Genomic DNA, 72,089 nt, shown 5'->3' on the forward strand with positions numbered 1-72,089 from the left:
GTGAATACCCGGATGTTTTTCCGGAAGAATTACCGGGTTTACCACCTGTTCGGGAGGTAGAGTTTGGTATTGAGCTTGTACCTGGGACTACGCCGATTTCGATAGCTCCGTATCGTATGGCACCAACCGAGTTAAAGGAGTTGAAAGCTCAGTTGCAAGAACTGACGGATAGAGGTTTCGCTCGACCAAGTTTCTCACCTTGGGGTGCACCAGTATTGTTCGTGAAAAAGAAGGACGGAACCATGAGGTTGTGCATTGACTATCGTCAGCTGAATAAAGTGAAGATAAAGAACAAATATCCGTTGCCGCGCATCGATGATTTGTTCGACCAACTGAAGGGAGCCTCAGTGTTCTCAAAAATAGATTTGAGATGGGCTATTATCAGTTGCGAATCCGAGATTCAGATATTCCCAAAACTGCCTTCAGAACGAGATATGGTCACTACGAATTCTTAGTGATGCCGTTTGGGCTCACTAATGCCTCTGCAGTATTTATGGATTTGATGAATCGGATCTTCAGACCGTATTTGGATCGGTTCGTAGTTGTGTTCATTGATGACATTTTGGTCTATTCAAGAGATGAGACCGAACATGCTGAGCATCTGAGGCTAGTGCTGCAAATTTTGCGGGATAAGCAGTTATATGCTAAGTTCAGTAAGTGTGAGTTCTGGTTAAGAGAGGTTAGCTTCTTGGGTCATGTGGTATCCGCGTCGGGTATTCGAGTTGACCCGAACAAAATTTCAGCCATACTTGACTGGAAACCTCCGAGAAATATTACTGAAGTTCGGAGCTTTTTGGGGCTCGCCGGTTATTACCGACGATTTGTGAAAGGTTTCTCGATGATAGCCACACCAATGACGAAGCTACTTCAAAAGGATGTTAAGTTCGAGTGGACGGAGAAATGTCAGAAAAGTTTCGACCAACTGAAAACTCATTTGACTGAAGCTCCAATTTTGGTGCAACCCGAATCAGGTAAAGAGTTTGTCATTTATAGTGACGCATCCCTACTTGGGTTGGGTTGCGTATTGATGCAAGAAGGTCGAGTCGTGGCCTATGCGTCGAGACAATTGAAGCCACACGAGAGGAATTATCCGACCCATGATCTCGAACTAGCTGCCATCGTGTTTGCTTTAAAAATATGGCGACATTATCTGTTTGGTGAGAAGTGCCATGTATTTTCGGATCACAAAAGTCTCAAATATTTGATGACTCAACGAGACTTGAATCTGCGACAAAGACGTTGGCTTGAGTTGTTGAAAGATTACGAGCTTGTCATTGATTACCACCCGGGAAAGGCTAACGTGGTTGCGGACGCCTTAAGCCGGAAGTCATTGTTTGCTTTACGAGCGATGAACGTGCATTTGTCTGTTCTACCAGACAATGTGTTAGTAGCTGAATTAAAAGCTAAACCATTATTGACTCACCAAATTCGTGAAGCTCAGAAAGTCGATGATGAATTGGTTGCAAAACGGGCTAAGTGTTTTCCGAACGAGGAATCGGAGTTTCAAATTGATGATGATGATTGTTTGAGGTTCAGAAATCGTTTGTGTGTTCCAAGGAATTCGGAACTCATTTCGATGATTCTGAACGAAGCCCATTGTAGCCGAATGTCAATTCACCCGGGGAGTACGAAAATGTACAACGATTTGAAACGTCAATTTTGGTGGCATGGTATGAAACGGGACATCTCCGACTTTGTTTCGAGATGTTTGATATGTCAACAAGTGAAAGCGGAACATCAAGTGCCTTCAGGATTACTCCAGCCGATCATGATACCCGAGTGGAAATGGGATCGAGTCACAATGGACTTTGTGTCCGGACTGCCCTTGTCAGCAAGTAAGAAGGATGCGATATGGGTTGTTGTTGATAGACTGACTAGGTCGGCTCATTTCATCCCCGTACGTACGGATTTTTCATTGGATAAACTAGCTGAATTGTACGTTTATCAAATTGTGAGATTACACGGGATACCTGTTTCTATCGTGTCGGATAGAGATCCGAGATTCACCTCACGATTTTGGAAGAAATTGCAAGAAGCTCTGGGTACCAAGCTGCATTTTAGCACTGCTTTTCACCCCCAAACCGATGGTCAATCCGAGCGGATAATTCAGATACTTGAGTATATGTTGAGATGTTGCATCCTCGAGTTCAGTAGTTCATGGGAACGGTATTTACCTTTGATTGAATTCGCTTACAACAATAGTTTTCAATCAAGTATTAAGATGGCACCTTACGAGGCTTTGTACGGTCGTAAATGCCGTACACCATTGTTTTGGACCGAGCTCGGTGAAAGTAAAATTTTCGGAGTTGATTTGATTAAAGATGCTGAACAGAAAGTAAAGGTAATCCGTGAAAGTCTAAAGGTAGCCACGGATCGTCAGAAGTCGTACGCAGATTTGAAACGAAAAGACATCGAGTATCAGGTGGGAGACAAAGTGTTCCTTAAGGTTTCACCTTGGAAAAAGATACTCAGGTTCGGCCGTAAGGGCAAGTTGAGCCCAAGATTCATTGGGCCGTACGAAATCTCCGAACGAGTTGGTCCGGTTGCGTATAGATTGATTTTGCCCCCGGAGCTTGAAAAGATTCATGACGTCTTTCATGTTTCGATGCTTCGACGCTATCGATCTGATCCATCGCACATAATTAGCCCATCAGAGGTTGAAATTCAAGTCGACATGAGCTATGAAGAAGAACCGATGCGTATCCTAGCTCGTGAAGTGAAGGAGTTGCGAAACAAAAGAGTTCCGCTAGTAAAGGTGTTATGGCTCAAACACGGGATCGAGGAAGCTACTTGGGAGACCGAGAGCTCGATGAAAGAACGATACCCAAACCTATTTACCGGTAAGATTTTCGGGGACGAAAATTTCTTAAGTGGGGGAGAGTTGTGACAGCCCAAAGTTGACCCTAGTCGGGAAGTGGTTTCGGGACCGCTAAACTAAGTCACCGAAATGTTTGAATGTGATACTTATTGTCTAGAATATGTAATTATGAATGTGTGAAAATTTCAAGCTTCAATTTGGTTGATTTCATGTGAATTTAGTCAATAGGACTTATGTGAGAAAATTCTAAAATGTGATAGGTCAATGTGTGAGGACCTATTAGTGCATGTGGACAAAGGGGGACTTGCATGTCAAATTCCCCCCCTACTAGTAGTGGCCGGCCATGATGGGCATGATGCACAAGTGTGCAATTTATTTTATGGAAATTATGGCATGAGTATGGCACAAATAAGATATGTTAATTTGTGTCATAAAATGTTGGGATAAAACAAATAAAATAATAAAAAGGAGTATGGAGAATACAAAAAAAAAATGTGTGTGTAGTTGTTTGTTCCCCCCCCATTGCCGTGAGCTAAAGAAGAGAAAGGAGAGAATTTTGTTCATCCTTTTCTCATCTTCATGCTTGCCGAAACTAGAAAGAAAAAAACAAAGAAAAATTTTCTCATCCTTTGGTTCATCCTTGGCCAAAAATTTTAAGGAGGAAAGAAGAAGAAAGGTGAAGAGATTCGGCCATGCATGTAGCTAGGCTAAGGTATGTTTGATGATGTTCCATGAGATGCATGCATGTTTTAGTTGTTAGCTTGAGTTCTACTTGGCCCATGGTCTAAATCTTGCTATGTGATGGAATTGGCACTTGACCATGGATGCATCATTCTTGGTTGGTGTTTGATGTTGTGGTGATGAGGCATGAGGATGAGTTAAGATTCGGCCTAGGTGGAGGTTGTGTTAATGCCATTGCATGCAAAATATGAGGCTTGTTAATGATGCATGTGATGATGGCTTGATGATTCTTGAACCTCCTTTTTAGCATTTTTGTGTGAGCACATATGTGCATTGGTTGCTAAATGGAGAAGAATCGGCTAGCAAGATGTGTGCTAAGGCCGAATGTAACTTTGCATGTTGATGAGCAATGCATGTGTTAAATCGATGAAAAGGGGGAGGATGCTTTACTAGTGTGTGTATATGTGTGTATTAAGTGTTGAGATCGACCCCAAAAATAGACATGCATATTCGGCCAAGGGGAAAGAAATTAGCTAATATGTTGTGTTGATGCATGATTTTTGCATGTATGAGACTTTAATGTCTAATGTATAAATATGGGCTAAGTGCCTTGTGTTCATCTTTTTGATGCCTAAATGATGAAATCAATTTATTTGTTTGATTAAGCTCAAGAGCAAAGGGGAAATAAATCCGATAAAGGGAAGGAAAAAGTGGTTGAATAGCTAGCGGAATCGTTCGACAACACCCGAGGTAAGTTCTTGAGTAAGAGAGCTTAAATTACGATGTGATTAAATCATGCTCTATGTGTGGCTATTGAGCCGAATGTGCAAGGACGATATGTGCCTTGTGTTTGAGTTTCGCAAATGAAAATGAAATATGAATGTGCCATGAATTATTGTTAGATGTGCATGATTAATTGAATGCTGTCCGGGCTAAGTCCCGAAGGCTTTGTGCTAAGTGAATATACCCGGACTAAGATCCGAAGGCATTTGTGCGAGATACAAATTCCGGTTAAGCCCCGAAGGCCTTTGTGCGAGATACTAAATCCGGGTTAAGTCCCGAAGGCATTCGTGCGAGTTATTAAATCCGGGTTATGTCCCGAAGGCATTGTGTGAGTTACTGAAACCGGGCTATGTCCCGAAGGCATTTGAACGAGGAGCTATATCCGGTTAAATCCCGAAGGTACGTGATTTGGTAATGAATGAGCTTGCTGTAAAATTCCAGCGAATACTCGAAAAACATCCCAATATGGGGATATGTTACGTATGTGTTGAATTTAATCGAGCCCTTACAAATAAATGTTCGCTCAGTTGATAAACGAGCTACCGGCCTTCGGCTAAGTTAGTCTATTGTGTATGTACATAAGGGTTGTTAATGTTGTGAAGCAAGTTTGGTATCGGTAAATTGCGTATTATGAAATATTCCGTTTAGCTAAATGTGTGTTATTCTTTGTTAATGCTGGAATTTCTTGCTCAAAACTTACTAAGCATAAATTGCTTACTTCGTTCCATTGCTCCTCTGTTTTATAGATTTTTTTGGTTCTCCAGCTATCGGACTCGGGATCTTGAAGTCGAAGTCGCCCACACTATCAAAGGCTCTTTTGGGTACTATTTTGGTTGAATTTTGATATGGCATGTATAGGACTACCCATTGTTGTTTTTCGAGTACTTTATGAAATGTATAAGTGTACAGCCATGCGAAAATGGCTTGTAGAAGTGGAGTATGGCATTAGACCATTCGTGTTTATGAATGTATAGATGGTTTCATGATGTAACTATAGTTGGAATGGAAGTGTTGAGCAAATGATCAGCCATTGGAATGGCTAAGTATGATCATATGTGGGCATATGTATGATAAGGCCCTAGTTGGTCCATGAAACCCCGAAAATAGGTAAGGTTTACTTTGAAAACAGAGGCTGACAGCAGCAGTGGTGTGGATTGGAAAAATCACAAGAATTCGTAGGAATGGAATTAAATAGTGAATAAATTATGTAAACAAACCTTGAAGAACCTACTTTCATAGGAAAGTAACAAAACAATCATATGGACAGTACAGTAAGAGATATTCGGGTTCTTGTGGAACAGGGCCAGAACAGTTTCTGGATTCCCTGTTCCGATTTGGAAATTCACTATAAATTGACCAGAGATAATTAGGGGTCATACCATATATGTATGGATTCCTCTCTGAGTCTAGTTTCCATAGAAACAAACGGAATCAGTATTGAAGCTCTGTGCAGAGAGATATCCAAGTCGTAATGGGAAAAGGTCAGTGTAGTCGACCCCTGTAACATGGGAGACTTTGACTAATAAACTGTACTAATTGGCCGACCAAAAATTCTAGAAAAAAATACATAGGTGGGGACATGAGTCTAGTTTCAGGGAAAAATCACAAAACTGATTTTTGAGTTGTGAAACTCAAGATATGATTTTTGAAGCGACTAGTACTCAGACTGGGCAGTGTCTGGAAGGAAATTTTTCAAAGTTTGTTAACATCTCGTGTCCGACTCCGGTGTCGGTCTCGGGTTCGGGGTGTTACAGCTCAACTAAATTCAAGCACATACGAAACATACCTCAATGTTGGGATGTTTCTAGAGTATTTACTGAAATTTTACAGCAAGATCATTCATTCCCAAATCACGTACCTTCGGAATTTAACCGGATATAGCTACTCGTTCAAATGCCTTCGGGACATAGCCCGGTTATAGTAACTCGAAAATTGCCTTCGGGACTTAACCCGGATTTAGTAACTCGTACAAATGCCTTCGGGCTTAGCCCGGAATTAGTATCTCACACAAATGCCTTCGGATCTTAGTCCGGATATGGTCACTTAGCACAAAGCCTTCGGGACTTAGCCCGGACATCATTCAAATAACCATGCACATTTAACAATAAATCATGGCACATTCGTATTTCGTTTTTCATTAGTAAAACTCAAACACAAGACATTTATCATTCTTGCAATTTCGGCTCAATAGCCACACAAAGAGCATGATTTTGGTTTGCTTAAAACATGATCTAATCAAATCATAATTTAAGCTCTTTTACTCAAGAACTTACCTCGGGTGTTGTCGAACGATTCCGATAGCTATTCGACCACTTTTTCCTTCCCTTTATCGGATTTAGTTCCCCTTTGCTCTTGAGCTTAATTAAACAAATAAATTGATTTAATCATTTGAGCATCGGAAAGAGGAACACAAGGCACTTAGCCCATTTTTATACATTAGACATTAAAGTCACATATGTACGGAATCATGAATCAAACTCAACATTTTAGCTAATTTTTCCCCCTTGGCCGAATTTTCTAAGCCAAGACAAAAGCATCAATATGCTTGCCTCTAACCGAATACATGCAACACCAATCTCCTTCCTATGGCCGAATATGCATGTCTATGTTGGGGCCGATTATATGCTTAATACTTCCTACAAGTATGGTTACTTGTATTGATTATAAATATCATCTTGTTTCAAGTTCAAAACTTGGCTAATACACACATATATACACTAGTAAAGCATCCTCTCCCTTTCCATCAATTTAACACATGCATTGCTCATTAACATACAAAAGTTATATTCGGCCTTAGCACACAACTTGCTAGCCGATTCTTCCCCATCTAGCAACCAATGCACATATGTGCTCACTCAAAAATGCTAAAAAGGAGATTCAAGAATCATCAATCCACCATCACATGCATCATTAACAAGCTTCATATTTAGCATGCAATGGCATTAACACTAAATCCACCTAGGCCGAATCTTAACTCATCTTCATGCCTCATCACCACAACATCAAACATCAACCAAGAATGATGCATCCATGGCCGAGTGTCATTTCCATCACATAGCAAGATTTAGACCATGGGCTAGGTAGAACTCAAGCTAACAACTAAAACATGCATGCATCTCATGGAACATCATCAAACATACCTTAGCCTAGCTACATGCATGGCCAAACCTCTTCAACCTTTCTTCTTCCTTCCTCCTTAAAATTTTTGGCCAAGTGAAGATGAAAAAGGATGAACAAAATTTTCTCTTTTCTTTTCTTTAACTCACGGCAATGGGGGGGGGGAACAACTACACACTTTTTTTTTGTTTTCATCATATTTCCTTTCATTATTTTATGCCCATGCTCCTTATTTATTTTTTTCCACCCATGATGCACCAACACAACATGTCTATGACATGTCTTGCCCATCACACTTGGTCTACCATGCTTGTCATGGCCGGCCACTACTAGTTAGGGGGGAATTTGACATGCAAGTCCCCCCTTTTTATTTCATGCTCTAATAGGTCCTTATGCTTCGACCTATCACATTTCAAAAATGTCGCACATAAGTCCTATTGACTAAATTCACATGCAATCGACTAAATCGAAGCTTGAAATTTTCACACATTCATAATTACATATTCTAGACAATAAATATCACATCAAACATTTCGGTGACTCGGTTTAGCGGTCCCGAAACCACTTCCCGACTAGGGTCAATTTTGGGCTGTCACATATCCATACCAAATGATTATAACATTATGCTCAAACATATATAAGCCATTTTGCATGGCTATCCAAAATTATACAAATCCAAAGGGTCCATGACCCACAACAAAAAGGGTAGTCCTATACATGCCATTTCAAAGTTCAACCAAAATTGTACCAAAAGGGGGCTTTGATAGTGTGGGAGACTTCGACTTCCAAAAATCCCGAGTCCGATAGCTGAAGAACCAAAATCTATAAAACAGAGAATCAAAGAAACGGAGTAAGCATTAAATGCTTAGTAAGTTTTGAGCAAAGAATTTAGACACAACCAAAGTATAGCATTCATGTAGCTAAACGGATAATTTCATATGCACAAATTTTCAATATCATACTTACTTCACATTACCAACCCTTTTATTCATACACAAAGATCAACTTAGCCAAAGGTCGTAGCTCATTTATCAACTGAGCGAATACTTATTTATAAGGGCTCAACTAATTCAAAGCACATACGAAACATACCTCAATGTTGGGATGTTACAAGCGTATTAACTGAAATTTTTACAGCAAGATCATTCATTCCCAAATCACGTACCTTCGGAATTTAACCGGATACAGCTACTCGTTCAAATGCCTTCGGGACATAGCCCGGTTATAGTAACTCGCACAAATGCCTTCGGGACTTAGCCCGGTTATAGTAACTCGCACAAATGCCTTCGGGACTTAACCCGGATTTAGTAACTCGCACCAATGCCTTCGGGCTTAGCCCGGAATTAGTAACTCGCACAAATGCCTTCGGATCTTAGTCCGGATATGGTCACTTAGCACAAAGCCTTCGGGACTTAGCCCGGACATCATTCAAATAACCATGCACATTTAACAATAAATCATGACACATTCGTATTTCATTTTCATTAGCAAAATTCAAACACAAGACACTTATCATTCTTGCAATTTCGGCTCAATAGCCACACATAAAGAGCATGATTTTGGTTTGCTTAAAACATGATCTAATCAAATCATAATTTAAGCTCTTTTACTCAAGAACTTACCACGGGTGTTGTCGAACGATTCCGATAGCTATTCGACCACTTTTTCCTTCCCTTTATCGATTTAGTTCCCCTTTGCTCTTGAGCTTAATTAAACAAATAAATTGATTTAATCATTTGAGCATCGGAAAGAGGAACACAAGGCACTTAGCCCATTTTTATACATTAGACATTAAAGTCACATATGTACGGAATCATGAATCAAACTCAACATTTTAGCTAATTTTTCCCCCTTGGCCGAATTTTCTAAGCCAAGACAAAAGCATCAATATGCTTGCCTCTAACCGAATACATGCAACACCAATCTCCTTCCTATGGCCGAATATGCATGTCTATGTTGGGGCCGATTATATGCTTAATACTTCCTACAAGTATGGTTACTTGTATTGATTATAAATATCATCTTGTTTCAAGTTCAAAACTTGGCTAATACACACATATATACACTAGTAAAGCATCCTCTCCCTTTCCATCAATTTAACACATGCATTGCTCATTAACATACAAAAGTTATATTCGGCCTTAGCACACAACTTGCTAGCCGATTCTTCCCCATCTAGCAACCAATGCACATATGTGCTCACTCAAAAATGCTAAAAAGGAGATTCAAGAATCATCAATCCACCATCACATGCATCATTAACAAGCTTCATATTTAGCATGCAATGGCATTAACACTAAATCCACCTAGGCCGAATCTTAACTCATCTTCATGCCTCATCACCACAACATCAAACATCAACCAAGAATGATGCATCCATGGCCGAGTGTCATTTCCATCACATAGCAATATTTAGACCATGGGCTAGGTAGAACTCAAGCTAACAACTAAAACATGCATGCATCTCATGGAACATCATCAAACATACCTTAGCCTAGCTACATGCATGGCCGAACCTCTTCAACCTTTCTTCTTCCTTCCTCCATAAAATTTTTGGCCAAGTGAAGATGAAAAAGGATGAACAAAATTTTCTCTTTTCTTTTCTTTAACTCACGGCAATGGGGGGGGAACAACTACACACTTTTTTTTGTTTTCATCATATTTCCTTTCATTATTTTATGCCCATGCTCCTTAATTTATTTTTTTCCACCCATGATGCACCAACACAACATGTCTATGACATGTCTTGCCCATCACACTTGGTCTACCATGCTTGTCATGGCCGGCCACTACTAGTTAGGGGGGGAATTTGACATGCAAGTCCCCCCTTTTTATTTCATGCTCTAATAGGTCCTTATGCTTCGACCTATCACATTTCAAAAATGTCGCACATAAGTCCTATTGACTAAATTCACATGCAATCGACTAAATCGAAGCTTGAAATTTTCACACATTCATAATTACATATTCTAGACAATAAATATCACATTCCAACATTTCGGTGACTCGGTTTAGCGGTCCCGAAACCACTTCCCGACTAGGGTCAATTTTGGGCTGTCACATATCCATACCAAATGATTATAACATTATGCTCAAACATATATAAGCCATTTTCGCATGGCTATCCAAAATTATACAAATCCAAAGGGTCCATGACCCACAACAAAAAGGGTAGTCCTATACATGCCATTTCAAAGTTCAACCAAAATTGTACCAAAAGGGGGCTTTGATAGTGTGGGAGACTTCGACTTCCAAAAATCCCGAGTCCGATAGCTGAAGAACCAAAATCTATAAAACAGAGAATCAAAGAAACGGAGTAAGCATTAAATGCTTAGTAAGTTTTGAGCAAAGAATTTAGACACAACCAAAGTATAGCATTCATGTAGCTAAACGGATAATTTCATATGCACAAATTTTCAATATCATACTTACTTCACATTACCAACCCTTTTATTCATACACAAAGATCAACTTAGCCAAAGGTCGGTAGCTCATTTATCAACTGAGCGAATACTTATTTATAAGGGCTCAACTAATTCAAAGCACATATGAAACATACCTCAATGTTGGGATGTTACAGGCGTATTAACTGAAATTTTTACAGCAAGATCATTCATTCCCAAATCACGTACCTTCGAAATTTAACCGGATACAGCTACTCGTTCAAATGCCTTCGGGACATAGCCCGGTTATAGTAACTCGCACAAATGCCTTCGGGACTTAGCCCGGTTATAGTAACTCGCACAAATGCCTTCGGGACTTAACCCGGATTTAGTAACTCGCACCAATGCCTTCGGGCTTAGCCCGAATTAGTAACTCGCACAAATGCCTTCGGATCTTAGTCCGGATATGGTCACTTAGCACAAAGCCTTCGGGACTTAGCCGGACATCATTCAAATAACCATGCACATTTAACAATAAATCATGACACATTCGTATTTCATTTTCATTAGCAAAATTCAAACACAAGACACTTATCATTCTTGCAATTTCGGCTCAATAGCCACACATAAAGAGCATGATTTTGATTTGCTTAAAACATGATCTAATCAAATCATAATTTAAGCTCTATTACTCAAGAACTTACCTCGGATGTGGTCGAGCGATTTCGACAGCTATTCGATCACTTTTTCCTTTCCCTTATCCAACTGTGGTCCTCTAAGCTCTTGAGCTAATTCAAACAAATTTAACTCATTAAAGTCTCATTTGGCTACCTTATGGCCGAATATGACAAGGAGTTTGATAGGTCATATGGCCACCTTTTAGCTCAAATACACAATGGTCACACGCATTTTTAATCACATCAAGTAATTTAATACAATTCATTCGAACATCAAAAGAGAAGCTCAAGGTACGTAGCCCATATATACATTAGACATTAGAGTCACATATGTACAAAATCACGAATCGAATTCAACACACTAGCTAATATTTCCCCTTAGCCGAATTTTCTAAGTCAAGCTAAAGCTATTAATAGGCTACCTATGGCCGAACATACATATAACTTATGTACTTATTCATGTGGCCGAATGCATCACAACACCATACCATTTCAATTTTTGGTCATGGTTAAACAAAGAACTTAATGTCTCACTCAAAAATGCTAAAAAGAAGATTCAAGAATCATCAATCCACCATCACATGCACCATTACAAAGCTTCACTTTTAGCATGCAAATGATATCAACACAAATCCACCTTAGCCGAATATCATCTCCATGACATAGTAAAGATTTGAACCATGGGCTAGTTAGAACTCAAGCTAACTACTAAAATATACATGAATCTCACGGAGCAACCTCAAACATACCTTAGCCTAGTTACATGCATGGCCGAACCTCTTCAACATTTCCTCCTTTCTTTCCTTTTGAATTTCGGTCAAGGATGTTCAAGGATGAACACACATTTTTTTTGTTTTCTTTCTTCCATTCACGGCAAAAGGGGGGGCATGGATGAGACCATTTTTTTTCATCACTCCTCCCTTTCATTATTTAATTACCATGCTCATTATTTTATTGTTTCCTCCCATGATGCACCAACACAACATGTCTATGACATGTTTTGCCCATCACCCTTTGTCCATCCTAATGTCATGGCCGGCCACTACTAGATGGGGGGGGAAAATTGACATGCAAGTCCCCCCTTTTTCAACATGCACTAATAGGTCCTTATGTTTTGATCTATCACATTTCAAAAATGTCACACATAAGTCCTATTGACTAAATTCACATGCAACTTACTAAATAGAAGCTTAAAATTTTCACACATTTATTTTAGACAATAAATATCATATTCAAACAATTTGGTACTCGGTTTAGCGGTCCCGAAACCGCTTTCCTACTAGGGTCACTTTAGGGCTGTCACACTCTAGCAGGTGCTCTCTCTTCGTACCTCACAACAAATTCTTTAGTCACTTTCTAACTACCACTCACATTTCCCATGTTTCTAGGTGGTCTTCTCCTGTTTACAGTGTTACTCCGCCTCGTGTACTTCACGTCATCTTTTTCCATCAACTCTGGGAAATCTCGCATAAAATGATCCAACGATCCACATTTGTAACATGCTTTATTTCTTTTGTTCTAGCATTCTCCAAAATGTCGTCGCCTACACTGCTGACATTCAAGTTTGTTGTCTCTCACACTGCCAATACTAGCTACTGATGTAGCTTGAGCTTTAGAACTAGAGTTTTGTTTAGCACTTCAGATATCCAATTGAAGCATTTGGATGAGTATACGAATCTCTGGATTTCATTGGTGAAGATTGATACTGCTTATTCATCAATCTCTTTCTGGTGTCTCTAGCCTCGGAATTTTCTTTTCTCTTTTCTTTACTGAGATCTTCAGCTAAATTCTTTGATTTCCAGAATTCCAACTAATAGCTTTATATCTTCGTTCAATCCATCGACGAATCTTTTACGCATGGTCTCTTCAGTAGAGATATATTCCCGAGTATATTTGCTCAATCGTACAAATTCTCTTTCGTACTCGGTCACAGTCATTCTGCTTTGTTTCAATTCTAGAATCTCTTTATGTTTCTGATCGAGAAATCACTGGCTTATATACTTTTTTTGAAACTTAGTCTGAAAGAATCCCAGGTAACCCATTCTGTAGGAACCATCGGTGTCAATGTTTTCCACCAATGATATGCATTATCTCTAAACAAAGATACTACGCATTTGATACATTCTTCAGGCGTACAGGATAATTCATCAAACACTCTGATTGTATTCTCGAGCCAGAACTGAACCCTTTCAGCATCATCATCAACTGTAGCCCGAAACTCTTTGGCCCCGTGTTTACCTATCTTATCCACTGGTGGCTTATTCAATCGAATTGGATTTAACACTTGAGGCACAACTTGAACTTGTTGAGGTACAGGTAGGGGTGGAGGTTGTTGAGCAGTCAGATTCGTTCGAAGAAATTCGTGAACCACTCACTCATCATTTGAAGAAAGCTTGCTTAGCCTCTCCCTCTCGGCTACTTGACATAGGCCTTGAATCGACCGGCGTTGCCCTTTGAGTTGGAGTGGGCGCATTACTTTTTAGATCATCAGCTATGGCTCAATCGGGATCCATTCGCCATATAAAAACACATTTTGACTGTTAAGAATCATCACACTATCACAGTTTATATATATATGGCATGTATAGCTAGACTCTCACGTGCTACGTTAGTCCTAGAATCGACTAAACTATAGCCCTGATATCAATAAATGTAACACCATTAACCCATATCTGACGCCAGAATAGGGTTATGAGGCATTACCAAATAATACATCCATTCACATACATTTATACATTCATTATCAAAAACCATTTGTAAACATTCACATTGTCCCTTATAAGGTTCTACGAGACCTTAAAACATGCTTAAGGGTGGTTCAGGACTAAACCGATCATATATAAAAAATTTTGAACATTTAGAAAAATTTTACATTTATGCCCGTGTAAGCAAGCCGTGTGCCTCACACGGCTACCAGACACACCCGTGTCCTAGGCCGTGTGAAAACAGAGCATACATACTGATACCACACGGCCAGAGACACCCCCATGTGCCTTGGCCGTGGGAAGACTGAAGAGGTTATTGACTTGGGTCACACGGCCAACCACACGCCCGTGTACCCTTTAAAATGGCCACACACGCCCATATGCTAAGGCTGTGTACCTCACATGGTCATCAGACACGCCTGTGTGTCTCAACCGTGCTCGAGACTGACTTAAATTCGTAGGGCTACCCCAGAGGGCACACGATCGTGTAACATGGCCGTGTGTCGTACACGGCTGAGACACACGAACATGTCTCTACCATTATGGACAAAAATAAGCCATTTGTAAAGTCAATTTGCCACCCTATCGACAAGCATAAAAATCAACCCATAATAGCACCATTTCATTACATTTTTAGGCAACCAAAAACATGCCAAATCAATCATATATTAAGCTATATATATATCATCAACCAATTCAACTACTAAATTCCATATACAAAAATATACCAAATCTTTCAAACATTGATAACTAACCAAATCAACATCCATTTAACTAAAATAACTATGTCAAACATACCAAAAACATATAAATATGCATCACATTTAATCAACTAAAATGGCTAAAAACATACCAACATTTGCATCATTAACAAACCAAATCACATGGCTAACATCATAGCTCAAAATATACCAATATGACACTAGCTTATACATGCCATATACCATAGATACAAGCTTCAAAATTACCAACAAATGATTGATAGTGTGACGATGCTCCTGACAATCTGTAACACCCCTAATCCGTAACCGTTGCCAGAATAGGCTAAAAGGCATTACCGGACTTATAACTCAATTCAGAACAATCATATATCAAATACCATCTCGTTTCAATAATATAAGTCATTCATATTCAATATGAATCTAAAACGAACATACAAAGTCTAAATCATGCATTCGGGACCAAATCAATAACATATGAAAGTTTTAGAACTTAGAAAAATTTTCAACTTTTCAAAGGTCACACGCTCGTGTGAACAGGCCGTGTGCCTTACACGACATTAGACACGCCCGTGTGTCTAAGCTGTGGCAAAATAGAGCATACATATTGGCATGTCCACTTAGCCATAAGACAAGCCTATGTGCCAGGTTGTGTGAAAATTAGGGAGGATACTAACTTGGTCATATGGTCGACCACACACTCGTGTGACACACACGACTAATAGACACGCCCATGTGTCTAGGCCATGTCAAAACTAGAGGGGATACTGACTTTAATTCGTAGGGTACCCCAAGGGACACACGGCCGTGCAACATAGTCGTGTGTCACACACGGCTGAGACACACGCTCGTGTCTCTATCCCGTGTGGACAAAAAATAAGCCATTTGAATAGCCAATTTGCCACCCCAAATTGGGTCTTCGCACGTGAGCAAACAATGATTTTTGACCCAATGCACCAGCAACAACATTTTCCTTACTCGAATGATAATCAATCACAAGGTCATAGTCTTTTAGTAGTTCTAACCATCTTCTCTGTCGCAGATTCAAATCTTTCTGTGTCATCAGATATTTCAAACTCTTATGATCAGAATATATGTGACATTTCTCACTAAACAGATAGTGACGCCAGATTATTAAAGCAAACACAATCGCAACTAACTCAAGGTCGTACGTCGGATAGTTTTTTTCATGCGACTCTATTTGTCTAGAAGCATAAGCTATGACTTTTCCTTCTTGCGTCAAAACACATCCCAGACTGATCAACAAAGCATCACTGTAGATCACAAATTCTTTACTCGATTTGGGTTGTACCAATACTGGAGCTTCAGTCAACAAATTTTTCAACTGATCAAAGCTGTTCTGACACTTTTCTGACCACTCAAACTTAACATCTTTTTGAAGCAGTTTCATTAACGGAGTTGCAATCATAGAAAAGCCTTTTACGAACCTTCTATAATAACCAGTAAGTCCTAGAAAACTGCAGACTTTAGAGACATTCCTCGGAGGTTTCCAATCCAGTATAGCTGAAATCTTGCTCAGATACCAGATGCTGATACAATATAACCCAGAAAATCAACTTAGCTCAACCAGAATTCACATTTACTAAACTTCGCATACAATTGCTTATCACGTAAAGTCTGTAGCACTATTCTCAAATGCTCAGCATGCTCGGTTTGATCACGAGAGTAAATCAATATGTCATCAATGAATACAACAACAAATCGATATAAATACAGTCTGAAAATTCTATTCATCAAATCCATAAAGATAGTAGGTGCATTAGTCAATCCGAAAGGTATAACTAAGAATTCATAATGGCCGTACCTCATTCGGAAAGCAGTTTGCAGAATGTTTGAGTCTTTCACTCGTAATTGATAATAGCCTGATCTCAAATCTGTCTTCGAAAACATAGCAGATCCTTTCAACTGATCAAACAAATCATCAATTTGGGGCAGAGGATACTTATTCTTGTTAGTCACTTGGTTCAACTAACGATAATCTATACACATCCTCATCGTCCAGTATTTCTTTTTCACAAACAAAACCAGAGCACCCTAAGTGAGAAACTCGGTCTAGCAATACCTCTATTGGTTAACTCTTGCAACTGAGACTTTAATTCTTTTAATTTAGTCGGAGCCATTCTATACGGAGCTATCGAAATTGGAGTAGTTCCCAGTACTAACTCAATACCAAATTCAACTTCTCGGATTGAAGGTTATCCTGAAAGTTCTTCAGGAAACACATCAGGAAACTTACATACAACAGGCAGTAATTCAACTTTCTTTTCTGACACTTTCAAATCAATCACATAAGCAAAGTAGGCTTCACAACCCTTTCTCACAATACTCAAAGCTTTCATTGAAGATATCAAAGCAGGCAATCTATTCAAATCACTAGATTCAATTCTGACTATTTCATCATTCTTACATCTCAAATCAATAGTTTTTTGTTTGCAGTTCACAACAGTATCATGCAAAGTTAAGCAATCCATACCCAGAATTTTATCCAACTTATCAAAAGGTAACAACATCAGATCAGTCGAAAAACAAGTGTTTCGAAACATTAACGACAATTCTTCCAGACTTTATCAACCAAAACACATCTACCTAGGGGGTTCAAAACTCTAATTATAAATTCAATAGACTCTACAGAAAAGTCTTACTGTTCACTAAGTTCATGCATATATAAGAATGTGTTGATCCAGGATCTATCAAAGAAATCACAGAAGTATCATAAAGAGTGAATGTACCCATAATCACATTTGGCGATGAAGCCTCCTCACGAGCTCTGATTGCATAGGCTCTAGCAGTAGCACGAGCCTCAGATCTAATAGCTGTATCTTTTGTTCCTCTTTGACTGCCACTCACATTTCTCGCATTTCTGGGAGGTTTACCACGAGAAGCGTTGCCACTTGGCCTCAAATTCTGAACATTGTCTTTTTCAGCTAAATCTGGGCAATCTTTTATAAAGTGATCTCGTGAACCACAACCGTAACAAGTTCAGTTATTAATTTTTCCCCAGCATTCTCCAAAATGTCATCCTCTACATTGATTACACTTAGGCTTTTCATTCTTTGCATTACCAACACTGGCAACAGACATAGCTGGAGTTTTGAAATTCAAATGTGATATAGCACGATCTCTATTCGAATGTCCCACATTAGCATTTGAATGGCTATTATCATCTCAAAATTTCTTTGATGCAGATTGAAATGATTTGCCCGATGATCTCTTCGCATTTCTCTAGCTTCAGAATCAGTTTTTCTTTTCTCTTTCTCGATATCTTCGGCTTTACATGCTTGTTCAACAAGCACAACGAATTCTTTAATCTCAAGATTCCTGACTAACAAATAGATATTTTCGTTCAAACCATCTTCAAATCTCTTACACATTATCGCCTTAGTAGAAACACATTCATAAGCATACTGACTCAATCTTACAAATTCTTGCTCGTATTCTGTGACAGACATACGGCCTTGTTTAAGCTCAAGAAACTCTTTACGTTTCTGATTGATAAATCTCTAACTAATGTTTTTATTCGAGAATTCAGTTTGAAAGAAATCACAGGTAACTCGCTCACTCAGAACTACCGATATTAAAGTTTTCCACCAGTGATACGCTCTATCTTTCAAGAGTGAAATGGCACATTTTATGCATTCCTCAGGATTCAATGACAATTCATCAAATACTCGTATTGTGTTCTCTAACCAAAATTCGGCTTTTTCAGCATTATCATTCGTTGTAGCTCGAAACTCTTCGGCTCCATACTTTCTAATCTTATCTACCGGAGGCTTACTTAACTGAACCGAATTAACTGATGGTATACCAGGAGTTTGCAGAGAATTGACTAGGGGTGGAGGTTGTTGTACAGCCGGATTGGTTCTAATATATTGGCTAAACCAATCGTTCATCATTTGATAAAAGGCTTGTCTAGCCTCACTATCACGACTAGTCGTAGCCAGTCTAGAATCGGATGGCGCCGTCCTTTGCGCGAGGGCAGGAGCATTGCTTTCGACATCATTCGCTACGGCTTGTTCGGGATCTATTTGCTATATAAAAGCACATTTTCAATGTTAGGATTCATCACACTATCGCAGTTCATAAATATGGCATGTCTAGCTAGACTCACATACGCTATGGTAGTCCTAAAACCGACTAAACCATAGCTCTGATACCAATAAAATGTAACACGCCTAATCCGTAACCATCACCAGAATAGGTTAAGAGGCATTACCGGACTTATAACTCAATTCAGAACAATCATATATCAAATACCATCTCATTTTAATAATATAATTCATTCATATTCAATATGAATCTAAAACGAGCATAGAAAGTCTAAATCATGCATTCAGGACCAAATTGATAACATATGAAAGTTTCAGAACTTAGAAAAATTTTCAACTTTTCAAAGGTCACACGTCCGTGTGAACAGGCCGTGTGCCTCACACGGCATTAGACACGCCCATGTGTCCAAGTTGTGGTGAAACAGAGCATGCATACTGACTTGTCCACACGGACACAAGACACGCCCGTGTGCCAGGTCGTGTGAAAATTAGGGAGGCTACTGACTTGGCCACACGGCTGACCACACGCCCTTGTGCCAGTCCGTGTGACACACATGACTAATAAACATGCCCGTGTTTCTAGGCCATGTCAGAACTAGAGGGTATACTGACTTAAATTCGTAGGGTACCCCAAGGGACACACGACCGTGCAACATAGCCGTATGTCACACACGGCTGAGACATACACCCGTGTCTTTGCCCGTGTGGACAAAAATAGGCCATTTGAATAGACAATTTGCCACCCCAATTGGGTCAAACCTATAGGCACCAAACCAAGCATATATGCACCACAATTACAACCAATTTCAATACCAAAACATATGTCATTCATATCATAACATTTCCAATCAATTCCAAGCTCATAAACCTTACTAAATTGACCATTTCCTTTGGCCAACCAAAAACATATCACATTAGCACCATATATTATATACCATTATCAAACTATAAGTTTAAATACAAGCTAGCCATATCACATGGCATGGTACAAACATTACAAATCATATCCAAAATACTTCTAGCCTATACATGCCATACTTTACTATATACATTTTCAAAAGGTACCTAAATAAGGTTTGATAGTGTGGTAACAATCCTCTACAATCCCCGAGCTCACAGTAGCTTCGATATCTATAAAATAATGAAAGTAGACACAAAGTAAGCTTTCAAAAGCTTAGTAAGCTCATACCAAATATCATCAACAGTTTATAAAATATAAAACATCAACACATAAGCACTTATTATTTCTCAATTCATCTATAAATTCTATGCCAACACAATTCATATGTTTATACCAATTCAACGAACTTCATATACATAATGTCATCTACCACATAGGTATTGTACCTACCTGAACCTTCCCGTATTTATTCATTTTCATTCTCACCTCTCGTTCAGATATTTTAAGACTTTCTGAAGATTATTCATGCGTTAAGCATCTGCACACTTAGTGCTTTAAGGGTTAGCTAAAGTTAGAACGATTTCGCACACTTAGTACCATCTACATTAATCGAAGCTAACTTGGTATCGCACACTTAGTGCCTCATACAGCCAAAGCTATTCCATTTCACACACTTATTGCTACTTATAGCCGAAGCTATTTTGAATCGCACACTTAGTGCCAAATGCAGTTGATTTATCTTCGTATTCAAACCATAATCAAATATATACACAATTTATGTATAATCAAAGAATCAAAAATATACTTGTAACATCATGTATCACGTACGAACTTACCTCGTACTCAGAATGTCTACTCTATAACCTTCGACTTCCTTCGGTCTAAATCTGAATTCCTCTTTTCTTTATCTATATGAATTCAAATTTAACCATTTTATTCACCAAATCATTCAAATCAATCCATTTACACATAATTAGGGCATTTTACAAATTTGCCCTCACATTTTCATATTTTGACATTTTAGTCCCTAATTCACAAAATCACAAAATACACATAATTTCATTAGACATGTACATGGCTGAATATTCATAGCTCTCATACAAGTCCACACATTTCATTTATTTCACATTTTAGTCTTCAATTTACAACTTTCACATTTTAGCCTATTTTACTCAAATTCATCAAAAATCCAAAGACAAAACATGTTAAACCAAAACATATATTCCATTTATCAACAACTAACTTCACAAAACTCATAGTTTCATAAATGGCACATTTCAAAATCATCAATAAAATCAGAAATTGAGACATGGGCTTGATAGTATTCAAAGCAACGATCATAAAAACGTAGAAATTATCGAAAACCGATCAAAACACATACCTCAATCACCAAAATAGGTAGTCGAACCCTAGCAAGCTTATTTCTTTCTTTTTCTTTTGAGAATTTCGGCAATGGTGATGAATATATCACCTAATTCATGTTTTTATTTTATTAATAATAACTTTAATAACAATTTTCCTATTTTTCCATTTTATAAACCATTATAAATTCACATATATTAAGGCCATTAGATTTCATTATACATATAAATGGCATAATAACCACATAAGGACCTCTCATTATCAAAGAAAAATCAAATAGACACTTTTAACATATAGCAGACAACTTTTACATTTTATGTGATTAGGTCCTTTTATTGAATTAAGCACACAAATGACTGAATTTTCATATGAAACTTTCATACATGTTAATTCACATATCATAAACACGAAAAATAATATTTAAAATATTTTTTTGACTCGGATTTGTGGTCCCGAAACCACTATTTTGACTAGGGTCTAAACCAGACTGTTACACGATCCCTGAGTCCAAGCTAGGTTTGACTATCTATAATACATAGACAAATAATACACAGTAAGCTTCATAGCTTAGTAAGTTCATAGTTAAGCAGTTCATTTCATCAAATAAATACAATTCTATAATATACACATTACCAAAATAACATCTCATTAACACAAGCCTTCCTATCATGTTTTAAAACATGATTCATTAACATTTTATTGAACTTACTCATTGTAATGCTCAAATAGGTTACGTACATACCTGTACCATCTTGTACTAACCTCTTTCTCAAACAAGTTATTCTTTTACCCATTGGATCATTTAGAATAAAAATCAGATACTCAATGATCACAACCGATAGGTACCTATACCAAGGCCTGTAGCCAAATCAAGGTAACTTATCCCGGAGTACCTATACCATGGCCCGTAGTCAAATCAAGGTATTACTCCTCACATAGTACCTATACCATGGGCCGTAGCCAAATCAAGGTATTACTCTCACACAAAGTGCCGATATCAAGGCCTAAAGCCAATGCATTAACTTAATGACATTTCATTATCATCATAATTGTACTTAAGGTTGAACAGGGAAGTTTCGCTTATCGATTTCATCATCGAACACTTTCGTATAGTCGTATTCACAATTCATATATTAACCACAATCTCGTAAAAAAATTTTATGCAATGTCAAAGCATATTACATTCATTTATAATGAAATTAACATCTACGAACTTACCTCGATCATAGAAACAACGAAACTAGCTGATTAATCGAATACTTTGTTCTTGCCTTGATCTAAATCCGAGTTCCTCTTTTCTTGATCTATAAGTATTCAAAAATTAACTCATTTAATCACATATTCATTTAATTTCATCCGAAACACACAATTTGGGACATTTTACAAATGAACCTCTATAATTTCACATTTTTTCTATTTAGTCCCTATTTCATAAAAACACAATTTACAGCAATTTCAATTAAACCCAAGCTAGCCGAACATATATAGGCTCCATAACAACCCATATTTATCAATATTTCACACGTTTAACCACACATTTTAAACTTTTCACAAATTAGTCCCTTTTACGCAATTTCACTAAAAATCACTTTACAAAACATGACAATCTATCAACAAATACTCATTTTCCATCATTAAACATTCATGAACACATAAATTCATCAATGGAAACTTTCAAAATCATCAGCACTTTCTAGGCTAGCTAGTACTCAAAGCAACGATCACAAAAACGTAGAAATCATCAAAAATTGAACTCAAAACATATCTTAATCAAGCTAGATTAGTGTCGAACTCTAAATGCTCTCCAAAGCTTTATTTTTCTTTGTATATTCGGCCAAGAAGAAAGAAAATAAGCCAAATTTTGGCTTTTTTTAATTAAATTAACTTTAATAACCAATTTATTATTTTACCCTTAATTAAAACATTAACTAAACATTAAATGGCTGGCCATTTATGTCAAATTCCACTAATCATGGTCTAATTACAACTTAAGGACCTTTCAATTAATAATCCATGACAATTAAACACTTTTAACAAGTGGAACTCAACTTTTCCATTTTATGCGATTTAGTCCTTTTTTTCAAATTGAGCTGTTAAACGATAAAATTAACTCACGAAATTTTCACACATATATATTCACATGCTATAAACACCAAATATAATATAAAAATAATTTTATGACCTCGGATTTGTGGTTCCAAAGCCACTATTCTGATTTAGCTAAAACTGAGCTGTTACATGTGTACCCTTCAAAATGGCCTCACACGCCCGTGTGCCAGGCCATGTGAAAATTGAAAGGTATACTGACTTATGCCACACGACCAAGTCACACACCCATGTGTTGGGTCGTGTGGAGCTATTGACTTGGTTTCTAAATAAGCTTTAGGGGACACACGGCCATGTCACCTAACCGTGTGTCACACAAGGCTGAGACACACTCCCGTGTGGACAAAAATAGGCTATGTTTCAAGCCACATTTGCTCACCCAAAGTTGCATTCACCTACACATACCAAATAGCATATAACATATCATTAATAAGCATTCAAACCAATATCAACCAAGCCTAAATCATGGTATTCCAATACCAACAACTCTAATGCTCGTAACATCATAATTTGTCAATACAAAACATACCAATATCACCTAATTAGTCACTTCCAAATATGAATTATTTGCCTAATACTTAGTATTCTAATTCATTCTCAAATTCAACCATTTGCTACCTTCATTACCAATTCTCAATAAGGCATTCACAAAGCAAATATAAACCACATAACAAAAGACCATTTACACATATATACATAACCAAGTATACAAAAAAAAAGATAAATTACATGGCTATACACATAACAAAAAACATATATCATTTGCAAGCCAAATCAATTAGCTATCAACCTTACAAACATATTGGCCATATTAACCACAACACCTATACATGCTCTATAACCAAGTACACAAGTTCAAAAGTACCAAAATGATAGTTGGATAGTGTGATGAGATCTCTGACAACTCCCAATCCAAGCAAGCTTTGAATTCACTATAAAGCACAAAAAAATAAACAAAGTAAGCTATAAAGCTTAGTAAGCTCACATACTTAATAAGTAAAACTTACCATTCATTCACAAATTAAGTAATCAAACATAACAAAATATAACTCATATTGATCTACAAATCTATCACATATTCATTCACAAAGTTAGATATGAAATTCACAAGTTTCATAAACTCAAAGTTTATATGATTCACATACATACCTGTTATGATACGTATCAATCATTTACCCTTTCATATCATAAATATACCCGTTGAACCATTTGAAATAATATCGGATACTCGGGAATCTTGTACCCTCAGTGCCAATATATGGTCGAAACCATCTCAATCTCATATCTCATATGCTAAGGCTCATCTCGAGCTATCACCGAGTTTGCTCACACAAGCTGACGGTCAAGACGTAACTACACGGTGCTACTCACACAAGCTGATGAGAATTCGCAACACATGCCAAAAAACTCAGCCACCAGTAGAATGTACGGGCCAACACCCAAAACATAGTAACCCCTAATAACATGTCATTTGTATCCTATCTATTCCTAAGGTTCAACCGAGATTTATACATTTCTGATAACTCGTTGAGAATTTTCGTGATATCGTATCATCCTAGTTATAACAATTTAGCATTAACATATATAATTTAATACTTATTAAACTTAAGAGCTTACCTTGAATTTACACGGAGAAAATCGAGCTATCAATCCTCTATTTTGTTTTTCCCTCGATCTAAATTTGAACGTTGCTTTTCTTGATCTATATATATTTAAATTTAACTAATTCAAAATACATTCTATTCAATTTAATAAGAAATTCATATCCTGGCAATTTTACACTTTTACCCCTAATATTTCACTTCTTTACAATTTAGTCCCTAGGCTCGTAAAATGAAACTCATTCAATTTTATCCCTACCTAAGCCTAGCCGAATATTAAGCACACTTATAGCAGCCCATAAATTTCACATATTCACACATTTACCACATAATTTATCACATTTCTCAATTCAACCCCTAATTTACAATTTCATCAAAAATCACTTAACAAATGTTGTTCATCTAAAAAAACCATTCCTTTTCTATCATCAAACATCAAAACACATGCATATTCATCAATGGTAAAACCCTATAATTTTAACAATTTTGCAAATTAGTTCCTCGGCTAGCTAGATTAAGCTACAATGATCTTAAAAACATATAAATCATTAAAAACGGGACAAAATACATACCTAATCTCGCCAAAAAAGCATGGCCAAACCCTAGCTTCAAAAATGACTATTTTCTCTTGTGAAAATTGGTTGAAGAAGACCATAATAGATGAAAACTTATTTTACTTTCTTTAGTTTATCATTTAATTACTAAATTATAAAATTAACCTTTGTTATTTAACATTAAAATTCACTTAATCATGCACATAAATGTCCACTCATATTTTAGATGCTCCAATTACCACATAAGGACCTTCTTCCATAGTTCTTAGACACTTTTAACTATTAGAACACAACTTTTGCACTTTATGCGATTTAGTCCTTTTTATCGAATTGAGCATTCAAACAATAAAATTTCTTAACAAAATTTTTATACAATCATAATATCATGCTGTAGACCTCAAAATAATAATAAAATAAAAAATTTGACCTCAGATTTATGGTCCCGAGACCACTGTTCCAATTTTACCAAAAACGGACTGTTACACATTTTCAGTGGTTCCGATATTTTCTGAAAGTTGAGTTTTTAAGACGAGAAATAGTAAGCCAATTTGGTATCAATTTTCCAAGCAATATCGATACCACTTGAGAAAATAATCGATACCATATTACCAGTATCGATACCTACGTAACAGTTTTGGGAAATTTTGCTAGATGGCCCTAATGATTATTTAGTGTATATTTTATGATTGTACAATGTATGTTAGCAAGTCTTATACACCCTAGAGTAATTATGTTTACAATTTTTGTGATTTCCATAATAATAAAGGAAACAAAAAGATGTATGTTTAATAATGTGTCGACTTATGTTGTATGCAATGTGAGACAGTGGTGTAGCATCCTGTTCTCGGGCTCGACTACCAGACTTGGTATAGGGTGTTACACATTACATTTGATGGATGTTTGGATTTGGTTTGGTGCATAATATGCTTAGATTATGTCTTAGCATGGAATTGATAAAAGTTATGTTTATACATGTGCTTTACTTTGATGTGCTGGTTGTTCTTGTACATGTTTGGTTTGGTTATTTGGGGTGCCATTGAAGGCATAATAGTATGATTGAGTAGCATCATTTAATTAGGTTTGCATTGTTGATTGAGGTTCCAATTTTGGCATATTGGTTAGGCAACTAGGATGATTGTGGTAAATGATGTTTTTAACTTGTTTTGGATACCTTTGACTAATTTGAAATGCGGTTTAAATTAAAGCTTGGTGCTTAAGCATTCCATGGTTGTATAGCTTGGTTTAAAAGACACTTTTTAGGTATACATAGGCTGACACATGGTCTACCATACGGACGTGTGTCCCACACGACCATGTGACCCATTTAATTTTATTGCAGGTTTATCTATATAATCTCGGGGAGTTACATGGCCTAGCGACACAGCCATGAGACCCTATATTCGAATTGCACACGGTCTGGCCACACAACCATGGTCTTGAGCCACAAGGGATGAGCTTTGCCGCATGATCTAGTGACATGACCGTGTGACCCCAATTTCACATGGCATCATGTTGTTACATGGTTTACTCACACGACCATGTAACTCATCCACAGAACCTCAAAACCCGGCCGCGTGTCCCCTATTTTGATTTTTTCTTATCTTTTTGAATTTGTTTCAAATTGATCCAAAATGATATCTTACTTAGTTTTAACCTTTCATAAGCTCGATATTAACTCGTAACTAATTGAAACATATGTTAATTTATTTAATTATGATTTTTTTATATGTAATTGAGATTTTAAAATTATAATTTGTTTGTAATTGTTTGGTATTTAGTTGTAACATCCTATTGCCAGGGTCCGAAAATCGGGCCGGATAAAGGTTGTTACATGACTTTTTTTGTTTTTATTGTTAATATTGTGTATTTTTAGTGTTTTTCATGCATTAGTTTGAATGAAGTATTACATGTGGAATGTGTACATAAAACAGGTTTGGCTTGAAGACGTCAATACATGAAACCATTAGATTAAATTCACTAAGCCTAAAGTTGATCCAAGATGATGAGTGAAAGTTCAAAGCTCAAAGATTCAAAATTTATAGTTTGAACTCATTCAAAACTTTCAGACTAAATACTTCTTAGTGCTTCGATTATGTCTCGAGCTTCAAAACTCTATTTTGGGTGTACCTTATATCGTTGGAAAGGGAATTTGAAGATCTATTCAAATATTGGAACACCAACACCAAAATGAATAAGGAAGAAATCCAAAAGTAAATATAAAGTTACAAGTTTCACATTGATGGACAATTTTGAATCATTTTTGTGTTTTGCTCGTATCTCCTAACATAATTGAAGTTTGGAGTTGAAATTTTTACAGTAAATAGACAAGATGCAGATCATCAATCAAATTTCTTAGACTTTTCCATTTGGAGAAGTTAACTTGGAAAAAAGGAGTCATCATTTAACATGTGAAAAATGACTCAAAAGATGACAAACAAGTAGGACTAGAAATTTTTTATTAACGAGTCCTCTGTATTGTCATTTTTTTCTTCACAAATATCTGTAAATAGCCTTTGGTTTGAAAATAAGAGGCATCCTAAATTTTATTTCAAGATCATTTTCTTATTAAGTATTTGTTTGTTTCATTATTCGTGTAAAATTTCAAGTTTCTTATATCTAATATATCTATTTCATCAAAGTTTGAGTTGTTTATTTTTGCTATGTTATTTTAAGTTTTCAATGTTGAGGTGAAAGAGTGGAAGTCTTGGGAAATATTAAGGTAATTTCCATACTAATCATTTGAGAAAAAACTGATTATCAATCACTTTTTCTAATCATACTTATAAAGTAAGATATTTTATTTGTTATAGATAATGTATGGCACAACGAATGCTTGGATAAATTAACCTTAATTTTTTGTAGACATAAAAATTCACATAATGAATATTTGAAATCTTTTTTTATAAGTCTTGAAGTTTTCATGTGATTATAATACCATTTGTTATATTTTTGGATTGAACTTAAATAGTTGAATTGTCATCTTGCACCATCCTTTGCTTATGGATTCATTTTCTAAACTCTTGAACTTATTGGAAAATCATTTTGGACACTCCATTGATGGACATACCTTTTGTCATGGATTCATATGCTTAATTAGTGGACGTACATTGCTCAATCATTCGATTGGGACCTTCATTTATGTGTGGATTCTAATTGATAATAATTTTGATTATTAAAATTTAATCTTAATATGAAACCAAGAGTTGATCCTCTAACCTCAACATAATTTCTTCCAGGTATTTGTTTTTAGTTAATTTCTTGTGTTCACTTTTATTTTTATTTTTAATGTTTCTTGCTACTACTTTTATTATCAATACTTATTCCAAAGTTAAGTGTTAAATTTCTATCCTAACATAATACTTGTAATCTTGTAAGTTCTAATCAACTTATTTGTGGATCGACCTCAAACTCCTAAGATTTTATAACTTGAATATAACCTGCACTTGTGTTGAAGACCTAGAAAGTCACTGTCAAGTTTTTTAGCATCGTTGACTGGGAAGGTAAGATTTAGATTACAAGTTTATAAGTATTCTTTTTTCTGTACATATATTTCGATGGTTGTATCGTCTAATTTGTTTATACATTTTTGGCATCGTGATTTTAATTCCCATCGCTTAGTTAGAAAGAATTGTGAATTTTTTGCTAGTAATTTCATTAAGACACCTCCCCATTCACTGATCATGGATAAAATTAAAAGAGCTCTTAATGAAAAATGAGATTTGACAAGTGTGCACCATGCATGATTACTTGCAACCTCTTCGAAACATAACACCCTTATGCTTTGTTTTACCTTTGAATGCAAATAACTTTTGGTTCAAACTTGGTATGATAACTTTGTTAGAGTATACCCAAAGACCAGTCATGAGATGATTGTAATCACATGCTCCTTCTACCTTTTTTGTTAATATAAGGCACTACCATTGTTATTTCAGTTTCTTTTTCTGTGTGTACAAATAAACTAGTTTAATAATGTCTTAAGAATAATATGATTATTATTAAAAGGTCCTTAGTCAAGTATTATTATGGGCTTGGACAATGATAATGCATTAAGACTAATGTGTATTTGGTTGATGATAAAGTGTTGTCATTGACATAGTGGCATCAAAATCAAAACATGAGTATGTGTTAGAGAACAACATACTGGCCTAATCTGCTATGAGTATGGTTCTTGGATTATCATGTAATACCATAACATTACTCATAGTGATAACTATGTATATGACACTCAAACTTGAAATCATAATTGTCCCAACATAGTGAGTTGTATATTTTGACACAATCAAACATCTACCATAACAGGTTATACTATAAAGTTTGATGTTGTGTATGTCGCAATCTATGTAAAGGAATATGGTTGATCAAGATAGAATTTGTCCCTCTTACATAATGGGAGCAGTATTCTCTTGATGGAGTGAGACTAGAAATGCATGACCTTGCTCAAATAAGTTGATATGAGATATCACACATATTTTTTTATAATAGTATACTCAGAATATTGAGAAATATGAGATTGAACTTGCAACGTCCCTAACTCAGGCTAGACGTTATGGCTAGATTGAGAAATGGCTAGATTAGCCACCAAAATGGCTAAGTTAACTTGCGTTACTTTTGAATACCTTAAATGCACTCATTTTAGAGAAAAATCGTAGTTGTATTTATTAGGTCATCTATACTTAATATTCATTTTTTTGTTGACAGTGTTATTTTAGAAAAATCGTTTGTTTATTGCTTTACTTTGTAAAAACTTGATGTTAATTAATGTAGCAAAAAAAAAACCATTATTCATGTCATTTTGAAAACCTAGTTGCCTTATTGATTTGTTTTTTTTCAAAAATGATTCCTTTACAATGTAACGAGAATTAGGGAACAATGTCAAATTTTACTTAAGCCAGCAGCTATCATGCATTTTTCGGTTATTATGCTTTAGTAATCCATACAAGAAAAAATCCTCAAATGAAAAGTTACCAAGCCACAGATCAAAAATAATTAAAAATTACAAACCAAAACCTATAAAGACTTAATAATACTTATTAAAAATAGTCCAAGGTCCAAAGTGAATCTTCGTATGCCGGGTCTAGTCCTAGTTTTGAGGTTTACCTGAAAAGTTAAACACTATGGGGGAGTAAGCTTATGAAAGATCAGCGTGAGTCGAACAATTATTTAAATAGACATAAATGTTAAATACAGTAAAACATATTAGCATTAACAAAAGAACACAGAACCATCATTGGAATTTCATATCATTACATAGCCATTATTAAATTGATGTTAAATGATGTATGAGCATGGGGTGATGCAAAAGATGCAATACAAAACTTCCTACCCAAACCATCCACTACACACCAAAAGTTCCCCAGAACCCATCTTCTAAACTCCAATGAATGCGAGCAAAGCTCGATGTGGTAAAACCACTAAATGAACATAGTTGCAGAAAATCTGCCATTTAATGAATGAATGCAATAAAATCACCAAATCTCATCAAATCTACGGTGCAGTACACTAATTACAAATAAATACAGACTTAATATGCCGCTGAATCTCCACAAAACTCCTTTGTCAACCATAATATCAATCCTAGCCCAATGCACTTTTAAGATGTCATACAATCTCCTACAGTCATGAATTCATTACTTTCACATTTCTTTGGTATGATCAACACGCCCTCATATTATCAAATACTTTTAGTAAATAGGATCATTTATCCAATTTTCAATTCACTATTATGATGGTGACATTCAACATATCACAATCTCATTAACTTACATTTTTTTTCTGAGTGTATGAATAATAGTCTTTTGAATATTTCATAGCAAATCATTCATACAAATATATCATGCCTACCTCATTCTCATTTAGAATAATGGTATACATACAATTGACATACACCATATCAACTAATCATCCACAATAATATCAATCACACAATTATTCAGTCATTCTCACATTTTTGCTAACATGCCAAACAGTTAGGGCTCGAAACGTACTTGGTTTGGCCATTTACAATTTAATTACTTAGCCATTTAGCCAATACTGACCAACAAGCTTAGTATCAATTAAATCATTTCAAAATAATATTAAAACACACAAGTTAATGAGTTAGGACCCACACCTTAATTACTCTCTTTTGCAACATACTAACGAAACACACAATTTCTCCTTAAGACATTAAATTGAGCCTAAATTAAAAGTAAATATTTTATCAGATTAATACTCCTTTTAATCAGCCCTAAAAAATCCTCTTATGGGTTTAATCCAATCATCACAATTATATCAATTTTTTAGATCCAAACTAGATAGGTTTCTTACACTGGTTTAATGCTAGTCGTACGCACAAACGTCTAATGGTTTCACTATTGATTTGGGGTGTTTAAGTTGGAACCTAAAACATTTAAATACTTAAAATTAAATAGCTATTCCATATTTAAAATCTTTAATTTTATCAATTAACAATTTCCCCAACATCAAAACTTAAACTACACACTAGCCCATGATCAACCACACTTACGCTTCTCGAATTGGGTGATATGAGTCGCCAATTGACCAAGATTGATTTTTCATAAATTACACATGATTAAAGGATTATTATAAATGGTTCAAGTACCCAATATTTTACTTTAAAAATATGGAAAAAAGTAAAGAAATAACATCCCCCTTTCTAGCCTTTAAGCACGCACATCACCACCAATGGTGGCCAATTTGGGGATGATTTGAAGCTACATTTAAAATCATTTGGGAATCTGGAAAAATACTCTTTAAATCATTAAAAACCACCCTAATTTAAGATCTGAAATTGGGCATTTTATTGAAATATCCATAAAAAAGAACGAAAGAAAATGACGCTTACTAAAGAAGAAGATATGGAGTTTTTTTGGGGCATCAATGGAGGCTGATCTTGAGTGCTAAAAGTTTAGATTTAAGGCTGGAAATTTTAAGATAAAATGAAATCAATAAAAGGAAAATAATGGTCCAAGAACTCATTGCAAAAAGAAGAGAAATTGATGGTGAATCTTGGTGGCTTGGGTGACAGCACACAAGAGAATAAATAAAGAAAATTGAAGAGAAACAAGGAGAGGAAGAGGATGAACGGATAGGGTAGGGAAAAATTGACTTAAAGGCTGAAGAATATAAGAAAAAATTGAATTTATACCTAGGGTTCAAGGCTTGAGTGGCACAAAATAAGAAGAAGGAAAAATATTAGCAAAAATTAAACTATTTTGTGAGGGAAGTGAATCAAACTTGAGACCTTAATCTAATTTCCATGCTTTCTCATATTTCTTTTAACCATTGGGTTATTGCACCATTCTAGAAATAAATATTCAAGGTTTATTTTAAAAACAAGGCATGTCACATACTAGGGTTTGATGCAAAATTTGCAAAATAATAAAAATGGTCTAAAGAAGGGATTTGAACTTGAGTTTCAAGAAACGCTCACTAACACTTAACCAACAAACTCATACCTCATTTATTTCCTAGAAACACACATATAATCTCAAAAATTATGGCATGACAACACTCCGATTCACAAACATGATTCTACTAACCCCCCAATTTTTGGAATGTGACAAGACTATACAAGTGTAACTATTCCATGAATTGTGTCCAATCTAGATATTAAAGATAAAATGATATAGTACATGAAAAATATTATCACAGAAAGGTTATGTCAAATCACGAGTTATTGTAACTTGGGTAGCAATAATGCATTTCTAGATACCACTCATTGCTTGTAATATTACAAACGTTCAAGTATCACTACTAACGTTACAAAAGCTAATAGGGTCTGTAACAGCCTGATTTAGACCCTGGCCGGAACGATGGTTTTGGGACCATGAATCCGAGTCAAAAAAATATTTTAAAATTATTTTCTGTGTTTATTATGTGTGAATTAATATCTGTGAAATTTTCGTGATTTAATTTTGTCATTTGAGTGCCCGATTAAATAAAGGACTTAATCGCGTAAAATGAAAATTTGATAGTTAATTGTAAAAGGGCCAAAATATTGTTGTTCTTTTAATATGGAGGTTTTATGTTGCAATTATGCCATTGACCAAATGAATAGACAGCATTAGGCATATATTATATAGTTTCCATATTAATTTATTAAGGTTAAAAATGTAAATTAAACATTAAGTAATATATGTTATATTATAACATAAAAATTAAAAGTCATTTAGTGTTTATATCATGTCGCTGCCAAAACAAAAGAAAAGAAAATGGGTTTTGAAGCTTTCAAATATTCGGCCACCTTCCAAGCTTGATTCAAGATTAAGAACCAAAGAAATCGAATTTGAATCGAGGGAAAATGAAAGTTGTCAACTAGCTATCCCATTTCGTTTTATATCGTCCGAGGTAAGTTTATACGCAAATAGATGCAATTAAATTTTAATATATATGTGATCAATAAATAGTTGTAATAATATGAAGTAAGTTATGAATCGGCATTGAGTAATGAAAATAATTTACGTTTGATGATAAAGTAATGAATGAGTTCTAAGCATTAAGTAATGAAAAGAATTTACGTTTGATGATAAAGTAATGAATGAGTTCTAGTATTGAAAGTGGTGACATGAGCTATACATATTAAAATATTGATTATTTGTATATAAATTGCAAGTTTATATTCGGCTAAATAAGATATGTTTATGTATGTGATGTTAAAGTATGACTCATGGACATATATATATGTATATTCGATTATATGATGATATTGTGATCTTGGTAGTAAATGATAATTTTTTAATGAACATATGTATGCTCTGACCAATTTAAAGTTGATACAAGGATGTATATGAGGCATCGACATGTGAATTCCAATATGTGATGTGCGAGTAAGACCATGGCATCGATGTGTGATTCCTATACATGTGTGCAAGTAAGACCATGTTTGGCATCGATATGTGATTGCGATATATGATATGCGAGTAAGACCATGGCATCGATATGTGATTCCGATATATGTGTGTGAGTAAGTCCACGTTTTATACGTTGGCATCGAAATGTGATTCCGATATATGTGTGCGAGTAAAACCCTATCTGGGACAGTGGCATTGATACGTGATTACATGTAAGACCAAGTCAGGGACGTTGGCATTGTACGATATGTGTGATTATCTGAGTGTCCTATCCAATTCTGAATGGTTCATCGGGCATCAATAAGTTGTGATCGAATGTGCAAAATGAGCTAAAGTGATCAAGTATGAATTGGTTTATCACCTACTTGAACAAGGTAAGTAAGTTACTTAATATTTGTTGCAACTTATATTTGAAGTAAAGGAAGAATATAAGTGAAAGTGAAAAATGTATTTGGCCTTGTGAATAAATAATATGAGTATTATTGAAATGATTTTTGAATATGTGCAATTGGTGGTATGTTTGGCCATTGATATAAATACATATAGGTGTAATTGTTATACTTTGACTTACGAGTATATGCATATAAGTGTATGTGTATTTGGTATGATAAAGATGTTTTGGCTTAGCCATTGAATGATAGTTTGCTAATGTATCCATACATTTATAAATGTTCATTCGGTCATTGATATGCTTGTGAATAAGAAGCTATATTTTAATTCATGAGTATATGTTTATGTGTATACATGTACGTGGTCATTTAATGATTGAGCTTTGAAACCGAAAGATGCTTTGATAATTTATATATGTATGCAGCCATAAATAAGTTATATGTGAAAGTATAAGATAAATGTTAAATCATAAGATTGAAGTTTAATTTGAATATGATAGTATAATTTGACATAGTTTAAATGTATGGATTATGTCCTTGTTTGGTTTATTTGCTTATGAATGACTAAGCTATAAAAGCTTACTTTGTGTGTGTACATTTGTTTTGTATTTTATAGATTTTGGATTCAAGTTACGAGCTCGAGAATCGCCAGAGAAGTTTATCATACTATCGACTATCTTCGGTATTTATAAGCTGAATATTCGGACCTATGGCATGTATAGGTTGGATTATGTTTGGATTACGTTTTGAAATGTTGGATTTTGGTTGTGTGTAATCTAATCCATGCTAAAATGGGTAATTTTTTATGTTTGAATTCAGTTATGCTAAGTATGGTTTATGTTCATTTCACTCATGAGGTTATGTGCTATGAATGTATAATATTTGTGTTAGGTACTATATGCTTTAAAAATGGTTGACGACTTAGGATGTGCATGTGAATGGTTCGGCTAAAGTTATTCATGGTTAGAAGTATATGTGATATGTGCCTTTGTATGTTGAAGTTGCTTGATGATTTGGATGTGGCTTGAAAAAGTCAGACATGATATACATATGGTATGGATTATGTTGACGTGTCACTCTTAGTTAAAATGATTCGGTTATGACTTATGATGATAGTAATAGTTAAATTTGGATGACAAGTATATTCGGTGTGATGCTGGATTTATGTATTGAATAAATTGATTGATGATTCGGCTTTTGCATTTATATATCTAAGTATATGATGTATCTATCATGGTACAAATAAATATACCTGTTCGTAAGTATATTAGTTGATTTGGTTATGGTATTTATATATAAATAAGTGTGAAGTTGATTGATATGCTTTGTTAAAATGAGATAATGAATACGGTTGATTATAATACTCGTGGTTATGTATACAATTGACCTTGGTTTAGACTTATATAGAAGGTATGTCTAATATATGTAATGTTAAGGAGTTTGGTTTATATGCGTCAGCCATAAGGTAAATAATGGTTATTAAGCTAACTAAGGTATAATATGTATTAGACAGGTGATATTCAAGAGTATATGCATTTTATGAAATGTTTAAATGTCCGAATTGGTGATAAAAGACTAGTTGTGTATATACATTTTGGCATGTAAAATGAGTGCAATTCAAGTCGCTACTTGTATTATAAAATGGTTAACTATAAATAAATGATTAAGTATACTTTTAGTATGTGAACTAAGCTTGATTAGCATCATTATTGATGTTCGACAATATTTCCATTTCATTATGATTAAAATGTGTATAAGTTTTATTTATTTATTGAAATTTATTTGACCATTTATGGATTATTAATGCTGTATAAGTTAATGACTAAAATGCCATGTGTTAGATTTTATTTGATTTAATTTATACATGTATAGAAATATGACTTAAAATGATTGATATTTACTAGATATTCGAATATCATTACAATTTTCATTATATGATTTGTATTTTTTTTATATTATGTATTAATAAATTCAAGATTGACAATTAATTAGACATTCATTTACTTATATGAATATGACTTGTGTGAATGTTCAGAGTTGTGCTTTGTTCAATAATACCTCAGGACCCTATTCTGGCGATAGATACGGGTTAGGGGTGTTACAGGGTCACACCCTATAGTTGAAGCAAACATAATCCAAATACATTTGGTATTGTATTGAATTAATTTAATTCGATAGTTAAATATTGAACACATTACAAGCTTGTTGTACACATATAGAGAACATAGATAAAAATGATATATGAATTTGATTCATACAAAATATTAATTGAATATATTTTACCGAAATTATTAATATAAACATTTATAATAATTTTGATCAAAATATAAAAGGACATGGAAACTGATATTCTTTAGTAAAGAATATAATTTTTCTTCTGACTTTCCATCTGTTTCTCTAAAAATAAAGTCATAATCTCATTTTGTCTTGATATGTGATATCAAAGAAAAATAAAAGGAATGTGAATCTCTTATGTAACACCCTTCACCCGTATTTAACGCTGAAATAGGGTTACGGAGCATTACCGAACTTACAACACTTTAAAAAACATATTTCACATATAATTCATCAATTCAAATATAAATTAATCACAACCAATCATAGTTTCCCTCAAACAAGCCTACGAGGTTTTAAACATGCTTTAGAAGTGGTTCGAGACTAAATCAATAACATATGAAAATTTTGGAAACTTAGAAAATTTCAATCATATAAGGGTCACACGCTCGTGTGAATAGGTTGTGTGCCTCACACGGCTCTAGACACGCCCGTGTCTCAGGGAGTGTGAAAACAGGGCATACATACTAACTTGGGTCACACGGCTGACCACACATTTGTGTGTCTAGGCCATGCTAAATCTGTAGGGTATACTGATTTATGCAACACGGCCAAGTCACACGCCCATGTGCTAGGCCATTTGCCAATTAGGGGGGTATACTGGCTTGTACCACACGGTCAGTCACACGCCCGTGTGTGAGATCGTGTGGAGCATACTGACTTCAATTCAATTTCAACAGCAAGGGACACACAGCCGTGCAACATGACTATGTGTTACACACGGCTGAGACACACGCCTGTTGTGACAGCCCTAATGTGACCCTAGTCGAAAAGTGGTTTCGGGACCACAAAACCGAGTCATAAAAATAATTAACCGTCATATTTGATGCTTATTATATGTATATATGCATGTGTGAAAATTTCATGTTTGAATTTTGTTAATTGTAAGTGAATTTTATTAAATAGGACTTGTGTGAGAAAATTTAGAAATGTGCTAGGCAAATGTTAAAGTGGCCTATTGATGCATGTTAGAAAATGCTTGTACTTGCATGTCAAATTGGCCAAATTCTAGATGGTGGCCGGCCATGTTATGGACTAAAACATATTATAATTATTTTGTGTTAATATCTTATGCTAATAATTTTATGTTACAAAATGAAATAAGGAATAAGGTTAATAAAATACTAGTTAATGGGAGGAGAAACCAAAGTTTCTCCATCCATGCTCCTCATTGTCGTAACTAGAAGAGAAAAAGCTTTGAGAAATTCAGCTATGGTGGTTAGCTAAATCAAGGTAAGTTCAAGGATGATTCTTGGATTTTTTAGCATTTTTTTTGAGTTAGTCATTAAGTTCTTTGCTTAACCCATGACCAAATTTGAAATGGTGTGGTGTCTTGAGCATTCGGCCATGGTAGGAAATGGAAGAGATATATGGTTGTTTTCATGTTTAATGAATAAGTTACAAATGGTTGTTAATTAAGATAGTTTAAGGTATTTGTAAGTAGTTTGAATAAATGAACAATAATAATAAATCATCTAGTGAATTGGTGTAATTGCCGAATTTGAACTAGGAAATTATTGAGTAATGTTTGTTTTTTAAGTGATAGAATAGAGTGAATGCTTGGAATGTGATATGTACGGATTATAAGTTGGATTAAAGGTTGTTATATTGCCTTATCATTTTCGGAAATGTGCTTTGTCAAAGAAATTGATGGTTGATGTTTAAGTGAGGTAAGTATAGGTATATTCGGCTTGTAGTTTTATAAATGTGATATGAGTATTTTGTTTTGTAAATGAGTAGTAAGTATGTTAAGAATGGTTCTTGTATATATACGTATATGCAATGATGTTTAAGTACGAATGTATTTGGATGGATGTGCTTATAAGAATAACTTGAGACAAAATGGCATTTAGTCAATACAAATAACCATATTTGTAGAATGTATTAAATATATAATCGGCCTTAACATAGATATGCATATATCTATAAAAATTGTTATTGCCTAAGTAAGAAGTTGGGTTGTGCATGACTAGAGAATATATATATGCGTATGGTGTTTGATAGTTAACCATTAAGTCATATGTACCTCAACCTTATAATATACATGTATTATATTAAATTGCCTATTTGATTTGAAATTAAATGAATTCAATTGTTTTAAATTAAGCTCAAGAGCAAAGAGGATCTAGATCTGATAAGGGAAAGGAAAAAGTAATCGAATAGCCGTTGAAGTCATTCGACAACATCCAAGATAAGTCTTCGAGTAATGGAACTTAGTTTATGATTTGATTAAGTCATGATATATAAGCATAACAAATAAACGGTGATATAATGATTCTACTTGAATTATATATTGAGGTAATTGGTTTATACTTATGACGGGCAGCCGAATGCGTATAGAGATTATGTTATAAAGCAAATCAAAATCATGCCCTTTGTATGTGGCTATTGAGCCGAAAATGGTAATGGATGATAAGTGTCTTGTGTTTGAGTTCTAGTAATGAAAATGAAATATAGATGTGTTATGATTTATTGATATATGTGCATGATTATTCGGATGATAACCAGACTAAGATCCGAAGGCATTTGTGCTAGTGACTATATCCGGGCTAAGTCCCGAAGGCATTCGTGCGAGTTACTATATCCGGGCTAAGTCCTGAAGGCAATTGTGCGAGCTACTATATCCGGGCTAAGTCCCGAAGGCATTTGTGCGAGTTGCTATATCCGGCTAAATCCCAAAGGTACTTGGGTTTGGAAATGAGCGATCTTGCTGTAATAATTTCAATTAATACGCTCATAAAATCCAAACGATAAGGTATGTTTCGTATATGTATCGGAAAGTTGATTCCTTTTTAATAGTATTCGCTCAATTGATTGACAAACTTTCGGCCTTAGTTAGGTTTGATCCCCTGTGTACGAATATACTGGTTGAAGCGTGAAGTAAGTATGATTTTGGGAATATGTGTATATGCAATTATTCATTTAGTCATATGAACGCTATACTTTAGTCGTAAATAATTTCATTATTTAAACTTACTAAGCATTAAAATGCTTACTCAGTTGCTTTGATTTTCTGTTTTATAGATTTTGTTCGTCAGCTATCGGACTCGGCAGTGTCAAAGTCGAAGTCGTCCACACTATCAAAGCCCTTTTGGTACTCTTTTAGTTGAACTTTGATAATGGCATGTATAGGACTGACCTTTGTTGTTAATCAAGTACCTTTTGGTAATGTATATATTCGGATAGCCATGCGAAAATGGCTTATATATATTTTGAGCATAGCATTATAATCATTTTGTATATTGTTCATTGAGTGGTATGGAAATGCTTGGTAATGATTAGCCATTGGAATGGTTAATCACGATCATTTTGGTGCTATGTATGACAAATGGCTAGTTGATTCATGGAAAACTATGAGATAGGTGAAATTTACCTTAAACTAGATGCTGACAGCAGCAGTGATGTGAGTTTGAAAAATCACTACAAATAGTAGAAATGTAATTAAATAATGAATAAATTATGTAATCGAATCTTGATGAGTCTATTTTCATATGAAAGAAACAGAACCACCATATGAGCCGTATTTTATGAGATGTTTAAGTTTTCGTGAAACAGGGCCAGAGTGATTTCTGGATCCCCTGTTCTGACTTTGGAAATTCACTATAAATTAACCAGAGATAATTAGAAGTCATGCTTTATATGTAAAGATTCCTTTTTGAGTCTAGTTTCATAAGAAAAAAATGGCATAAGTATTGAAGCCCTGTACAGGGAGATATATAAGTCGTAATGCATGAAGATCAGAGTAGTTGAACCCTGAAATAGGGGGACTTTAACTAATAAACTGTACTAATTGGCTTGACCAAAAATTCTGGAAAACAATTTGTAGATGGATATATGAGACTAGTTTCAGGAAAAATTTACGGAATCAGTTTTCAGTTTTGGAACTCGAGATATGATTTTTAAAGTGACTGTGATGCAGTTAGCCAGCTTGTCTGGAAAATTTAAAATGAACTGTGTAAGCAAATGAATTAAGTCCGTTAACACCCGTGTTCGACTCTGGTAACGGTCTCGAGTACGGGGCGTTACACCTGTGTCTCCGTCCGTGTGGACAAAAATAGGCCATTTACCAAGCCATTTTGTCACCCATTTTGCACATACCTATACAAGATCAATTGGTACCATTTTAAGACACAAATATGCAGCCAAAAGTCATCAACCAATACACAATCATACTATATCCATTTCAACCAATTCAATACTCAATTCAATGCCATTTACCTATTCAATTACCTATCAAATCAAATTGCCTTACCATACATAATTCACATATATATTTCATTTAGTTAAACCATTCCAAACATGCATTATTCATTCAACCTCAATCATTCATTATAGGTCAATTACTAAACTCAAATTAGGACCATTTCCACATATATAAACATCAACAAGTTCATCATCTTAAGCCAACTCAAATGGCCAAGATACATATCCATCAAGCATGTCGAAATGACACAAGCCTGTACATGCCACATACCATATATACACACTTCAAAAGTACCTGTTAGAATTAAGTGACCCAAATTCTTATTTAAATAAAATACGATGGAAAATAAAATAAAAGTAAAATCCATATAGAACTAGACTTCTTTTTTTTATTTTAGAATAAGGTTTTTAAACCTTATTAAACTCCATCTATTTTATATTGATTAGGATAAGGTGTTTCAATCCTACTAGAATATGGCTTTGCAAGGCTATAAATAGACATAGTCTATTTCTCTTGTATTTGATTCAAATTTTTTGACATAGTGAATTTTCTTCTCCTCTGCCCGTGGTTTTTTCCCGAAAGGGTTTCCACGTAAAATTTGTGTGTTATTTATTTTATTTTATATTATTTTTTCATAAATTGGTATCAGAGCTTCCGGGTTATTCATCTCAATCACGGTAATGGCGTCTTTGAAGTATGAAATTCCATTGTTGGATCGCAACACCAGATTTGCGTTGTGGCAAATTAAGATGCAAGCAGTTCTTGCAAAGATGGATCTGGAGGATGCCCTGCTAGGATAGATAAGATGCCTTCGACATTAACAGATGAAGAGAAGAAGCGTAAGGATCGAAAGGCATTAACACAATTACATCTGCATTTGTCCAACAAAATTTTACAGGATGTGATGAAAGAGAAAACTGCTGCTGCATTATAGAAGAGGCTAGAACAAATATGTATGTCAAAAACTCTAACAAGCAAGTTGTATATGAAGCAACATCTTTATGCTCATAGTTTGGAGGAAGGTGCATCTGTACACGAACACTTAACAGTGTTTAAAGAAATTCTCTCAAACTTGGAGGCCATGGAGGTTCAGTATGATAAGGAAGATCTAAGGTTGATTCTACTTTGTTCGTTGCCCCGTCTTATTCAACCTTTAGAGACACGATTTTATATAGCCGCGAGTCTCTCACAGTTGATGAGGTTTATGATTCATTAACCTCGTATGATAAGATGAAGCATCTTGTGGTTAAACCCGACTCTCAGGGAGAGGGTCTCATTGTTCATGGGAGACAAGATTGGAATGCTGATAATGATCGTGGTAGGATACAGGAACGGAATCCTCGTGGTAAATCTAAGGGTAGATCGAAGTCTTCAAACAGAGGTAAAACTTGTAACTTCTGCAAGAAGAAAGGCACATTAAATCTGAGTGCTATAAGCTACAAAAAATATTAAAAGGGAGGCTACGAATCAAAAGGGAAAACAACCAGAAAATTCTGGTGAAGCTGATGTTGTAGAAGACTACAGCGATGGTGAACTTCTAGTCGCTTCTGTCAATGATTCTAAAGTAAGCGAGGAGTGGATACTTGATTCAGGCTGTACCTTCCACATGAGTCCCAATTGAGATTGGTTTACAACTTACGAAATAGTATCTGAAGGTGTTGTTTTGATGGGAAATAATGCTTCGTGCAAAATCGCAGGTGTTGGAACAATTAAAGTTAAGATGTTTGATGGAGTTGTCAGAACACTTAGTGATGTGCGGCATGTTCCAGAATTGAAAAAAAATTTAATTTCGTTGAGTACTCTTGATTCAAAAGGGTATAGATACACAGCTGAAAGTGGGGTTTTAAAGATTTCCAAAGGTCCCTTGTTGTGATGAAAGGGCAGAGAAATATTGCCAAGTTATATGTTTTACAGGGTTCTACTGTTACTGGTGATGCAACTGTCGCTTCCTCTTCCTTGTCAGATGATGATATTACTAAACTTTGGCATATGCGCATAGGGCATATGAGTGAGAATGGCATGGCAGAATTAAGCAAAAGAGGACTTCTTAATGGGCAAGGAATTTGCAAACTGAATTTCTGTGAGCACTGTGTTTTTGGGAAGCAAAAGAGAGTTCGATTCACTAAAGGAATCCATAACACGAAGGAAACATTGGAGTATATTCATTCTGATCTGTGGGGGCCATCCAGAGTGCCTTCGAGAGGTGGAGCTAATTATATGCTAACCGTTATTGATGATTTTTCCAGAAAAGTTTGGGCGTTTTTCCTGAAGCAGAAAAGCGATGTGTTTTCCTCATTTAAGTCTTGGAAAATTATGATTGAAAAACAGAAGGGAAAATAGATAAAATACCTCCGCACAGACAATGTCTTAGAGTTTTGTTTTGATGAGTTTAATAGATTGTGCAAGTTAGAAGGGATCATAAGACACTTGACAGTTCGTCATACTCCACAGCAAAACAGCGTTGCAGAATGAATGAACAGAACGATCATAGAGAAGGTTCGATATATGTTGTCAAATTCCAACTTACCGAAGACATTTTGGCTAGAAGCGGCCTCTACTACATGTTTTTTGATCAACCGATCTCCATCTATTTCCATTGAGAAAAAGACTCCACAAGAGGTATGGTCTGGTAATCGTGCTAATTATTCTGATTTAAAGATTTTTGGGTGTCCTGCGTATGCTCATGTTGATAATGGAAAATTGGAACTGAGATCTATTAAATGCATTTTCCTTGGTTATAAAGCTGGTGTAAAAGGGTATAAGTTATGGTGTCCTGAAAATAGAAAAGTTGTGATTAGCAGAGATGTTGTTTTTGATGAAACTGCTATGCTACCTAACTTATCTCTTAAAGACTCTTCCAATAAAGAAAATCAAAAGCAGGTGGAGCATCAGATTAATACAGAGTCAACTCCTCAAGCCAGATCAAAAATTGAGAATAGAGTTGCTTCTTCACCACAATACTCTATTGCCAAAAACAGAACAAGAAGAGAAATTAAACCTCCAAAGAAGTATGCCGAGGTTGATCTAGTTGCTTATGCTTTAAATGTGGCTGAAGATATAGATGCGAATCAAGAGCCATCTAATTATTCTGAGGCGGTTAGCTATGAAGACTCAAAAAGTGGATGTTTGCTATGCAAGAAGAGATGGAATCACTCCACAAAAACAGAACATGGGACCTTGTGAAACTTCCTAAAGGTAAAAAAGTTGTTCGTTGTAAATGGGTGTTTAAAAAGAAAGAAGGGACTCTAGGAGTTAGGAACCCAGATATAAAGCAAGGTTTGTTGCAAAGGGTTACAATCAAATTCTAGGAGTGGACTTCACAGATGTGTTCTCTCCAGTTGTTAAGCATAGTTCGATTCGAGCTTTGCTTGGTATTGTGGCCATGCATGATTTGGAGCTTGAGCAATTAGATGTAAAACTACATTTCTACATGGAGAACTTGAGGAAGATATTTACATGCAACAACCAGAGGGTTTTATAGTCTCAGAAAAAGAGGACTATGTTTGCTTGCTGAGAAAGTCCCTTTACGGTTTGAAACAGTCACCAAGACAGTGGTAAAAGAGGTTTGATTCCTTTATGACTTCTCATGATTTCAAAAGAAGTAGTTTAGACAGTTGTGTTTACTTTAAGAAAAACAGTGATGGTTCTTTTGTGTATCTACTTCTTTATGTTGATGACATGTTGATAGCAGCAAAAGATAAAGGAGAGATAAGAAAGGTTAAAGCCCAACTAAGTGAAGAATTTGAGATGAAAGATTTAGGACCAGCAGAGAAGATACTTGGTATGGAGATTCTCAGAGATAGAAAAGCAAGTAAATTGTACCTAAGTCATAAGGGGTACATTGAGAAAGTTCTTTGCAGGTTTAATATGCAGAGTGCTAAGCCTGTTAGTACTCCTTTAGCAGCCCATTTCAGACTTTCATCGGCCTTGTCTCTTCAATCAGATGATGAGATTGAGTACATGTCACATGTTCCATACTCTAGTACAGTGGGATCTCTCATGTATGCTATGGTTTGTTCACCTCTAGATTTATCATATGCAGTCAGTGCAGTTAGTAGATATATGGAAAATCCCGGTAAAGAACATTAGAAAACAGTTCAGTGGATTTTAGGATAGTTACGAGGCAATACTGATGTTTGCTTACAGTTTGGAAGAACTAAAGATGGAGTTATAGGGTATGTTGATGTTGATTTTGCTGGAGACCTTGATAGAAGAAGATCTCTCATAGGTTACGTCTTTACAATCGGAGGTTGTGCAATTAGTTGGAAAGCCACTTTGCAAACTACAGTCGCTTTGTCTACCACTGAAGCTGAGTACATGGCCATTACTGCGGCTTGTAAAGAAGCTATTTGGTTGAAGGGACTATTTAGTGAACTCAATGAAGACCTTCAAATCAGCACAGTATTTTGTGACAGTCAGAGTGCCATCTTTCTTACAAAAGATCAAATGTTTCTTGAGAGAACAAAACACATTGATATTCGGTATCATTTTGTTCGTGATTTTATTGCTCGTGGTGATATTGTTGTGAGCAAAATTAGTACTCATGAAAATCCTGCAGATGTGATGACTAAGTCACTTCTTATAACCAAGTTTGAGCATTGCATAGACTTGGTTGGTGTTCATTGTTGAAGTTAAACCCTTAAGGGGTTTTATGGAAGAGGTGGAGAACTTGTTTATTGAAAGTTCGCGATGAAGAACTTGTTCATTGAGAATTTTTGTCAAGGTGGAGATTGTTAGAGTTAAGTGACCCAAATTCTTATTTAAATAAAATACGATGAAAAATAAAATAAAAGTAAAATCCATATAGAACTAGACTTCTTTTATTTTATTTTAGAATAAGGTTTTTAAACCTTATTAAACTCCATCTATTTTATATTGATTAGGATAAGGTGTTTCAATCCTACTAGAATATGGCTTTGCAAGGCTATAAATAGACATAGTCTATTCGTCTTGTATTTGATTCAAATTTTTCAACATAGTGAATTTTCTTCTCCTCTGCCCGTAGTTTTTCCCTGAAAGGGTTTCCACGTAACCTGATTATGGTCTTATTATCCGATTTGCCATAGCCCAGCTATGGTCTTATTCAGCATCTCGTTTACTTTAATTGTACATTAAATTTAATATCTCCACATTTATCTATTACAATAAATACTATCTCAATTTCATCCATCAAATAAATAGATACACATTGAAGTTCAATTATACGAACTTACCTCGTATACGAAAATAACAGAACGGACCGGTTGTTCAATTACTTTTCTTTTTTCCCAATCTAAGTCTGAATTCCTCTTTTATTGATCAATTAAGCTCCCAATTGACCGAACCCTAAAATGAACAAAAAGTTGTCTTCTTCTTCAATATTCAGCCAAAGATAGATGATAATCAAGCTTAATTTTGGTTTTGTTTTAATTTAATTAACCATTAATAATTAATTTACTTATTTAACCTTGAAAATATTTAATAATTACACCAAATGCCATGCCACTATCATCCACTACATATTAATGGTCTATTTACCACTTAAGGACCTAAAATTTAAGGTTCTATAGCTATTTAATACCTTTAGCTAATAGAACAACACTTTTTCACTTTACGCGATTTAGTCCTTTTTACCGAATTAAGCATATAAACGGTAAAATTTCTTTACGAAACTTTCACACAATAATCTCTCATGCTGTAGACCTTATTAAAATAATAAAATAAATATTTTGACTTCAGATTTGTGGTCCCGAAACTACTGTTCTGATTTGACTAAAAACAGGCTGTTACATCTGATGTATTAGGCTTACCAAAAGAAAAACACATAACTCAAAAGGTCTAGCACCCCGTCTTTGAATTCTCTCTAAAATTGTTCAAAGAGTTTTTGTGTTCGTGGTTGCCTGGGTGGGCTATGTAGAGGCTGAGACACTTTTGTTTTATCTTGGAGTAACATCATGCAAAAGGATTTCAACCAACAAAATTACACGCTATTTTTCCAGTTTGAAAGGTATATTTTCAACCTGATTTGTTCCTCGTACATGGATCCGTGGTTGATGATTGCCGGAATAATTTTTTCGCTGTGCCACAGGGCGTATCGGTAAAACTTTGGTTCCTAATTTTCATGGCTTAGAGTTTGAAAGTCCTTACTTACATATTAAAGATTTTGATGAAGTGTCACACCCTAGATTTTATTTATTTATGTACGCTAGTTTATTTCACAAGGGAATTAATGGTCTACTGGTTAAGTCTGTTATTTGTTTCCATAATGTTCCAAGTTCAAGCTCTCAAAATAAAATCTTTTAATTAATTTTATTTTTCACAATTTTGAGCTAGTGTTAACACTCTTGCCATCCAACACATATTGCCATACAAAGGAAGATTATTTTCTTGATTACAAGGTCAACTTTCCAAAGTTCTCCCCTTTTCGCTCCCATGATACACTTTTGGTGCCATTATCCCCTAAACTTGCCAAAACCTCTTCCTTGCCTTACCTTGGCTGACCATTGAACCTAGACACTCCACTCCCTATTTCATTTTTATTTTCTCCCATTTTTCTCTCCTCTTCTCCTTTAGCTGCACCACCACTTTGCTTTTCCATTCTTCTATTCTTTTCTTCCTTTTTACCACCTTATAAGTCTTGTTTTTCTCATTTCTCTTCCATTCAGCCACCATACAAGGCCATTGCACCTCCACCACCCCACCACTTCTCCTTCGTCGCCGCCGTCATTGTTGCACCGCCATCGGCCACCACAAAAGTTCTCCAATTTTCTCCTTTTATTCTTCTCTTTTGAAACTCATCTTTGTAATCCCTCAATTATGCTTTTTATTTATTAAAATTTTGTAACACCCCAAGCCTGACCTAGACGATATGGCCGAATCTATGATGCCACATTGGAGTGAGTTTTGAAAAGCGTAGTTTTAATGGAAAAGTCCATTTGTGTTAAAGCCTCGTATGTATTCTTTAAGAGAAGTTAACTTCTTCATTTGTTAATTTATCGATTTGATTAGAAAAACATGACCCATACTAAATCGTTATAACGCTTTAAAAACATTGTTCGTTGCGGACGCTTTTAAAACAAGTTGTGTAGCTTGGTAGTTGAAAATCATTTACTTTTTAGAAAACCCGTGTCCTACTACTAACAGGTATAGGTCAAATTAAATAAATCCCCAAATAAAAATAAAAACTTAAAATGGCCTTATTAAATAAAATTTACCCAAATAAAACTACTTTTACCAAAAATCCAAAACGAAACATAAACAGTGGTGTGGCCATCTCGGAGTCCCTCGCAGCACCGACCCGCCTAAGGATTACCTAAACAGATAGGCAGACAAGGTGAGTTTATGAAAACTCAGTGTGTAATCCAAATTTATCAAACAGTCAAACATACAATGTTGAACAGTCTAGGCCTAAGCCCATATCAGGTACAATACCAGTGTGGCCTTAGCTCAATACAGTAACAGTATTAGTGTGGGCCTTAGCCCACTTCAATACAGTATCAGAAATGCATACAAAGATCCTACCCATCCATCCTCTACACTCCACTCCGTCCAGCCCTACACTCCACGTGGGGATAAAACTGACCCACTCATCCCTACACTCTAAAATATAGTATCGGTTGCGTCACTAACAGTATTTGCTGCAGAGCTGCTAGTAATAGGCTTATGGCCTTTCAGTACACTTCCTCCAATATCATATGTCCCACCCCATGTAATGCAACATAATATAAATGTACATATATAAATAAGATGGCATGCTCAAACATTCATATATCATATAGGGGTATTTTCGCCATTTACCGCATAGGGGTATAACAATCATAATATAAATTAGGGTCTAGGTGTATTTACCGACCCAATAGTAGGTTCACAGTCGTCTCGTGTGACCCGTGCAACCTTAACAATTTAACTGCAAAAATGGGCCCAAGCCCACAATACGGCCCATGTGGGCCCACACACATCTATGGCCCAATAAGCCCAAAAAATAGCCTTGGCCGTGTAGACAACACAGCTGGCCCAATAATCTTTACACATCTGAGCGGTTTACCGGTGTGGGGCCCACACAACCCATTTTGGCCCAACGTAGCCCAAAACCCACGAGATCGCTCATGTGGTCTCTGCAATCACGAGCATGCGAGCACTTGTGTGGCATCGATGGTAACAGTTTTTTGACTTTTGCCAAATAACGAATGAAACAATGTGATTACACACCTGTTGCGAAAATGCGCTTGTTGACCCACAAGTTCGAAACCTATCATAATCAGAACTTCGGTTAGACACTTGTCAAACAAACTACAAGGAACCCTAACCAACACTTGTTTACAACTTTACCTCTCACCCACCTTCTTTTATCACCCAAGCACCGTTGCAAATAATCGCTCCCAATTCTTAGAGACTACTGTATCCCAAACATCACTCATAAAACTATTACCATACACACAATCCATTAACCAAGTGTATATTATCTTACCAAAAGTTTAGACTAAGGGTGAGGGACAACAGTATTCGACCAACACCCAAAGCACCCCTAAATTCTGAGGCAAAAGATGAAACAATCTCACTCCCTAGAAGAAACCGTCAAAAAGAAGAGTTATTAAGCAAAGGTTATTCCAGCCCATACGAAAGAGGGACGAAGAGAAACAAAGTGATATAGTAGAGAAAAGGAACTTTGCACCTAACCCATAATTGATAGATCAAGGATCCACTACGAAAGCCGAACACAAATGGGGTAGTGAGAGATGCAAAGAGATTCGACTTTAAGAGAAGAGGTATATAGCTAACAATGAGGAGAATGGTACCAGCTCAGAACCAAAAGAATAAGAGTTAGCAAAGACTCAGTAAGGCTAAGGAGGTAGAAGAAGAGGAAGGAAATATTCGGCTAATGACCCAAGGAGAAACTAAAAGTTGGTAACCGATTGAGAGGGAGAGTGTGATGGTTCGGTAAAGGTGTAAAAAGTTAGGGAAAAAGAGTAAGGGAGAAGAGGGAGTCGACTACTCAATGCTAGTTGGAGAGCAAACCACAATAGGCTAGTTTGAAGAATACCCGTACTGTCACAAGTACATTCGACTACCAAGCAACCACTAAGCAAACGAGTAGAAAGAAAATGAAGATGCAACAGAGGAAAAAATTACTATCTAAAATGAGAGCAACTAGATCACACACTTTCGGCACTAGGAGTAAAAGTATGGCCGAATGGCTAGGTATCCCAATTCAACCAAAAGGTTGAGAAGCATCCCATTTCGGCACTACAACTCCACTCTTTTCAAATGCCTTATTTTTCTCCTCCAAATCCTCCCCATATCACTCAACTGACAACTCCCTTATCCAATCCCACGATTCTCTCCTCAAATTCGGCTATTCACTCCCCACTCAACTGCTACATCATTAGAGTTTCAATCAATCCCAACTTCCTACCTTGCACGAGCAGCAAAATAGAACTCCTTAGTGCACAGAAGGGCTCAAACTCAAGACCCTTAAGCATCCCAACACGCCACTTACCAATTGGCTAGCAAGCTTTTTATGACACATCATTCCCACATTTATTTAAAGAGATCACTAACAGAAGACAGGGTTCATTCAAGCCAAAATTAAAAATTTTACACAATCCAAGACTTGAACTTAGGACCTCTCCCATACTCCTCAGGACACTCAACCACTGAAGCAAGCATACATTTATGCAACACAACACACAAAAATAAATACCTAAATTTTGGGGCATTACAACTCTACCCCCTAAAAGAAAATTTCGGCCACGAAATTTACCTGGTCAAAACAGATGGGGGCATTGCTATGCATCGCCTCCTCGGGTACCCACCTGGCTTCCTCAGAACTATCACTACACCATAGCACCTTAACCAATGGAACCGACTTTCTCCTCAGAACTTTTATATCACAGTCTAAAATCTGAACCGGCTCTTCTCCAAAGGTCAAATCTGGTCTAACCTCAATCTTCTTAGTCGAGATGATGTGCGTAGGATTAGAGTGATATCGCCTCAACATAGAGACGTGGAACATATTATGAATTCGGTCCAACTCTGGAGGTAACTCCAGTTGATAGGCAACAAGGCCCACGCGCTTCAAAATATGGTATGACCCAATGAACCTAGGGCTTAGCTTGCCCTTTCGACCAAGCCTCAGTACTTTCTTCCATGGCGAGACCTTAAGAAACACCAAGTCCCCCACCGAATACTCAATCTCCTTACGCTTTAAATCCACATATGACTTATGCCTATCAGACGTTGCCTTCAGTCGATCCTGAATCAACCTCACTTTATCCTCGATACTAGAAATCAACTTAGGGCCAAGAACATGCCGCTCACCCAACTTAGTCCAACAAGTAGGAGTACAACACTTACGACCATATAATGCCTCGTAAGGTGCCATACGTATGCTAGACTGGTAGCTATTGTTGTATGCAAACTCTACCAAAGGTAAATAATCCTCCCAACTGCCTCTGAAGTCAATCACACAACTCCTTAACATGTCTTCCAGTATCTGGATCACCCTCTATGACTGACCGTCTGTCTGTGGATGGAACGCAGTACTGAAGTCCAACCTTGTACCCAATGCCTTGTGTAACTTCTTCCAAAATCGAGATGTGAAGCGAGGATCTCTATCGGATATGATAGAAACTGGTACCCCATGCAGTCTCACAATTTCAGACACATACAGCTTAGCCAACTTCTGCAACGAGTAATCAGTACATACAGGTATAAAATGGGCAGGCTTGGTCAACCTATCCACGATGACCCACACTGAATCCTTCCTAGAAGGCATTAGGGGTAGCCCACTAGCAAAGTCCATAGTTACTCTCTCCCACTTCCAAAGCGGAATCTTAACTGGCTGAAGCAACCCTGATGCTCTGCCTTAACCTGCTGACAAGTCAGACATTTACTCACAAAATTAGTAACTTCATGCTTAAGTCCTGGCCACCAATATAACTCCCGAAGGTCTCGGTACATCTTATTCCTGCCAGGATGCATGGTGTAAGGACTACTATGTGCCTCTTGCAGTATAGATTACCTCAAATCAGTATCTTCTAGTACATAGACTCTCCAACGAAAATAAAGTACCCTTTTGCTATCCAGCCTAAAATCTGAAGTTTCCCCATTCTTTATCTGTCAGAAAAGAGAACCCAGTGACTCATCCTCCAACTGCTTACCTTTAATTTATTCAATCCACCTCGGTTTAACTTGAAGTTCGACTAATAAACTACCATCATCGAATAAGCTGAGACAAGCAAACATCGCCCTCAAATCAGCAATAGCCCTGCGGCTTATGCATCAGCTACCACATTAGCCTTACCAGGGTGACATTCAATCGAACAGTCATAATCCTTAAGCAGCTCTATCCATCTACGCTGCCTAAGGTTTAACTCTTTCTGAGTGAGGAGATACTTAAGGCTCTTGTGATCCGTGTAAATGATATACTTCTCACCATATAAGTAATGCCTCCAAATCTTCAGTGCGAAAACCACCGCAGCCAACTCCAATTCATGTGTTGGGTAGTTCGCTTCATGCATCTTAAGCTGACGAGACGCATACACCACTAACTTACCCTCTTGCATCAGTACACATCCTAAGCCAACATATGATGCATCGCTATTGACAGTGAATTCCTTTACAGATTCTGGCTATATTAAGACAGCAGCCTCAGTCAGAACTTTCTTAAGTTTCTCAAAACCTTCCTGCTGCTTGTAAGTCTAGTTAAACGGTGCCCCTTTATGCAACAACTTAGTCAGAGGTGCAGCAATCAACGAAAACCCCTCCACAAATCGTCTATAATACCCTGCCAGACCCAGAAAACTTTGAATCTCAGACACTAACTTGGGTTGTTTCTAATCTAGAATAGCTTCAATTTCTCGAGGATCAATCCTAATCTCCTCAGCCGATACCACGTGACCTAAAAAATTTACCTCACATAGCCAGAATTTACACATGCTGAATTTAGCATACAATTACTTCTCCCTCAAAATTTGCAGAACAACCTAAAGATATGCATCGTGTTCCTCCTCAGTCCTCGAATACACCAAAATTTCATCTATAAACACCACTACGAACCGATCCAGATAGGGCTGGAACACTCGGTTCATCAAATCCATAAAAGCTACTAGTACGTTCGTTAGTCCAAATGACATCACTAGGAACTCGTAATGACCATAACGAGTCCTAAATGTTGTCTTGTAAACATTTGTTTCCTTGACCCTCAGTTGATGGTACCCCGATCGGAGATCAATCTTAGAGAAAACTGAAGCTCCTCGAAACTAATCAAATAGATCTTCTATCCTCAGTAAGGGATACTTGTTCTTGATAGACAATTTATTCAGTTGCCGATAGTCGATGCACAGTCGCATAATTCCATCCTTCTTCTTCACAAATAAAATCGATGCTCCCCACAGAGACACACTAGGGCGGATGAACCCTCGATCCAATAACTCTTGAATTTGAGCCTTAAGCTGTACAAGCTCTTTCGGTGCCATTCTATAAGAGGCAATAGACACTGGAGCCGTACCAGGCAAGAGCTCTATCCCAAACTCAACTTCACGGTTAGGAGGTAACCCCGGTAACTTATTAGGAAAACATCCGAAAAATCCTTAACTGTTCTAATATCTTTCACAGATGAAACCTTAGAACCAGAAGCACTGACATAGGCTAGATATGCCTCGCAAACCTTATGAACCAACTTCTCAGCTCTAAGTGCAGAAATCACATTTGAGAGATAATTCTGATGCTCTCCAATCACAACTTCCTCCTCACCCTCCGTAGCTTTTAGTACTACCTGCTTAGCAACACAATCCAAATTCGCTTGTTGCTTAACTAGCCAATCCATACCCAGTATCAAGTCAAATTCTCCAAAAGGGAGTTCCATAAGATCAACCAAAAAGGTCCTTCCTTGCACCTCTAAAGGTACCTCCTTAAGCAGTTTATTTACTCTCACAAACTGCCCTAATGGACTTAACACAGTAACCTCGCTCGTAGTGTTCTCATACATCACACCCAAAGTCTCAGACATAGTGCATGCTATATAAGAGTGCATAGACCTAACTTCAATCAATGCAGTGTAAGGTACATGATGAACAAGGAACATACCCATAATAACATCTGGGGCGTCTCCGTCCTCTTGGTGACGTGTAGCATAAACAGTGCCGGCTGTCTATGCTCAGTATAACCAGCACCCCTGCCTGGTTCTCCACAACCACGACCCATACCATTACCACCTCTAGCCTGACCACGACCTTTCGGTGGCTACTAAAAACATCTCTGCGGTTGAACAGTACCCCTACCAGTAGCTTGCATCTGATCGGGCCTCTGTGGTCAATCCCTAATATGGTGCTCCATACATCCACACCTCAAACAAGCCCCTATCCAAATCCAGCACTCGTCCTGATGGCGTTTCCCATAGACAGTACAAAGCTGCAACCCAAAAGTAGAAACAGGGGGCCAACCCTGATCGGCCCATAAACTCTAGCGTTTTTCTTAGGCCTCAAAGCTGAACTTGAGTGCTCCCAAACCCTCTTGTTCTTTCCCCTGTCCAACTCACGATTCTGGCGCTCAACGCGTTTCACATACTCGGCGATCTCTGCCTTTTCCACTAACACGACAAAATCTCACTCCCTCCGTGGAGCTATCAAAACTCGTAGACCATCCCTGAGGCCATCCTCAAAATGCACGCAATGCTCATACTCAGTTGCACCATGCCTCGCGCATAGCGGCTCAATCGTAAAACTTTTGCCTCATATTCAGCAACGGACTTATCCCCTCGGGTCAGATTCAGAAACTCCCTCCTACGGGCATCCATATAACTAGTGCCTACATATTTCCCTTAGAATGCATTCTTGAAAAACTCCTAAGTCAATCGATCAAGCTAAGTACCCTCTTTCACAGTAAGTCACCACTAATAGACTTTATCTCTCAACAACGACACTGTACCTTTTAGTTTCTGCTCTAGAGTGCAGTGAAGGTCATCCATGATCCTCTCTATGGCCTCTATCCAATATTCAGCTAAATTAGGGGCAACTCCAGCGATACCCCTAAAGATCTCAGCCCTATTAGACCTGAGTCGTTTCATTACCGACTCACAGTCCACAGTACTAGTATTGGGCCTAGCAACCCTTTCCAGAGTTCGCAGCATAGCTTGGGACAGTGGGTCATCCCTAGCCACCCGATCGTGTGACCTAGTCTCAGTCATAGGTGAAGTCGGTGCCTTCTTGTCTCAACGTTAGGCATATGGCCCGATGCCAAAGACCCAGCTCGAGCACCTCCACGATTTTTGCCGCAGCCTCTAGTACCCCTTCCACGAGTACCTCTGGTACTCATTATCAATTTTTGTATTATCTATATTAATAGTTTTATGCGTCAGTTTACAGTTCCAATGTTTATTAACAGATGCTTTATGAAAAATAGCATCAATAATGCAAAGTTGTTTGTTTTCGCAGTTCGTAGTCTGACAACAGATTTAGGTTACCCTAATAAAGGTTTCAGTATAGTCTATTATCTACGGTAATCTCAGTATTTCAATTAAATCGATGGTAGTTTTAGAGAACTTACAGAATCGGTGCCGGAGACTCGGTAGACCACACATTCAAAAACAACACCTCAAAATATTTTTCCACCATTTGAAACAATTCCTTTAAAATTTATGTTTTTAGGAAAGACCCAAATCCAAAGTCGAGTTCTGCAACCTGGCTCTGATACCACTAAATGTAACACCCTAAATCTCGCCTGGACATTATGGCTGAATCTATGATGTCACATTGGAGTGAGTTTTGAAAAGCATAGTTTTACTGGAAAAGTCCATTTGTGTTAAAACATCGATGTGTTTTTTAAGAGAAGTTAACTTACTTGTCCATTTGTTAATTTGTCAGTTTGATTAGCAAAACATGACCCATACTAAATCATTATTACACTTTGAAAACATTATTCGTTGCGAAAGCTTTTAAAACAAATTATGTAGCTTGGTACTTGAAAATCATTTACTTTTTGACAATCTCGTGTCCTACTGCTATCAGATATAAGTCAATTTAAATAAATCCCCAAATAAAAATAAAAACTTAAAGCGACCTTATTACATAAAATTTACCCAAACAAAACTACTTTTACCAAAAATCCAAAACGAAACATAAATAGTGGTATGGCCATCTTCGAGTTCCTCGCAGCACCGACATACAATTACCTGCACAGATAGACAGAAAAGGTGAGTTTATGAAAACTTAGTGTGTAATCCAAATTTATCAAACAATTAAACATACATTGTTGAACAGTCTAGGCCTAAGCCCATATCAGTCGAAATACCAATGTCTAAGTACCCTAATTCAACCGAAAGGTTGAGAAGCATCCCATTTCGGCACTACAACTCCACTCTTTTCAAATTCCTTATTTTTCTCCTCCAAATCCTCCCCATATCACTCAACCGATAACTCCTTTATCCAATCCCATGATTCTCTCCTCAAATTCGGCTATTCACTCCCCACTCAACCACTCCATCATCAGAGTTTCAATCAATCCCAACTTTCTACCTTTCACGAACAGCAAAATAGAACTCCTTAGTGGACAGAAGGGCTTGAACTCAAGACCTTTAGGCATCCCAACACGCCACTTACCAATTGGCTAGCAGGCGTTTTATGACACATCCCTCCCAGATTTATTTAAAGAGCTCACTAACAGAAGACAGGGTTCATTCAAACCAAAATTAAAAATTTTACACAAGCCAAGTATTGAACTCAGGACCTCTCCCACACTCCTGAGGACACTCAACCACTAAGGCAAGCATACATTTATGTAATACAACACACAAAAATAAATACTTGAATTTTGGGGCGTTACAAATATCACTTCTTATCTTATCTTTCTAACTCATTATTTTGTGCGTTTTAGTGTCGAATCCCCCACTTTAATCTTCTTTTAAAGAAATATTGTTGACTCTTTTTCCTCCGTCATTACATAAGTAAGGAAGATCCTCTGATTCATGACTTTCTTTCATACTATTATTTCAATTAGGATGTTACCAACACTTTGTTTACCGTACCTTCATGAAGTGCAATTCAAAAATCCTGGAATCGTATTCCATTTGTAGAAGTTTGCGATTTGACGATCAATTGCGTAACTCTCATCGAATCATAATATTTTTTAATTAAGGGTTGTTTATTTATTTATTAAATCCATACTAAGATGATAATTTGGTTGAAACCGTAGTGACTCGAGAATCAAACTCTCCCTTTTCGAAGTGGAATCAAGATTTGTGCAATCAAATTTACAAGGCGTAGGGATTTACTTTTAATAATGATGGTTGACGATAATATTGATAAAAATAATTTAATAAGTAATAAAATATTATTGTTAATATTATTCTTTGAATAATGAATGATTGGGTGAACACAAAAGTGTTCTTAAAGATTGATTTAAAATTCAATAAAAGAGGATACCAAGTAAGTTCCCGAAACTTCAGATTTAGGATAATGATTGTGATTTGATGATTTTTATAAAATATGTAGTTAAGTGATTTTTGTTACACATGACATGTGATTTAAGGCTATTGGATTATGTATGTGCAAATGATGTGAAAATATGATTATCGATGTTGTAATTCGCATGAAAATATGTTACTATTCTGATCTTCTACTTCGCATGTTAAGCATGCCATATTTTTTATTTGACTTGCATGTTAAGCATGCCATTGTGACAAAATTTATATGAGATCTGATCTGCATGTTAAGCATGCCATATTCTGATATTCTAATTCGCATGTAAAGCAGTCCTATTAAAAATTTGTTCGTACTCCATACATGGGGTTGGGAAAATATGTACGGAGAAAGTATGTGACAGTAAATCTATATTATCTGGTGGTTTGTCCACAATATTCTGCATCTGACAGTAAATCTTCAATATCTAATGGTTCTACCACATTATTCTATTTCTGGCAGCTTAATTGCACTATCTGGTGGCTAGTCCACATTATTGGTGTGTTATAGGATGGATGCGTTTTGGGGAACTCTTTATGGTGCGTAACGGAGTTGGGTATAATCTGTCTTCTAAAAATTTGACTGTTTTCTGAAAATTGTTGCATTGACATCATCATTGTGCAGTCTGCCATATCTAATTCTGTGAATGAATATTTTACATGTTATGATCTGCTTAAATTGAAGTTGTTATGAGTTAAATTATGTTATTGTTATTATTGGTAACCCACACTAGGCTTTTTAAGCTCACCCCTTTAAATTTTGATTTTTCAAATAATCGAGTTAGGATCGGCTCGGCTACGTAGGTGCTCACTGTCATTTTTCAAAAAAATTATATTTATTGGTATTTTATATTCTAGGATTTGTTTTGTTACTGTGGAGTTGGAGTTTAGTTTTTTTTTTTACTTTGGATTTTGGATTGGGATTTTTCTGCATGGTTTATGTTTTAAAAACTATCATATAAAGGATTTACGAAAATAACAACTTAGTATGGATTTTATATAAAATAATAAAAAGATTAGTAACAATCTTTTCAAAAATTCAATACTGAGTTTCCATTACACGACACAATCTATTCACGAAACTACGAAAGTAATAGTTTACGAGATGTATGTTAATCTATGCTTTCAAAACGACAAATGAGTTTCAGATACAGAAACTTGTTTGCTGTGATATTTTAATTAAATTATGACTTTTTCCTAATACACTCTCAATACTTGAGTTTTTCTAAAATTAAACGATATCAACTAAATTATAGTTTTACTTCAAACAAGATTGTGAAGGCGATTTTTAAAAGAGAAAAACTTCTATATGTTTTTATTGCGCCATTGTCATGGTCAAAAAACTTCTAAATGTCTTTACTGCGCCATTGTCATGGTCAATGTGATCTTCGAGATTCGACCATAACGTCTAGGTCAGGTTTAGGGGGTTACATGAAGTATGTGCCACCTTTAATGATCCACCTTTTGCTAACGAAATTGATAAACTCATTTTTTTTCCTTTCTCTTTGAAAGATAAGGCGAAAATTTGGTTTAACAATTTAAAACTAAGATCAATTGGTACTTGGCAAAAAATGAAAATTGAATTTGTAAATAAATTTTTTCCAACACAAAAGACCAATGTTTTTAAAAGATAGATTCAAAATTTCTTTTAAAATTCAAATAAAGATTTTTCCAATGTTGGGAAAGTTTGAAAGATTTGTTAAGTTCTTACCCACATCATGGTTTTGAAAATTGGCAGACTTTAAGTTTATTTTATGAAGGTTTAACTCCTAAAACTAAACAATTTGTTGAGACAATGTGTAATGGAAAGTTCCTTGATAAATAACCTAAAGAGGCCTTTGACTACCTAGATCATTTGGCAGAAAATTCACAATCTTGGCACATAGTTAACCTTTCTGAAGGTTCCATTAGATCAAATCTTACTAATAATAAAGGAAAATATTACCTTAGTCAAGAAGGTGATCAAAGAGCTAGGATGGCTAGTTTAACTAGAAAGGTTGAAGCCATGGAGCTTAGAAAAATACAAGAATTTAAACTAGCAAAAACTGAAGAAATTTTTGGTATTTCTGAAATCATGGGAGATTATACTGTGGAATGCCTAAACATTTCAGTTTTCAAAGAAATGTTGCATGACAAAGCAAATGTTGTGGAAACATTAAAAAAAACCCTTTCAATCTCAATAATCAAGCACTTACAACCCTCAATGGAGAAACCACCCTAACTTTAGTTGGCAGGATAATAATCGTGCTTGCTTCCCCCAACTTCCAAAACTTCCCAACACTCTGACCCAACCATCTTCACTTGTTAAAAGTTTAGAGGAGATATTGTAAGAATTCATGCAGACACAAACAAATGTCAACAATCAAACTTCAAAAGATATCAATGAAATAAATTGTAACACCCTGAATTTGGGCCTAGAAGTTTTGGGCCTTGAGCATGGGAGCGGTTGAAGGCAGCTTATAATATTCTGTTGTGCGTGAAAATTTCATTAATGAAGGCTTGTTTTAGTGGTTAAGTGTGCTGAGAAGTGTTGGAGACGTCCTGGGTTCAAACCTGGACTCTAGCAAAAATTTTGGTTTAAGGTGAATCAACCCTGGGTGTAGTAGGTAGGCCTTAAGAATATTGTTGGAGAAACTGTGACACAAAAAGCCTTGTGGCTTAGTGGCAAGTAGCGTGTGGAGGATTTAAGGGGAGGCATGGGTTCGAATCCCATGGCAAGCAAAGAGCATTTATTTTGCTAACAGGGGGCGGCAAGAGTTGGTGTTGAATTTAAACTCTGATGATGGAGGGATCCCACATCGAGAAGCTAACATAAGAGTGGATGCGAAGCTGGCTTTAAATAGAGAGAACCATGAGGAGAGTAAGGTACCTTTCTTGGCTGATCCCTTTCGCTTTATGGCGTGCTCGTTTGGGTTGGGCGTCGGCTAAGAGTGCTCGGAGCGTGGATTAACTCCAGTCTCCAATCAGGTGTGTATTTATCACTACTCTTGTTGTTGGATGGCTACTTTGCGCTGCGATGGGCCGAAAGGGGCCATTTGGGACCAATGGGCCTACGGGCCAATTGGATAAGTTGTTTGATTGTGTAGTAAATATTGGACTAGGCTAGGTGAATCTCATATCTGTGGCTGGATTTGGGCTAAAAGGGCCACACGAGCGTGTGGGCCCATTTGGGCCGAGAAAGGGCTTTAGGCCCATTCGTATTGTTATCCCTGTTCAGAATACTTTAGTTTACCAAATTAACAAAATACCCCTGATTTGTAAAATTACTAGAATACCCTTGGTTTATAAAATCACCAAAATACCCTTGGTTTGTAAAATTACCAAAATACCCTTGGTTTACAAAATTACCAAAATACCCTTGGTTTGTAAAATTACTAAAATACCCTTTGTTTATAAAATCACCAAAATACCCCTGGTTTGTAAAATTACCAAAATACCCCTGGTTTGTAAAATTTTCAAATACCCCTAGTTTGTAAAATTACCAAAATATCCCTGATTTGTGAAATTATTGAAATACCCTCGACCTGTAAAATTATTGAAATACCCTCGACTTGTAAAATTACCAAAGTACCCTTGATTTACAGAATTACAATTTTACCCTCGATTTACAAAATTACCGAAATACCCTTGTAGGGTAGAAATACTGAAATACCCCTGTAGGGTAGAATTACTGAAATACCCCTGTAGGGTAGAATTACCGCAATACCCCTGTAGGGTAGAATTATCGCAATACCCCTGTAGGGTAGAATTACCGGAATACCCTTGTAGGGTAGAATTACCGAAATACCCCTGTAGGGTAGAATTACTGAAATAACCCTGTAGGGTAGAAGTATCGCAACACCCCTGTAGGGTAGAATTACCGAAATACCCCTATAGGGTAGAATTACTAAAATACCCATGTAGGGTGGAATTATCGAGATACCTTGTGGGGTAAAATTACCAATTTGCCCCTAAGCTGTGAAATGACTGTTTTGCCCTTGTGGCCAAGTGACTAACTTGGACTGTGTGGTTGACGAATTTGATTGTGAATATATGTTGGTATATGAATGACTTGACTGTGATTGTTTGATTCAAATATGGGCATGACATTCTGCATACATGACATGTTGCATGGGTCGGGATTTTGTACGGAGGAAGATCCGATCTGTTAGGATCGCATGGTTGCTTGACGACTGTGGATCCACCGAAGGCTGAAGAGCCGTATATTCGTACTAATTTTATAAGGTCGCACGGGTCGCCCAAGACGACTGTGGACCGATCAATGGCTGAGTGCCGATCATATTTACCCGAGGCTGTGTGCCGACTATATTACCGTCGCTGATGGCTATGTGCCTAACATGATACAGCTACCGATGGCTTAAATCCTGCTGATTATGGCTTCGTGTCAACCTACATATAGCTCTGTGCCAACCTGATTATGGCTGTGTGCCAAACGTATTTGCCTAAGGCTATGTGCCAATATATGGTTATTGACGACTCTGTGTCGATCACATTTACCTAGGGCTGTGTGCTGGTTATGTTACTCTAGTTGATGCCTATGTGCCTAACATAATGCAATTATCGATGGCCTTGTGCCACGTATTCTGTTAAGTGGCTTTGCTACATTATCTGTTTCTGGTGGCTATGCCACAAATATCTGTTCTGGTGGCTCTGCCACAATATCTATATCTGGTGACTCTGTCACAATATCTGATAACTGAGCAGCGATGTTGCAACTGTGGAGTGTAGGGCTGGGTGGGTTGAGCTATTCCCCACATGGAGTGTAGGGCTGGTACGGGTGGAGTGTAGCGGTTGGTTATAGGCTGGTTTGGGTTGGGATTGCATTCACATTCTGATTTTAGATTCTGTTACTTGATATTGATTCTGATTTGGATTCTGTTACCTGATTCTGATTCTGATTCTGTCACCTAATTCTAATTCTGATTCTGATTCTGATTCTAGTTCTGATAATGTTTCTTATTTTTTAATGGGTTAAAGCCCATCTAGTACTGTCTGTTATAATGGACTAAGGCCCAATTGGTATTGAAACTGTAAGTAAGGCTGGGGCCAGACTTTTAGTTCTTTTATATGACTGGCTGTTCCTTTTATAGTAGGGGATTTCACACTGAGTTTTCGTAAACTCACCCACTTTATTAACTTTTCAGGTAATTTCCAGCCTTAGACGGATCGGGACTGCGAGGGGCTCGGAGGAAGCCACACACTGTTTATGTTACAATTTTGATTATTACTTTTAAATGTTTTATGTGGGTTGTAGTAAAGCCGTTGCAGTTTTTTTGGATTTCAAATTTGGAATTTTATTTATTGTTCTTATAATTTCTAGTATTAGAACACGGTTTTCCAAAGCAACTACTGTTGTTCAAAACATCACATAACCGCAATTGTTTTTAAATTAAGCTTCCGCAGTTGCCAGGATTTTTACAAAGTTGTTAAGAATGTTATTCAGCTGAGGTTTTCTAACAAGGTTTAAAAAGGGTATAAGTTTTTAATTATTAAGAAGGGTTTTTAATGGAAACATGGTTTTCGAAAAACACTTCAATGTGACACGCCAGATTCGAGCCAAACTTTCAGGCCGGGTTTGGGGTGTTACATAAATAGCACAGGTTTTATGTTAACAACCTCATTGCGCATTTAAGAAAAAAAGGTAAGTTTCCTGCTCACCCTCAACCTAATCCTTTTAGTCAATGTCATGTTTCTTACCCCAAAGAAATCCAAAAAAGAATATGTGAATTCTATCACAACTCTTCGAAATGGAAAGTCCATCAACAAGAGCATTCATTTCATAGCCCAAGACCCCTTTCTCGCTTCGCAAAATAGTAGTAAGGATGATGGTAAGTGTAACATCACTAACCCGTATCCATAACTGGAGTAGGGTTACGAGGTATTACCGATCAATTCACCACATATAGCATACATTTATCAAACATAAAGCATTCGTTCTCATAAATCATTCAACACAATCACATTGTCCCTTATAAGGGCCTATGAGGCCTTAAACATGCTTTAGAAGTAGTTTGGGACTAAACTGATAACATATGAAATTTTTTGGAAACTTAGAAAAATTTCAATCATACAGGGGTCACACGCCCGTGTGAACAAGCCGTGTGCCTCACATGGCTCTAGACACGCTCGTGTCTCTTGCTGTGTGGAAATAGGGCATACATATGGACTTGGGTCACATAGCCTGTAACACCCCTATCCCGTATCCGTCGCCAGAATAGGTGAAGGGGCATTACCAGACTTGAAACTCATATCAGAACAGTAAATTTTTTTAAGAACATTCATTTAGATAAATACTAAAGACAGTCTGGGATACAATTTAAACTTCTATAAGTACACATTCAAAAGATGCCATTTTCGCATGGCTTATATACATTAACCAAAATATTCTTCAGCCACTGGTCTATTCTATACATGCCATAAAATAATTCAAAACATAACAGTAACAAGCAGTGGATAGTGATAGTGTGAGTAGTTGCTGATGATCCCCGAGCCTGTAGCTTCCAAATGAGATCTATAAAACAGAGGAAACAAGTAAACGGAGTAAGCATTACAATGCTTAGTAAGTTTTAAGCAGTGTCAACAGATAATAATCAAATTATAACATAGTTGTTCGTATTTTTATTTCACTCTTCCTTCGGGCATACCTTCCCTTTACCGAATATGCACATCTCATCATATACAATAGGTAGATAAACTTTCACATAAAAGTGAGCTCATGTCACATAGATATATTGTATAATTTCACATAACCTCTCGCACTGATCCGATGTCACATAATCATAGGAATAGTCTCATAGATTGCTCACGTATGCATCACATAACTACCTTATGATTTAGTTCAAATCAAGCTCACATATAAACTTGGAGTACATACCTGTTTAACCTTTCGCATTGAATATATTTATAAGCAATTCTTATTGCAAAGTCTTATAGCTTTAAACTCTACTCGGATTATCGGTGAGACCTTTAGCTCAGATGAAATCTCCACACAAAGTCAGCAGGTCTTAACCCAGACATAGTCACCACATATGGTCATCTGGTCTTTAATCCCGGGTTTACATCATAGAGTTTCATGCATATTTATTCACATGTTACAACATTCACATCGACTATCACATTTGTAATTCAGTTACCTCATCAAATATCTAATAAAACACACCTTCCGCTGTTTGTCATTTGGCCACAATATATATATACATCCCCTACATCTCTCACATTAGCCATTTGGCTTTACCACATATCCATCTCATACACGTTTCGCATTAGCCATTCGGCTTTACCTCATATCCATCTCATACACATTTCGCATTAGCCATTCGGCTTTACCACATATATACACTTCCACGTTCATCACATTGGCCTTTTTGCCTTATCACATATATGCATGTTCACATTCATCACATTGGCCATTCGGCCTTATCACATATATGCATGTTCACATTCATCACATTGGCCATTCGGCCTTATCACATATATGCATGTTCACATTCATCACATTGCTTATCACATATATGCATGTTCACATTCATCACATTGGCCATTCGGCCTTATCTCATATATGCATGTTCACATTCATCACATTGGCCATTCGGCCTTATCACATATATGCATGTTCACATTCATCACATTGGCCATTCGGCCTTATCTCATATATGCACATTCACATTCATCACATAAAATCCTAAATCAAAATATAAATTTTCATGTATTCACATCACAATTATCCAAATATACTTCACATACCACATATACTTTCATGTATAGACTTTGTCTTGGCTGAATCTACATCTATCATTTTCCAATGAATAATTCAATTTCATGCCATACTATCATTTCATATTCGAATACTTATAAACTTACAATTTCACAAATTTTAATATCAAAGATCCATCTAACACTCATATATCATTTTATTATATCACAATTTAGAATTCACGTATGGGTTTAATCAATAGCTTATGAGCAACTAAAACAAGTTTTATCCATGTTTACAACATAACCACAAATTCTCTACAAGCTATTTTCCTGAGCAACAGTCGTTAAATTATTTGTAACTGGGGCTACGAAATTCCAAATTATGTGCCGTTAATTTTCCATGAAAATAGACTCGTATATCCTCTATCCACAGAATTTTCAGAATTTTTGGTTTGGCCAATCAATACTAGATTTTTCTTAAAGTTTCCCCTATTTTACTGCTTGACTACTCTGACTACTCTTTACTAAGAATTTAATTTCTCATTGTACAGAATTCAAAATATGTTTTCGTTTATTTTGTTTGAAACTAGACTCATTAAGGAGTCTAAGCATATAATTTTATCTTATAATCATTTTTGTACGATTTATAATGATTTTCCAAATACTGGACAGGGGATTTCAGAGCCATTCTGACTCTGTCTCACACAACTTTGAAAATCTCATTATCGGTAGCCCCTTTACTTACACGATTTGTTTTATACGAAACTAGACGCATCAAGCTTTAATTACATAATTTATTCAGCCTTTAACTCAACTCCCACAATTTATGGTAATGTTTCCAAAACACGCTACTGCTGCTATCCCTAGCAGATTTATACAATTTACTCTGTAAAGTTCTCATTCACATATTTAAAACATAATATCATATATGCCGTCATTTAGAAAAGTCATTGACCTTAACGTATATACATAATCATATTCATCCCGTTTTAAAACTTAAACTTACAAAGGAATCAAACTCAATTACTTAAGAACTTACCTCGGAAGTTGTCGAACGATTACAGATCGACTATTCGGTTAGGTAGCTTTTTCTCTTATCCGAATTAGACTCCCTCAGCTCTTGAGATTGAATAAACAAATTTAATCTATTACAAACCAATTATACAAACTCATGGCCGAATACAACAAGAAGACTAACTAGATTCTACTAGCCACTCATTGCTCTATTATTAACCTTACTTAATTATAAACACATTCGGCAACTACCTCAACCTTATTTAATACAATTAACACTGAATTCCTCATGTAAAAAGTACCATTGCCGAATATCATTTAGTTCACAAGGTCCTAATTTAAAAAATTTGACAAGCTCATACCCATTTCCTACTAATTCCATCATTTTAACACAGGTACGGCAAAGCTAAATTCCATTCTTCCATTAGTTTGCATTTAAATTATTTAAAACATTCAACACAACTCAACCTTATAAACACATATTCGGCTAGGAAGAAAGATTGATAATTTAACAACCTTAGCTTAACATATAATTTGTTGTAACACATCTTTAAGCATTCTTTTATTCCATCAACTCAAAACACATTCATCACTCACAATAACTAAATTCATATTCGGCAATGGCCTCCAATATAGTGACGGATTCTTCTCAACTAGCACCTAGTGTACACACATGATCATTTGTTTGATTCAAACACCTATCCACCAAAAATTCATCCAAATTAACAAGAACAACAACCACATTCCTTGTTATCTACCATGAACGAAACCCATATTCATTCACCAAATATCAAAAATTTAACATGGGTCCAATAAGGAACTTAGAAATTTACTAGGATTTAACTAATATTTCAAAAATTAACCAAAACTTCTTACCTTAATTAGGACTAGGATGACCGAATGATGTTCTCCCCTCAACTTCTTTCACATTCGGTTCTTCAAGAAACAAAGATGAATACTTTGTTTTTATCACCCATGTTCTCTTTATTATATTATCATTATTAAATAAATAAAAGCCATTTAGTTAACATGTTGATAATATAAAATTTATATGTTATTTATTAACTAGCAACATGGCCGGCCACCAATAATAAAGTGGGCAATTTGACATGCAAGCCCCACATTTTAGCCATGTTAACAATTGGCCACTTTAAGAAAAAGACTTCTAAAATTTTCCTTTATACAATCAAATCCCAACTAAATAATTTAGCATCCAATTAACTAAATTAGACCACCCAACTTTCACAATAGGTAATTCACATTACAAAAACACTGAAATTAATATTTTACAAAATTTTTTACTAGGTTTTGTGGTCCCGAAACCACTTCCCGACTAGGGTCAATTTAGGACTGTCACATAGCCAACCACACGCCCATGTGTCTAGCCCATGTGCCCTTTGAAGTGGCCACACACGCTCGTGTGCTAGGCCGTGCCAAACCTGTAGGGTATACTAACTTATGCAACAAGGCCAAGTCACACGCCCGTGTGCTAGGTCGTGTGCCAATTAAGGGCTATGCTGACTTGTACCACATGGCCAGTCACACGCCAGTGTGTGAGACCATGTGGAACATACTAACTTCAATTCAATTTCAACACCACGGGACACACAGACGTGTAACTTGAATATGTGTCACACACGACTGAGACACGCCCGTGTCTCTGCCCGTGTGGACAAAAATAGGCCATTTTACCAAGCCTTTTTGCCACCCATTTTGCGCCATTTTACCAAGTCTTTTTGCCACCCATTTTGCACATACTTTCTACAAACCCAATTGTTACCATTCCAAGACAAAATTATGTAGCCAAAAGTTATCAACCAATACAAAATCATACTATATCCATTTCAACAGTACTCAATTCAATGTCATTTACCTATTTAAGTATCTAATAACTCAACTTGTTTTACTAGACATAATTCGCATATATAATTCATATGGCTAAACCGTTCCAACATGCATTATCAAATCAACTTCATTCACTCAATATGGGTCAATTACTAAACTCAAAACAAATACATTTACACAACTTAATACATTAACAAATTCATTATCAAAAGCCAACTCAAATGGCCTAAAAGCACATGTTTATCAAACATACTAAAAATTACTCAAGCTTATACATGCCAAATACCATATATACATAACTTCAAAAGTACCAAAATAGATGTTCGATAGTGCGATGAAGTCTCTGATGATCCCTGATTTCGAGCTAGCTTCGAGATCACTCTAAAACACGAAAAAATACACAATGTAAGCTAATAAGCTTAGTAAGCTCATATGATATAAACTTAACTAATCATAAATAAAATATTCATCAATCTAAACATTTTGTCATGTACTTTATGACTACTAACAAACCTTTCACCTGCTTAATCATAAGCTTATATACAAGCTTTATAACTTCTTCAATTTTAAGCTCATAATATACATGTACACACCTATACCAATCCATAACTAGTTCATACAAACACGAAATGCCGTCAATACTCAATGTCTCGCACACAAGTGCCATATTCGATATTTCACACACTAAGTGTCACTCTCGATATCTCACACACTAAGTGCCATACATAGCCGAAGATATCTTAAATCGCACACTAAGTGCCATATTTAGCCGAAGCTATGTTGGATTGCACACTAAGTGCCACAAATAGTTGATTTGTCGTCGAACATAACTATAGTCTCGTATATACAATTTATGCAATATCAAAGCACTAAAAGCATAATTGTTACAATGCTTAATACATACAAACTTGCCTCCTATTCGAAATTGATAGATTGGGACGACTACTCGATAACCTTGCTTTTTTTCCCCGATTTAAATCTGAATTCTTTGTTTCTTGATCTATATGAATTCAAAATTAACTTATTTAATCAACCATTCATTCAATTTAGTCCAAAACATACATTTAGGCCTATTTGCACATTAGCTCCTAAACTTTCACACTTTTAACAATTTAATCTTTATTTCACAAATACACAAAATTCACACAATTCAACAAAACCCATGCTTGGCCGAATTATATATAGGTCCCTAGCAGCCCAAAACTTTCATTTTTTTCACATTTCAACCACACAATTTGCACATTTCACAATTTAATCCCTATTATGCATTTTCATCAAAAATCACTTTACAAAACATGAAAATCTATCATCAAGCTTTCATATTTCATCTTCAAACACCAAAAAACATGGAGTCAACAATGGTAACTCTCAAAATCTTTACTAGTTTCAAAATTAAAGGTACGGCCTAGCTAGATTGAGCTGTAACGATTAAAAAAACACAGAAATCATAAAAAAAACTATGCTAAAATCGTACCTTAATCAAGCTAGGAGTATGCCAAAACTTAGAAAGGTTTAAACCCTTTCTCTATTTTCTATTTTTGGTTGCCAAGGAAGAAGATGAACAAAGTTTCATGTTTTATTATATTTTTATTAACTTAATTTATCAATTTACTATAATAACCTTTGTTATAAATATATAAAAACACATAATGGTTGGCCATAATTGTCCATTAACACTACCAATGGTCTAATATCTCATAAGGACTTTTAATTTAATAAATCATAGCAATTAAACTCCTTTAACAAGTAGAATGCAACTTTTGCATTTTACGCGATTTAGTCTTTTTTATCAAATTAACTATTCAAATAATAAAATTTCTTCACGAAAGTTTCACACATACTAACTATCATGTTGTAAACACTTAAAATAATATTAAAATAAATATTTTGACCTCGAATTTGTGGTCCCAAAACCATTTTTCTGATTTGACTTAAAAACGGACTGTTACAGTAAGCCTAAAAGTTTTGACAACCTAGACAAGGAAAAATGTGGGACTTCTGCTCCTTCCCCTCAAAGATTGCAACCAATAAATATTTTGAATCAAAATGTTGAAATTTTAGAAATTTTCAAACAAGTCAAGAATAATATTCCTTTATTGGATGCAATTAAACAAGTTCATTCATATGCTAAGTTATTGAAAGATATGTTCACAATTAAAAGGAAGCATAATGTGTAAAAGAAAGCCTTTTTAACTAAACATGTGAGTTTAATCATTCAGCATATCACTCCATCTAAATATAAGGATCCTAGCCTCCCTATAATTTCATGCACCATTGGGAACACTATAATAGAGCGTGCTTTGCTTGAACTTGGTGCTAGTGTTAATCTTTTGCCTTTCTCTGTTTATCAAAAGTTATGCTTACGTGAACTGAAGCCAACATTTGTCACATTTCAGTTAGCTGATAGATCTGTAAAAATTCTTCAAGGGATAGTAGAAGATGTGTTGGTCAAATTGACAAATTTTACTTTCTAGTTGATTTTATTATTTTAGACACACATCCTATCTCAGATTCTATTGTACTAATCCCTATTATTTTAGGTTGTCCATTCCTTACAACTACTAATTATTTGATTAATTACAGGAATGGTGTTTAAAACTTATCTTTCAAAAGCATGACATTAGAATTAAATATGTTTAACATTTGTAAATGTACATGAAGTGGACTTCATGAGCAACGTGTCTATGAATAATTCATCAATTCCAAATTATTTAATCCTTAAAAAAATTATTTAATTGAATTTGGAATTGATGATACAAAAAAATTCATGCATCTTTTCTATGTTAATTTTTTTTATTAGGGACAAGATAAGAACTTTTATTGGGAACAAAAGTTTGAGAATCTTCCAGTAACTACAAATGTTTTAGTACCATCATTTGGTCAACCAGTCAAGCTTGACTTGAAACAACTACCATGTGACTTGAAATATTCATTTCTGGGTGAAAATGAAACTTTTCCAGTCATAATTTCCACAAAACTTGATTCACACTAAGAAGGTAAGCTTGTAACGCCCTAAAATCCTAAGTAATTATTTTTGTATGTTTGTGGCACACAAATGCATGTCTGCTTCAGTGGTTAAGTGTCCTAGGAAGAGTCTGAGAAGTCTTGGGTTCAAGTCTTAACTTGTGCAAAAGTTTTATTTTTAATATGAATAAATTTCTGTCTCTAGTTAGTAGGCATTTAAATTAATGTGAGTATAAAACGACAAAAAGGGCCTGCTGGTCTAAGGGATAAGTGGCGTTTCGTTGGTGCCTTAGGTCTGGGGTATGAGTCTTGGCAATGTAGGGGAGTGTTTTATTTTTTCGGATGCCGTGTGTGTGTTTGTATACCATTGGAATTCTGGTACTAGTGGGCGGTTGGATTGTTTGAGGGGTGTGGGGATTGTGTAGTCAAATTCTAAAAGGATATTATAGAGAAATTTGGGGATAGGTTGAGTTTTGTGCTAATTTTGAAGTCCCTTTTCTTACTCAACATTTCGGTAGGGGTGTAGAGTGCTTCTTATTTTTGTTCTCTGTTTTGTTCTTTGTTGTTTCTTGGTTTTATTTCCCTCTGCTGCTGATTTGCTATTTCCCTTTGCTATCGGTTTGTTATTTCCTATTCCCATTGATTCATTTTCTTTTGCTAAGCTACTCTTCTCAGCCTCTCTTTTCCTTACAAAAACCTTTGCTGAATTCTTGCTATTTCTCCCTCTCTCAATCAGTTTTGAGCAGTCACCATCTCTTTTTGTGTTGTTGCCTAATATTTTTTCTCTCCCCCTCTCCTACTTTTGGTTTCTCTCTAAAAGGGGGATTGGCTTTGGTGTTTCTCTATCCCCTTGGCCGAATACTTGATCTTCATCATCTTCCCTCTT

The sequence above is a fragment of the Gossypium hirsutum genome, chromosome A03 (genome assembly GCF_007990345.1).
Source record: "Gossypium hirsutum isolate 1008001.06 chromosome A03, Gossypium_hirsutum_v2.1, whole genome shotgun sequence".
NCBI lineage: Eukaryota > Viridiplantae > Streptophyta > Magnoliopsida > Malvales > Malvaceae > Gossypium > Gossypium hirsutum.